This window comes from Castor canadensis, chromosome 12 (assembly GCF_047511655.1).
Source record: "Castor canadensis chromosome 12, mCasCan1.hap1v2, whole genome shotgun sequence".
NCBI classification, from domain to species: domain Eukaryota; kingdom Metazoa; phylum Chordata; class Mammalia; order Rodentia; family Castoridae; genus Castor; species Castor canadensis.
The window spans coordinates 76085288-76142614 of NC_133397.1; the positions used below are offsets into that span (position 1 = coordinate 76085288).

Consider the following 57327-nt stretch of genomic DNA (forward strand, 5'->3'; position numbering starts at 1 on the left):
ATGGCTAAATCAAGCTATAGCCATTTTTCTTTGTTTTTGTAGCGTGGATTTGAATCCTGTGCTTTGTGCTTGCAAAGCAGGCACTCTACAGTTTGAACCATGCCTCCAGTTCATTTTAATCTGGTTATTTTGGAGATATGGTCTCACAAGCTATTTGCCCAGGTTGGCCTCGAACCACAATCATCCCAATCTCAGCCTCCCAAGTAACTAGGATTACAGATGTAAACCACCAGCACCTGGCTATAGCCAATGTTTTGTATTAATAATATTGGTCACCCTTAACTTGCTCCTGAGCTCAGTGGAAACGCTTTTAAAATTTTATAATTAATTATGATGCTTAAGTATATTTCTGTATACTTTTTACCAAGTTATGGGAGTTTTTTTTTATTCAGAGTTTGCTAAGAGTTTTTATAGTCAGTGGAAGTGAAGCTTCATCAAGTGGTTTTGTTCATCTATGGAGATTACACCTTTCTTCTTTTTTTAATCTGTTAATATAGTAGACTACACTAATAGAATTTTAACATTAACTTTAAATTTCAAAAGTAACATATGTATACATTCACTTTATAAAATGAGCTAGAGAGGTAAAGACAAGATGTGGAGAGATTGATGAGACGTTGGGCAGAGGACACAAAATTTTACTTAGGAGAAAGTCCCAGAGATCTATAGTACTTTATGGTGGCTGTAGTTAATAACAATACACTGTATATTTGAAAACTGCTAAGAGTAGGTTTTAAATTTCCTTACCACAAAAAGATAATATGTATGAAAGATAATACATATGTTCAAAAGCTTGATTTAGCTATTTCACAAAGCAGATATATATCAAAACACTATGTACCATAAACATATAAAAATTATACCTGCCAACTAAAAATAAAATAAAATATCTAAATACAGAAGACAAGGGATTGCAAATAATGCTAGTTGCTTTTGACTAATACCCCCAATTCTACTGTATATGCTCCAATACCAGTAATCATCATTGTTTTAATATATATTTAGTAGAATATATATGGTGGTTTTGTATGTGTATTATTAAATAGTATCAAATGCAACACTTTTTCATTCATACTGTGTTTTGGTAGTCTATGGGTACATCTAGACATTTTCATTCATTTTCAAAAATGCTCTACAGCTTTCCAATATATGTATCAGATTCCATTTATTAATTTAATTTACTCATTTCCCAATTGAAGTGCATTTAGATTATTCCATTTTTTTCACAAACACAAACATATTGAAATAAGCACACTTATATAGATGTCTTCTAGTTCACACGAGTGTGGGTGTTTTTCTAGAATACATATATCCCTAGGAAGTATACACAATTTTTCTAATCATGAATAAATATTCAAGTCTGAGCTTTTAATATTTATAGTTTTCTAGACAGTTTTGAAAACTTTTCAGACCATGGATAGGAATACAATGTAAGTCATACTCTTTATAGCATCTTTCTCTCCCTTTTTTTGGGCAGTACTGGGGTATGAACTCATGGCCTCATGCTTGCTAGGCAGGTGCTCTACCACTTTAGCCATATCCCCAGCACTACTTGCTTTATTTATTTTTTGAATAGAGTCTCGTGTTTTTGCCTGGACTGCAATCTTCCCATTTATACCTTCTGCTAGCTGGGATGATGGCATGTGTCACTATGCCTGGGTTGTTCATAGAGATGGAATCGCATTAACTTTTTGCCCAAGCTGGCCTTGAAATGCAATCTTCCTGATCTCTGCCTCTGGGTAGCTGAGATTACAGAGGTGAGCTACTGTGCCTGGCTATGATTTTTCTCTTTTTAATTATAGCAGTTTTCTAAACTTGAAGTGATTTTGTGTTCATCTAATAACCCTAATGAACCCATGGTTATTACTTATTATTTTACATAAAAATTTCCATGTATGTTCACAAGTGTAGTTGAGCCATAGTTTTCCTACTTTTCGAATTGAGTTAATTACATAATCTAAGTCCTCCATACTCTCACTTGTTTTTGTAAAATCTTTCTGAGTTGCCTATTTCTGGGATAGATGTTTTTATGTCTTCTACTCTGATTACAAGTTATCAAAAAATTTTCTCATAGTTCTAGTGGTAGTAGCTTAGACTAGCCCATGTTTTCAGAGTCATAATAGTTCTGGAGTACATATTATCTTTATAGACCCTACCCTTTGTTAATATAAAATCCATTCTCTTGAGGTTTTTACTTCCAATTAGTCATGTACCACATGATGTTTCAGTCAATGATACACTTCTTACACAATGGTGGTCCCGTAAGATTTTATGACTTAGTGACATTTTAGTAGGCTTACTTGTGTAAATACCATGATGTTAACATAATGGTGAAACTGAGGCAGGGAAATGGGACATGAAAAGCAGAAGCCGGGAATTTGGAAATCAATATTGTATTAATGTACAACCTAACTAGAAAAGCATGGACACCATTTTTTTGGGGGTGGGACTGGGTTTTCAACTCAGGGCTTTAAGCTTGCAAAGCAGGAGTTCTACTACTTGAGCCATACCTGCAGTCCACTTTTTCTCTAGCTATTTTGGAGATGGGGTCTCAAGAAGATTTTCAGGCTAGTTTTGAACCACAATGTCTTCACAATGTCAGCCTCTCAAGTAGCTTGGCTCGCAGGCATGAGCCACTGCTGTCTGGCTAACACCATTCTAAGCATCGCCGAGCAATAACAAGCATTTTTTAAAAAATGCCCCCCCCCACCTCATTCTTGTTCAGATGAGTATTTTCCTTAGGGATCAAACATGCATACTTTCAAAAAACTGCCCAGTATACTTCCTTCTTTTGGTCTAAAGGATGGCCATCAACAGTCACAAAAAGTAGAAGTCTATGTTTCAAGGATCTGGAATTAACCTATTAATGTCTCCAGGCTAAACTGGTAACTTCAAAACACTACAGCAACAGAAATGATTGGGTCCCTAGAACAAAAGGGACCATTTATCCAAAAGACCGTTTAACTGGAGTCCCTGCCCAACTCTTCCCATCATTATAGCCCTGCTAAACCAGCTCATTTTTGTCCTTCTTATATATCTGTGCCTCCCCTTTGGGGTGCTATACTATACTTTCTATCTATACTTTCTGCTTTACTTGCTGAGTAAATCTATCAGCCTGTTATCCTGTGTCTGGAAATTCTTTAATTCTGCAACCAGAGAACCAAGTGGTCCCTTCCTTCTCTTTTGCAGGACCTCCTTGCAACCCTCACTGATCCTGGTGACAAAAACCACCTAATGAGATATTTCTCAGAACATAACCCTCTGATTAAATGATGCCTGACTATACATTAATAGTGCTATTTTTTTCCTTTGGTTACTTTTTGGTTAAAAATTTTAGCTTAACATATTCAAGGTTATGTTGTGTTTTCTTGTGGTCTACTTTTATAATCCCAATTGTTTTAAGTTTTTGAATAAAATTAACCCATTTATATTTATTGTAAACACTGATGTTTGGACTTGCTCTTCTCATTTTGTTTTACCACACTTTCCTCTAGTTTCTTTGCTTTTCTTGTTCCCATTTCTGCCTTTTGTTGAACTGATTGTTTTCTTTGTCCCATTTCCTTGCCTTATTAATGACCTGCAAATTATAAATCCGATTTAATTCTCATTAACTTAAAAATGTAAGATCATGTATTTGAAACATATTCAAAATGAACTCCAGCTATTAATTTGCATTTTATAGTCTCTTAATACATTTTGAACTCTGTGATTTCTCATTTTCACACTTATGAAATTAAGAGCATGAATTCATTCATTATCATAAGGATTCAATGTGATGAAATGTAAAGCATCAGCCTTTATAAAGAATTCAATTCCTTCAATTCTTTTCCTTTTTCATTCAACCAAGAAACTTCTGGTACAAAGTACACCATCACCTTTTATCTCTTTTGTCCTTCAAAGTCACCTTCTCTTTCATATCACTTGTATTTCCATTTAAGTCTCAGAATATCTTCTCATTCCCCCTTCCATTTAAAAAAAAAATCACATTCCATATTGCACCGAATAGCCTCTTTTGCTGTAGATTTAATGAACGTCATTTCCCATTGGCTTCATGCCTTTCTTCATCTATCCTTCAAAATGGCGGACTTTAGACGTTCATGATCAGAACCACGTGCGCCTGCGCCTCCTGCGGCCATTTCACCCAGCAGCCCAGGCTCCAGCGTCCGCTCCGCGAGGCGCCTGCGCACGAACAGCCAGAGCACTGTCGCTCCTCCCTCCAGCTGAGTACGCCTGAAACCGCACGTCCCCTTGGCTTCCCTCCCCCGCAGACTCTGCACCGCCCTCACCCCTTTCCTGTGAGATTCTTCCGCCAAGAGGAAGGGCCCATCTTCGGTCGACAGCCTACACATGTGAAGTGTAACCCAATAGGCACCTACGGCTCTTGGTCTCCTCTTTCAGTTTTATCTGTGAACCACAGCAATTTTCCTCCTGGTCCCAAAGTTGATAACCGAGTTCGCGGGACTCTTTTGCATACCGCCAGGCAAAAAATGGAAAGAATGGGCTGTGGCGGAGGGATCTCCTGCTTGCGTTCTGAGTACTTTAACCTAATGGGGGTCGACCGGGAGTCGGAGGGGGGAGGGGGGAGAAGGGAGGAGGCAGCCAAGGAATTGTTTTTTTCCCTCGCCCCGCCCTCGCAAGGCAGGCCAATTGCAACGGGTCATTTCCCGACAAGCCTCGCCCAGCTCCCGTAAATCAGCCAATGATCAGCGGAAGCGGCTCCATGGGGGCGGGCCCAGGAGGCTGTGCGTGTCTTGTGAGAGCTCTTGAACCAAGTCAGAGCTAGACTCGGCTGGGCGGCTGGGAACGGTGGCGGCCGCTGCGGGTGACTCAGGGAGGCGGGAGGCGGGGTAAGAGCGCCGCGGCCTCGGCCGCGGGGAGAGGAGGAAGAATGGTGAAGGCGTCGAACCCGCGGCCCCGTTGCCCCAGCGCTTTTGCGCAGGCCGGGGCGAGGTTCGCCAGGGGTGCGGAGGCCCGGAAGCGGGGTGCGGGGGCGGGGCAGCGGGGCAAGTGCGGAATCGTGGGCTCGGTCCCTCCCCGCGGGGCCGCCCGGGGCGGGGACCTGGCCGCCTGGGACGGGCCCTCCGCATCGGGGGACCTTTTCTTTCTCTGGATGAGGGTCGAACACTAGAAAATCCACTTGAGCCGCCAGTAATTCTCCACCCCCCCCCTTTACGTTCAGGTTTAAGGTTTTGGAAAAGCGAAACTTGGTGGAGCGAGGGTCACGCGGCGCTTGGGCCCATGTTTTGGGTGGGGGAGGGACCCGGGGGACGGGGAGGCTCGGGTGGGTGAGTGGGGTGCGGGGTCTGCCTGGGGTCGTGTCCTCGGCGCAAGGTTAGGACCACTCCGCTGGCCACTGCCCTGTAGTCTCCTCTCGGCCCCCTCCCACCGGCCGTCCCCATCACATTTTTGTTTTTGTGTTTTTGCAGGGAGGAGCCCTTCCTGCCGGCGTGGAAACCATGGTGCTCACGCTCGGAGAAAGTTGGCCGGTATTGGTGGGGAAGCGATTCCTCAGTCTGTCCGCGGCCGAAGGCAGCGAAGGCGGTCACGACAGCTGGGACGTGGAGCGCGTCGCTGAATGGCCCTGGCTCTCCGGGACCATTCGAGCTGTTTCCCACACCGACGTTACCAAGAAGGATCTGAAGGTAAAACCGTCTCCTGGGCCTTGGCAGCCGGACGTTTTGCAGTTACCTTGGTAACGCGACAGTCAGCTCCCCTCCCTCTCTTTTCTGAAAACGGCGACCAGAAAGTTGGCATCTGATCTGAAGGTGCAGAAAACTAGACCTTGAAAGTCTTTGAAATGGTTGTGTTGAGCCGAGGTGTGTTTGGCCTAGAGCTCTTGGCTGCCTGTGTTTAATAATGAGCTTGGGGTTGTTCAGACACGCTTCATTAATGCCGGCTCTGCCCCACTACGACTGTCTGATTATTTCCCCAAAGGGAGGAGTATTGTTATTGGTTGGGCAAGTGGTTGACGTTTGGAATCATTAAGAATTGAGGGCTAGTGCTTCGAAGTGCTTTCAGAAAGATGATTTTTCGGGTTGGATCAATTTCTTCACTCAGCTTTTGTTTTTTTAATTTTACAACTTGTTAAAAATGAAGAGCGTGAAGGGAGGAGGAGCTTAGTTCTGTTTGGTGTGTTAGGATGGGTACTTGAGGTGTAGTGGGTCAGGGCTGGAGTGGGTTCCTGGTTGTCTGTGGGTGGGTGGGGATATGACCATATATGGAGGTCTGGGGTGGAGCCGCCTCATAGTATTGGAGGAATGGCTTTGAAATACTGCACTTGGGTATTTGGGAGGGAGGGAGAGAAATGGGAACAAGTGCTACCAGTGATTTTTTTTTTTTTTTTAAATCAGAATGACACTCCAGAACCTTTTTCAGTTAGATCTTTTGAAAGGGATGAATTCTGATTGTACTCTTCAATAGAAATATTGGTGTGAAAAGATTGTCTGGAAACAACCAGTGAGGAAGCCATTGAACCAACAAAGACTCCTTTGTGCAAAAACATCTGAAAAAAGATCTCTAACAAAGGCTCCAAAGTGGTGATAACTTGAAGGAAGCTTGTCAGAACAGAAGATATTTCTACCCTGAGTAGTGCATGTGTTTCAGGATCTTTACTTGGTGATCTTTACTTGGTTGTCTGTTAGCTTTTTCATGAAAAACTACTCAAAGGAGGCAAGTTTTAGCATTGACAAGTGAATGTGTGTTGATTTCTGGCACACTTGTTCATTTGAGCACTTTCAGTGTGACAGTGCATGTCCACACCAGTGTGAGTCTGCAGAGGATTATGGAAAAGACATATGTAGTTATATATTTTTAAAACTTCCATTATGTGCCTTGTCTTCATGTTAGAAAGGAAGAGTGACCACTGAGTGCTTACCTTCATGTCAAACATCATGCTGATCACTTAACAGCCATGATCTTATCTAAGCAGTGCTTTGGGATACTGCTATTTGTGCCTAGGATCCCATTCCTAGGAATTGACATACCCTGTATTCTAACCCAGGAAATTTTTACTCCTGAGGTTGCCCTCTTAACCATCATGCCATGTGAGCAAGAGTTGTACCACAAAAGAGCTCCTGCCATACACTCTGTGAGGTTTAGTTTTTCTCCTTCATGCCTGTCATTCTATATCAAGTCAGGTTTTCATGATTATAGAGGTAGTGAGTTGTGCAGGGATAGCCAATCTACATGCTGTAGACTAATAACCTTTCCACATAAAATGGGCTTTGTGTTCTAGATTTCAATCATGGGTGTTGTGATTTATTTCACCTGCCAAGTAAAATATTCTGTAGTACATTTATTTTATCTGATTTGAATAGAAACAGTATTTAAACTTCATAGTCTTTAATTTTTTGGAAGATGACAAGAGATTAGGTGAATTCCTTCCCTTGCAGTGATTGAGGACCTGTTGGTTGAGCTTCAGTTTAACAGGTCCTTAACGTTTGTCCTTTCTCATCTCCCTGTTTCTGTCTCCAGCCTTTGAGGAGGAAATGATACCTTAATTTTCAGAATAAGGAAATACTTTTAGGAAAAGAACTGTCGTTCAGGCTTGCATAATTAACTACTAAGTAGTGGAGGGAAGGTTTGAATACAGGTTTGGCAGGCGTCTTCAGCTTCACTAAGGTGCCTCACATGAAGACGACTGGGATTTCAGTTCAAGAACAACTTTTGTTATGTTGTCTTAACCTGTAGATTTCACAACTCAGCCTTCATGTAAGGTGCATATATACTCACACACTTTTCTCTTTATGATATATTACGATATTCCTTAGTTGAATTACTAAAGACAGTGGCTTAATTTTAGGTACTATGTTGTATTTAACAACAACAAAAAAAAGGATTTTAAAACACTAGAACCAAATTGTTCTATGCAGGAACCAAATAACAGACCGTATTTACATCTGGGCTTAGGGACATTGAGATTTTTGGGAGTAGGGCTGGAGACTGGGATCAATATGAATAAATCAAAATCAGGTGGTATGCAACTGTTCTTTTAGCATTAGTCCAAATACAAATCTGTCTAGACTGCTTGTAGTTGATAGTGAATGGTAATAACAAGGCCAAAGCTGGTTAACTGTTTCACAAGAGAAAGACTTTGTAACAAAGTTACTTTCTTAGAGGACAAAAATATGTCTAGTGGATGATTGCAAAGATGTTAAAGTGAAGACATAGGAACAGTAGGAAATAATGATTAAATGGTTAATGTGTATCAGGTGCTTTATTTAATCCTCACAAGTATCCTATTTGGTAAGATAAATTTTTAGTGTAGGGAATTGAGGTTTGAAGATGTTAAATAACTTGCCCAACTTTGTTTCCAGATTATAATACTAGGCTTTAATTAGAGCACTTTATTTTGCTAGCTTCTTTGTCCCTAACACCTACCTAGAACACTGCTTGGCATGTAATGTATGCTCAGATATTTGAATGAATAAATGAAGGAATTATAAAATCATCTCTACTGTGGGAAAATAGTTTAGAAATAATCTGATGGGACAGTGGTGTTTTCTACATTTAGAACAACAACAGATCTTAATTAGATGTGGTTATAAGGACCTGTTTCATTTTATTTTTATCCTACTCTCTTGTACTTGAGTGTGAAGTTAGTTGCTTCTTAACTGGCTTTATTCACATAGTTAATGCATGCTGGCAATGACTTCTTTCCTCAACATGTCTTTATCTTCCTTTAAACCTATCTTTTCCTTGAGTCGTCTTCCCTTTCTTAATCCTTTGGTGATACCTGTATTTTATCTTCTCTATATGCCATTTTCTACTGTTCTGAGCAGGTGGGTGCTTTGACTAATGTTCAGCATCATTCCATACAATTGAAACTTGAATATTGGTAGATTGTACTGCCAATCAAGCTATATAAAATTAGAAGATCCTTGTTGGCATAGTGGCTCAATTGGTACAGTGCCTGCCTAGCAAGTGTGAGTCCCTGAGTTCAAACCCCAGTACCACAAATAAATAAATAAAATTAGATACTTCTATCATAGTGTAATAAAAACTGTTTATCCTTTATAATTTAATGCTAAACTCTTAAGATTTTAAACAAGGATTTTATTTAGGTATAAGAAGACATGATAAAGCTTGGTGCCAGTGGCTCACGCCTATAATCCTAGCTGTTTGGGAGGCTGCAGTTGGGAGGATCGAGGTTCAAGGCCAGCAGGACAGATAGTGTGTGAGACCCCCCCCATCTCCAGAACGACCAGAGCAAAGTGCACTGATTATTTTGTTGGTTCAAGTGGTAGAGTGCCTATTTTGCAAGCTCAAAGTCCTGAGTTCAAACCCCAGTCACACCAAAGGGGGAAAAAAAAAAAGCATAGTGAATTAATTTCTGAATTTGTGGAGTAGTGAAACTACTGGTATTCTGCATTGTAGAGCTTGGTAAGGAGTTGATAGATAGTTAAAAACGTAACGAAAGATCATGCTGTTCTATGTGTTCCTGCTTTTAAACTTGGAAACATTTTCCTTAGCATTTCTGATGGTTTTCATAATCATAAACTCAGGTAAGATGAGATTGGAAGGTTTTGAGATTAGCTTGATAGATATATTAATTCATATATCGTAAAGATACTTTCCTGGGGAAAATTAACTTGAAATAATCAACTTGAGTTACCTAATAGCTGATCAAGATATTTAATGGGCTGATAAAAAATAACATTTCCAAAATGCTCTAATAAAAGAATAGGAAATTTGGAAAGTGTAGGTAGGAAGTCATAATTAGCCTCTTTTTGACCCTTTTTAGAGTAAGACCGTACAAATAACATCTCTTTGTGGGCCTAGGAAGCATAGGGGAAAGGACACAATAGGAAACTAGATCTGTTAGCTTGTGTGAAGTTGGTCAAGTTACTTTAGTTGCCTTTGAATGTAAGTGCCTTTTTTATAGAAATATCTGAATTTTTTTTTTTTTTGAGAGGGAAGTAGTGGCTTCCTTAAATACAGAACCTCAGACCTCAAAGCACAAATTAAAGATACGATTTTTTTGGTTTTTTGGTTTTTGGTTTGAGTGTATATTTGGTGTTGCAGTTGGAACCCAGGGCCTCATGCATTCTAAGGAAGTATTCTACCCCTGAGCTATATACCCCAGCCACAGGAAGACATACATGGTTTTGATAGGGACTTATAAAAAAGCAAGTTGAAGAAAATCACATTGTATAGTTCTTGAAAGTTACCTTTTTGTGGCTTACACCTGTAATCCTAGCTACTAGGGAGGTGGAGATCAAGAAAATCCCAGTTTGAGGCCAACCTGGGCAAAAAGTTGGCAAGACCCCCATCTCAACTAATAAAAACTGAATGGAGTAGTGCACAACTGTCATCCCAGTTATGCAGGAAGTGTAAATAGGAGGACTATTGTTCAGGCATAAATGCGAGACCCTTTTTAAAAAATAAAGCAAAAATTGCTGGGGATGTGACTCCAAGTGGTAGAGTGCCTGCCTGGTTAGCAAAAGACCTTGAGTTCAAATCCCAGAACTGGGCTGGAGATGCAGCTCAGGCAGTAGAGCACCTACCTGCCTAGCAAGTGTGAAGTCCTGAGTTCAAACCCCAGTATTGCAAAAAAAAAAAAAAAAAAAAAAAGAAAGAAAAAGTTTTTTCAACATAAAGTTAATGTTAATTTTGACCAACACATCCTAATCCTTGAAAGTCATAAACTTAAGATTGTTTACAGAAGTTAAACTTTTTTCCCTAAAAATTGACATAGGAGTAGGGTCCCTATCTGAATTTTGGTTTAGTTTCTCTTAAGCTTTTGATACTGATTTGAAAAGAATTGTGATGTTGCTGTAGCTTTGGGAAACTATATAAGATCTTAATCCTTCATACTTCCTTCCCCCTTGCTGAATAGATATTATATAATCATGTTGAAGACCCTGCTCCTCCACTCCTAACTTAAGTGATAAAGTGATAAGATTTAAATTACCATGGAGATCTTAAAACTATCTATTTGCCCTGTCATTGTAAAAAAATTGCTTAACAATTCAGTGAGCAGAAGGTGTTACTATATTAATATATTCATTTTGAAGCTAGTAAAAACAAGATTCAGAGGGTTTAGTGTTTTGGTTTTTTTTTTGGTGGACTGGGGCCTGAACTCGGGCCTTGAGGCACTCCACCAGCCCTTTTTTTGTGATGGGTTTTTTTGAGATAAGGTTTTGTGAAGTATTTGCCTGAGCTGGCTTTGAACCACAGTCCTCCTGATTTCTGCCTCCTGAGTAGCTAGGATTGTAGGTATGAGCCACCGTTGCCCAATTCAGAGGGTTTAGATTAAAGCCAGGGTTCTTAACCTAGGGTTCAGGTTAGATGGTTTCCTTTCTATGTTCACATATTTTATGCATGTAAAAGTTATTCTAAGAAAGCTTCATGATAGCTGGGATTCAAGCCCAGATCTCTCTTACTCTGAAATTTGTGTATGTTCATCCTTCTTGATAGGTGGGAAAACCGGCACTAGGTTGGGTTTGAGGTTGATGTGAATAGGGAGATAGATGTCTGAGCACCTGGATTCTGTGGCTATGAAGATGGGCAGTCCTTTGTGAAGGACTGTTTGCTTGGTTATAGTGATCAAATATATATATAACTGGGGAAAGCAAATATGAAGTCTTGACACATAGGTATTCACCTATTTGCATTCTGATTTAGAAAGTATTCAAGAATAACTGCGAAGTTTAAAGCCTGCTCTACCAAGAAGATAATGACTTTCCTATGCCAAGTTGCCTGGGAGGTCAGGGATGCACTTTTGTTAGGTAGAAGGGAGTGGGGTGTGTCTTAAATTTAATAATTTTTAAAGATACTCTGCACTCTGGAGAGAGTTTGGGATTGGAGCTAGAGGTGTCAATTGGAAACTCACAGCCTTCTAGGTGGGTGAGAGAAACAGAAGGCAGGAGCCCAATTTAGAAAGAAATGTATTCACTTATTCATTCTAACAAGTATTTGAGTAATGATTAGAAATTGTATACTAGTGATATACAATGATAAGCAAGAGCAGTAACAGACTTTGAGTTACTAAAATTTGTATGTCAGTCACCTACAAATAATGCCAGTTGTGAATAAGCACTAGGAAGAAAAAGTACAAAACTTTGAGCACAGTTCTCAAGGGGATCTGTCTTAGGAGAGAGACTCTTTGGTATCTTTGAGGATAGGATTCTTGAATTAGGTTCTGACAGATGAAAGAAGTTAACTAGTTGATAAACCAAATGTTGAAAAGCAATAGCAGTATGATATCTATGAAATTGTTTACAGATTTGATAGGTAATAGCTTTATTAAATAATCTTGAAATCCAACATGAGAAGCCTCTGTGGTAAGAGGAAGAATTTTAAGTCAAGTAAAAATAGTGATTTTCACATTGAATATTGGAGTTTATTGAGAAGTCTGTTAAAATACAAAAGGCATTAATGAAGATCTAGAATAAATGGAGAGGTAGCATATTTATAATGGTTAAGGGAGATAGGTACTTAAGGTTTTGTGAACAATTCTTACCTTGGTTGCTGCCAGAGACCTACCTTTGGACTGATTTTTATTTATTTATTTTTTTGGTCCTAACATATTCATACAAGTTAAAAGGATTATAGCCTTAGGGTTCAAAGGTATTTTGCATGTCAGAAGCAGAAAGCATCACAATTAATTGGAATACTAATTCCAAGATAGTTTGACTTTCACATGAGAAGTGAGACTGGCTGGGGATGTAGCTCAGTGATAAGTAGAGCACTAGCCTAGCATGCAGGAGCCCTGGGTTCATCTCCACCATGGGGAGTGATTTTAAATTACTCTGGGGTGATTTTAAATTACTTATTTCTGTAATTAGTAAAGACAAAATAGTTTTAGACTGAGAACTTTTAGGTAAATTTCCCAGCTTTACTCATTGAAAGGGATGTTGAAAATGTGCTATATATTAGACTGTCTGCTAAGTCCTTATGTCAGGAATTCAAAAGCAGGTAGTGGTGGGTGGAGGTGGGTAAGCCCATCTGCAGTGTCAACAGAGAGTTACAATGCAATGTGGTGAGTCCTTGTGGATTTTAAATTGATTTCTTAGCTCACATGTCTAATTAACATGTGTAAAACACTTCTGAGTGGGGGTTCTTTGGTTTCTGAGTTTCTCAGAGGGTACTTTGAGGTCACTGGCCCCAGAAGCCCTGGACCTCTCAGCTCAAACTAGTTTGTAGCCAAAGCTCAGTACATGTATGGTTATTTTATTGTGGGCTATGAAGAAAAATAAGGGAACTGGAAAATGGACAGCCCACAGATAGATACAAGCTTCCAGTAGAATAATTACACAAGTAATATTTGTAATCACTTTTGTTAATTGAATCTGGTTTCTTTCTTTTTTTTCAACTTTGTTTATCTAGGTGTGTGTTGAGTTTGATGGGGAATCTTGGAGGAAGAGAAGATGGATAGAAGTCTACAGCCTTCTAAGGAGAGCATTTTTAGTAGAGCATAACTTGGTTTTGGCTGAACGAAAGTCGCCTGAAATTTCTGAGCGAATTACTCAGTGGCCTGCAATAGTGAGTAAAGTTTGGACTTTATTGAACTGATGAGCGTTTCATCCATTTTGGATAAAACAAGGAAAATGTATGTGTAATGTCTGTATTTGGCTCTCTGAGAAACAGTAGTCCATGTATGTGATGAAGTAGAAGACTCCGAGGGTATCTAGGATCTTCTGCCAGCCCTGTTAGGAACTCTATGACTCTGGGCAGGGTTCCATGGCTTTCTAGGTTCTTGTTTTCTTCACTTGAAAAATGGAGATGGAGGTAATTTGGGGAATGTCTATATCAGAGGTTAGAAACTAGCAGTTATATAAACATAAGATCAGAAAACATGAGTGAGTGGCTTACTTTAAAAAATGTGGCAGGTAGATCTAAAAATCTAGATTTCCAGTGTCTTTTTGAAAAAAACAGCAGGATAAGGTGACATTGGGGCCTTGTGGACAATTCCTGTGGTAGCAGTAGGCTACAGCTGAATAGGAGCCATTTCCTGTCTTAAGAGTTTCCAGTCTTGGTTTATGATCTCTAAGGTTCCTTCTGGCTCAGAATGTTTTGGGGCTCTAAAGAAGCTGTAAGTCAGTATATGATTGTGCCTTATCCACATTGTAAGTCTGGTACAGTTAGAGAAAAAGAGCCACTGTGTCTGGAGAGGATAGGTCAGGCTGTATGGAACATAAATTAGGGCTTGAAGGAGAGTTAGGTATGGATAGTTGGGAAGTCTGGGAAGCTGGTTGAGGGCTGAGTAGATTGTGTAGGGGCGTACAATACTGCAAAGTTAAGATTTGTTCATGAATGAGAAGAGCTGCTGGAGATTTTTGAGTAATATAGGATTATGGTTAGAGTTGTAGTTTGTTTGTTTTTTTTTTTCTGACAAGAATTTTCTAAAAACATCCCTGACTTCTCAGAAAAACATACATAGACACAATTTTTTTTTCCATAAATTTTTGGGAAACCATGGATCTGAACACCCATATGTTAATGGGTCCGAAGTGTGTGTCTGGTTTAAATTACTGGGTTTGAGTAAAAATTGTGTGATGTCATGGCTACATAGTAGTTAGGAGATCCTTACAGCAAATAAAAAAGTTAATGGCTTTGTTATTTTCTGTGTGTGAGGTGGGAGGGAATTGCCAGTTCCTGTTTTCAGAATGATGCTGATAGCAGTTACGATGCTAAAACATTTTCTTTTGTTTTAGATGTACAAATCTTTGTTGGACAAAGCTGGTTTGGGATCCATCACTTCTGTTCGATTCCTAGGAGAGCAACAAAGCGTGTTTCTTTCCAAAGATCTTTTGAAACCTATACAGGTAAGACATAGGAATGGTATTAAGCCATAAAAATAGAAATACAAATTCTTTTAACATGAGAAGTAAAATTCTGATTGCTCTTAAGATACCAAATAGAGCAAAGAACACATTCCATCAGGAGTTAGTTAGATAACATCCCTTAATGTTTGTGCTGTCCCTTTGGAGTTGAAAGGAAAAGAGTATTAACTACAGTTAATGGTGTGTGTGTGTGTGTATGAAAGCACATAGGTGATATGAAAAGAACTTTTCAGTTACTGTTCATAGTCTTAGGTTTGTGCATACAACAACACATGTAGGCATATATCTGTTGCAAATTTGTCTACTTGCTAAGATATATTAGTAACATCTAAATGGATATTTGTGTGGCTCATGCTTATTCATAGTCATGCAGGGAGCAACAATTTGAGTTGCCTGATGCAGATTCCCAGCTGCAGTCAAATAAGGTGGATGTTCTGCCTTCTTGTTTCAGCTCTCATGCTGTAAACAGTGTTCTTTTTTCAGCTCATTTACTGTCACATTTTTGTGCTTTTTTGTGTGAGTGATATTTCATTCTTTGTGTGTGTGATATTTCATTGTTTAAAATGCCCCGCAAACTAGTGCTGAAGTGCTGTCTGCTGTTCATAAATCAAGACGGCTATGGTAGGTGTCGTGAAGGAAATACATGTTAGATAAGCTTTGTTCAGACATGAGTTTTATAGTACTTTAGGCCTTGAGTTCAAGTTTAAAATCAGCAATACATTTTAGACAAGGTGTCCTTCAAGAGAATCACACAGAAAACAAGATGGTTATGTATTCATCAGTTGATGAAAATGACCAGAGGTTCCCAGAATCACTGTCATTCTCCCAACAGTAGTTCAGTATTTAGTAATTCAGTGTTTCTGGCAACTTTGACAGAGTGTAACTATTGCAAATAATGAGAATCAACTGTAAACTTTCCAGTTAGTTTGGAAAACTAATCTTTTTAGGCTCCTGTGTTTTACTTACATATGATTCTTAAAAGATGCTGGGAGAGAATAACTGTCTTGGAATAATGTTGATTTTATAGTAGCATTTATCTTTTAGATACCATTTATGAGGTTTATTAATCCCCTGTACCAGCTTCTGTTTTGTGACTTTAGATCTGCTTTGTTTCTGTGTTACGTAGAACTATTAAATCTCTCTATTTGCTTTCAGGCAGTTTGGTATCAGTGGTCATTGGGTTGTTGGACTTGTGTTGGAAAGTCCAAAGCCCTTGCTTTCTCTCTGCTTGTATCTCTTATTTCTATATCCTGGAATTGAGTGAAAACAAGACCTAGAATATGAACTTTATTTTTTTGTTTCAGTAAATGGAACAGAGAAAGATGCTTTCATGTGTTAGTTTCAGGTGAAAGTTACCTTCAGATATTAGGTAGGCATCTTGGTATTTTTCCTGCCTTGGAGGAATGACTTGTACATAGGAACTGTATTACTTTACTGGGTAATAGAGTAGTTTTTACTTCTTAGCATTGTTTCTTGTGTTTACATCACTAACATGTCCAAGTTTTTTAGTTAAAGTAAAACTCTTAGTTTTTTATGAGATTGAAGAAGAAAAATCTAGTAAGTTTTTGTTTTTCTCAGGGAGATGCACTGTGGGCTTATCAGTGTGAATGTTGTAATAACCCTAATGTATAATTAATCAAGGGGGACTATATTAATGATATGCTGTTAACTTTTACTCGAAGATAAAAGTGGTCAAAGTTTAGTTCTTCAGGGCCTTATTTTCTGGATATAAACTATTACATTGAGCTTCTTCTGCATGAAAGTCCATGTTGAAGGGTGTGATTATCCCATGCTTGCTCTAAGTAATGCAGATAGCACCTGAAAAATTATTTGGCATATGCAAAAGTTGGAATTGAAGCTTAAGGTCTGTCTTTAGATTGAATTTGATTTGGTTATCTATTGGTATTGGTATCTGGATCAACTATCTGGCACATTTGATGGGTTCTGAAACCTCCTAGCAGACTAGAATTGTTCTGTCTTATTGGAAAGCTCTATGTGATGCTTTCCATTAATATGTTGTTTCATCTTCTTGTAGGAATTGGAGAATCCACTTAAGGTTTTTGAAACTGTAATAGTAATAAATGAATGAGGAAAAAACCCAAACCTCTGCATGGCCCATTCTGGTCACTGTAGTAGGAATAAGTGAATGAATTAAAAATCCAAACCTTTACATGGTACATTTGGTAATTTTGTGTTTTTATGGAGATTGTAGGTTTATCTGATGTTACTTGACTAAAAAAATGTATTTTTCAAGCATGATCCTCTTCTCTGAGATCAGTTGTTGTTCCCAGTTGGAGAAGTGGGTGAACTATTCTTGGCCACTGTGTATCCTTTTAATAGTGGCAGAAAAGCATGGAGGCCTTCTATTGGAAGGGTTTCTGTGTTTAGCACTGTTTTTTCTTTGCCCTGCTAGAAACAGGGTTTCTGCCCTAGGTTTGGCAGGTTATTACTATTGACAGTTTCTGTATACATTTATCGTAACTGGGTGTGTATACAAAACCAGAAGACTATGGAATAGTGCCAAGAATGGAGCTTGTTGCCAAGAACTGAGTGTTTTAAAAGCTGGCTTACTCTGAAGCCTTAGGCTGTTCATTCATATTTTCTGTTTGGCCTCCCCAACCTTACTTACCTTTTGTAAAGAAGAATGATTTTGGAATGTTAGTTAGATTAAATGAATTTGTGTAAAGTGAATTGTTTGTTAAATTCACTGAAATTGACAGAATACACCTGTCTCTTGTGTATCTTTTCTCCATATCTTTTATCCCTCAGATTTGGATCTATGGTTTCCCCATCCTTAGTGTTTGGGATATAGACTGTTTTCTACTTGGATTGGCCAGCTTAGTTTGCTTATTATTTTTCCATAACCAAAGTTATGTTGTGTTTAAAATTATACCTTGAGCCACTCTTAGTATTTCTCATGCTCTTAGCTTGGGTTGACTTACTTTTTCAGTCTGCCTTAATGCCTGTTAATGTTTGATAGTTTCTGACTTTTTGACCTATTCAGTTCACGGGATTTGGCAGTAGTTTGTTGCTATCAAATGGTTAGTTGATGCACCTTTAACTCATCTGAATAAACCCATTGAAATATATCCATTGGATTTAAACAGCTTTTCTTAATGTGTAATCTTCAATTTTACAGGATGTAAACAGTCTTCGACTTTCCCTTACTGATAATCAGGTTGTCAGTAAAGAATTTCAAGCTTTGATTGTAAAACATTTAGATGAAAGTCATCTTTTGCAAGGTATGTTCGTAAACGTTTGGTGATAGTTCATGAGTTGACCAGTGATTAGCTTATTAGAAGCTAGGAGTTAGCCTTTCTTACTCATTGTTATTCTTCCCCCCTCCTTAGATGCTAGAAATTGGAAATACTTTTAAAAATTAAAAAGGGTTAAAATTCAAAAATAAAAATAACAACAGCGGGGCCGGAGGTGTGGCTCAATTAGTAGAGTGCTTGTCTAACTAATGTGAGGCCCTGATTTCAAACCCCAGTACCACAGGAAGGAAAAAAAAGAGGCTCATGCCTGTAATCCTAGGTAGGTACTTGTGAAGCAGAGATTGGGAGGGTCATAGTTTCAGGCCAGCCCAGGCAAAAAAGTCCATGAGACTCCCATCTCAAGTAATGGCTAGGCACAGTGGCGTGTGCCTGTTATCCTAGCTGGGTGGGAAGCACTAATAAGATCAAGGTCCAGGCTGGCCTGGACATAAGGCAAGACCCTCTCCCAAAGATAGTCCACCCAAAAAGGACTGATGGAGTGGCTCAAGTGGTAGAGAGCTTGCCTAGCAAGCAAGCACAAGGGCCCTGAGTTTAACCTCTAGTTTTGCCAAAAAAAAAAAAAAAAAAAAGAGCAACTATTGTTAACTGAAGGACTTAGTTTAATATGTTCTAAAGTCTCTAAAATTTAGGAAGTTCAGAGGTTATGTGAAACTATAAAAGTAGAGTAGATGCTCACCTACATTTTGAGGTAAAATTTGATTGGAATTTCAGTCATAAAATTGAGAATGCATTTATTTGATAATTCTTATCTTCCTATTTACTGTTACTGAGTTTTTTCACTTAGTTTCACGGTCATAAGTTTTTAAAAATCAAACTTAGCAGTTTTCTTGGGGTTTCTGATAGTACAATGAGTTAATTTTTGAATTGTCTGATATTTCTTGGTCTGATATAACATGATAGAAAAAAATGTAGTGCCATTCTTAAGATAAATCTATAGAAAATGGAGCTTTAAAATAAAAAGTTTACATTTTTCTCTTAGACATTTGTTAAAATGTCTATTTCATGTTTACTTTATAATTCTTTGCTGCATTAAAAAAAAAAAAAGACCAAGGAAAAGATTGTCTTGAATAATGGTGCTGTTGGGAGATAATGCAAATCACTCTAAGAATTCTTTTCTTTTTTAAGGTGATAAGAACTTAGTTGGTTCAGAAGTAAAAATTTATAGCTTGGACCCATCCACTCAGTGGTTTTCAGCAACTGTTGTGAATGGAAACCCAGCATCAAAAACTCTTCAAGTCAACTGTGAGGAGGTAAAGACAATAATAACTGCATGTAGGATAATGGACAGGGCAAGATAACTCTACAAAAGATTTGTGATCTCTTAAGTGCCAAACCATTTCTATATAAAGTGTTAGACCAGAAATAGACATGATTAAGGACTGGATGGTGGGGGGCATGGCTCAATTGCCAGCATAAGGAACTGAGTTCAATTGCCAGTGTTGCAAAAAAAAGAAAAAAAGAATTCAAACCCAAGTACTACAAAAACCAAAAAAAGTAAAAATGATTACAAGTTTTAAAAGCAAATTATTTATAAGGTGTCCTATTGTTGTTAATGGAACTAATTGTCACTATGATCCCAAGTATTTGTAAATTTTTTAGTATCTTTGTTTTATTTTTTAAGATTCCAGCACTAAAAATTGTCGATCCATCACTGATTCATGTTGAAGTTGTACATGATAACTTTGTGACATGTGGTAAGATACATTGTTTGTTTAAAATCTTTCTTTTCCTTCCCTTCCTTTCCTTGTTTCCGTTAATAAAAACAAGGAAGCTAACTTAACCTATTTTTATATATTATAGGTAGTTCTACAAGAATTGGAGCTGTGAAACGCAAGTCTTCTGAGAATAATGGAAACTTGGTTTCCAAACAAGCAAAAGCTTGTGCTGAGGTAACCTTAATTTATTTTTGTCACTTGGTTGAAGTTTTCTTTAATAATGCATGGCCAGTCTTTTTAGTAGTTACAGAGCTGTTTGTTCCGCCCTTCTGTGCTGTCTTGTCTGTTCTTTATTGCAAGTTCCAGATCTTGGCTATAATTTCTGCACTCAAGCAGATGGAGATAATATAAATTTCTGGTTCACTATTTTTTGTGTAAAAGATTCATATTGTGGTATTTGATGTAAATTCTCAATAGATGTGACAATTTTACCAGATGGAGGTATTTTAGAAGATAAATTGAGTTGTATGTGTTAAATTGGAAGAATGCCTGGCATGAGAAGAGAGGAAGAACCTTAGAGTTCTGAGTAGGTTGGGTATTGAAATAGGACACTCACCCCTCGGTAACAAGGAATTTTCATTGGTCATTTATGATTAGGTATATGAATGTCCTAGTTTTTCAAAGGAAATGGTTGATTTGCCATTATTAATTTTGGCCCAGGAAAATACAGGCTTCTGTGAATACTACATGGTTTCAGTTACCAGATTTAATTCTCTTCAATTATAGTTGCTATTTTTTACCTTCAATTATAGTTACTATTGTTTCTTTAAGAAATTTAAGACCGTCTCTGCTTTTGTCATTAAGATCTGTTATAGTACAAATAACTTTTACAACTTAGGAATCCAAATGTGCTTGGGTAGCGTGGATAGTTTTCTGTATTATAATTATCAAAAACACCTTTATGATGCTCTGCTTCAGGTTGGAGTTTAGAATTTTAAAATTGATCAGCCCGATATTGATAAAACTATTGACAGCATTCGAGAGGGAATCTTGAGTTCTGGAGGAACAAGGCAAGGAGAAACAGCATGGCGAGTGGCTAGGGTCAATGAATGAATCCAGGGTTCTGGATCAAGACCAGACTAGACTACAGCATTGACTAAAACCAAAGCAAGCACCGTGCTACACAAATGTTAAGAGTCTAGCTGGGATGGCTGACTGCCTTTGCTGAGCTTTTTAATCTATGTATAGGCAAAGGAACTTTGATACTTGGTCAAAAGTTCATGAACCAAGGTGTCTACAGCTTCTGTTTTCCTTCCGAGAGCATAGGATTGACCTCTTGGATAGAGGCTTAGGTTCAGGAAAGAATGAAATTGTCATTATGGAAATTAGTATTATTTTGTCTCATTTTTGCCTTAAATTTACAAAGTAATTTTAAACCAAGAAATCAGAAATTTTGAGCATTTGCTGTGTACTAGACATATAGTCCTGGAGACTGAGTGGTGTCTAGAATTCTCGTCTCAAAGAACCCATAGTTTAGAGAGGGAGATAGATTCCCAGAAAATCCCACAAATTCTGAGTGTCCTGAACAGGAACTGTACAAGTGCCTTGGGAAACAGCCTGGGCAAAAGCTCTCAGAGAAAGAACATGTCCCATTTGCTGAAGGGCAAGTGTTTCAGAGCAGCTAGAGCATAGGACACATGGGAGTAGAGACAAGCATGGTCAGAGGTGGAAAGGAAGTCTGGGTTTGATCTTGTAAGTGGATATAAGGTTGTTTGAAGTGTTCAGGGGTTTTAAATTCAGGAGATTGACTTTAGATTTGTAGATAATGGATGAGGGAAGGAGGAAGGAGGTGAAAATAGAAACAAGGGCACTGGTTAGGTTAGTCTACCACAAATGGGCATAAAATGAGGCAATGAACTAAGGAGATGGAGAGCTATTTAGGAGGTGGCACTAATTTGGGTTGGTGGAAGACTAGATGTTAGGCCTGAGAAAGTAGGGGAATCTGCCTAATGAAGTGGATAGAACAAATGAAATGTCTGTTTCCTAGAACACAGCAGTTCTAGTATGAAAGCACAAGTGATGTGGTCAGGTGATCACTTATGGTATTAAGTACTCTCCGAATATAGAGAGGGGCTGAACTGGCAGGAGTAGGGATCCCTCCCTGTTATAGAAAATAATGGACAGTAAGGCTCTGGGGAGGTAATGTAGTAAGAACTATAAAGAGAATGTCAAGCAAGTGATTATTGCATTTTAGAGTTAACTTAGAGAAGAGGTTGCCAGGTAACCTACAGTGTTGCTAGAAACTGAGAAAGTGGGTAGAATTACAATGTATCTGTCTGGTTTGACATTGGAGAAATCCTTACCAATCTAGGGTAGAGGCCAGTAAAGGCCAGTTTGAATGGGTATTGTCTGTCATGGAAAATGCATTAGTGTAAATAGATGGAGGTGTGATGAAAAAGACATGCAAGGTGTTGGGTTAGGGAAGGGGTCAGAAAATAGGAATGTCATACCTTGTTTGGATAGTGGAGGAATCAACCTGGAATGCTGACAGAACTGAGATTGGTGGGGACTTATTGAAGGAGGGCGCAAGTTCTTCAGTGTTGAGTTTATCAGTGATAGGAAAGGTGATCAAGCAAGAAAATTTATACATTTCAAGGAGGTGCTTGTAAGATGTGATGAAATGTATATATATAATGAGGTCCCCTGCCTGACTCAAACTCTTGTAGGGCAGGGAACATGAGTTTATAAAAAAAATTTTCTGAGCATGTTGTCCACATTATTGACGCTCAGTAACTTTGTATGCTATTGAACTGATTGTTGGCTGCAAAAGAAACTATTCACAGAATAAGCCTGAACTTTGGCATGTAGATAAATCCATTAACCTCTGCACCAAAAATGAGAAACTAAATTCCATGTTTTAAAAATGTCTGTTTTAGCTTTTAAACTTTGTATGAGTCATCTTATTCTAAAGGAAGTTGGAGGTGGCAGATCTTTACCTATGTTTTAGAAGTTTGACTTTGATTATTTTAAAGTTTTTGGTTAAAAATCTAGACGTCTATAATAAAGAAAATATCACTTATAATTGTGCTTCTCAGGGACTCAGTTCACATTTTGGAATACTTTCCTCCTTAATCTTTTTTTTTTCTTATATATTATGGAGGCTTGGGTCTTGTTTGTTTGTCTTTTAAAACCAAAGACCATACTGTTTTGTAGCCTCCACGATTTCCTTGTGACTATTTTTCCATATCATTATTCCTTTTCATTCTGGTTGATTCTTGTAATAAGCAAGTTTTGAAAGCACTGGCCTGATCTAGATTTCAAGAGGACTGAAGAGGGGAAGGAAGCAGGGGGAAAAGAAAGACAGTTAATTTAAATGTGAGTGAAAGGTGAGTACAGTACCACTCTGGGCGCAGTTCTCCCTGTGCTTGCACTTTCCAGATGTGCTGAGCTGACACAGGGTTTGCTTGTAGAATGACTTTTGAAAGAGGAGTTTGGGTTAGGTAGGCAAGATCCTTGATTGCCTTGTGGTTAAGATAATCCTGTTTGCCAGTGACATCTGGCTCCTTGAAGGTCTTCTCTGCCTAGCAGACTTTTCCTCAGAGTTATGACATTGCTTGGTTAATTGGGAAAGAGTCTGCTGAGGAGTGTTGAGCCAGCAGTGACCTTTTTAGAGTACTGTCGTACACTCAATTATATTATCTCCGTCTGCTGGCAGGGAGGAACTATTGCCATGACTGGTATAGAAGACCTTCAGGGAAAACTCTTCAGGTAAGAAGAAACTTTGACCTTGTCAAGTCAGAGGCCAGTGCAAAAGTGTGCACATGAAGATGGGTTTGGGAATCAGGAGTCCTATCTTTGTTAAGCTAAACCTTAGGAACGTTACAGAGGAATATGTTTCAGTTTCTTAAAGAAAAAGTACCCTGAATTATGCTCATTCTGTCACATAACTGAGAACATTTTTATAATAATTTCTGCTTTAAGAATAGCTGATCTCTAAAATTGATTTTACTGTGGGCCAACCACTATGTTAAGCACAACCCTATAAAGTGTGCTTTGGTAGTCTCACATTTGGTAGTAATGTGCTAGCAAGTGTCAGAGACTGAATTCAAGTTGTCTGACACCATAATCCATTGCTTTTACCCACTGTGCTATTGTGACCGCTACTCCCCAAACCCTTTCATTGGTATGGTGAATCATCATCATAAAGGCAGATTCCTCCTTTCCTTCCCTCTATCCCTTCTTCCAGTGATTATTTACTGAATATTTGATATGTAGGAGACAGTGATCTACAGTGGTGAGCATTACTACTGCCTGTCTTTTCAGGTAACTCAAGACTTACTTGTTTATAGCTACCTAAAAAAAAAAAAAAGGAAGTACTAACTATGTCCATTCATTCATACATTCATTCCACTACTCTTCATTTATGGAGCATCTGCCATATGTCTGACTTGATGAGGTCAGACAGTGGGCACAGAAGCAGGGCCTCTGCCCATATGGAGTGTGGAGTGTACATTCCATTGTGAGGAGACTGACAATAACTAAGTAGAAGGTACTTTCCTGCTTTGACAAGTGCTATGAAAGATGTAAACATAGAAATCTGATAAAAAGTAAGGGGGTGGCTGGTGGGACACGAGTTTGAAACAAGTAGTCAGGGATGCTGAGGAGGTGACAGTTTGAGCAAAATTGAGAGTGAGTGAATGGAAGCCACTGAAAACTTCACAGGCAGAAGAAATAGCAAGTAAAAAGGCCAGGTTAGAAAGGGCTTAGAATGTTTGAGGTTCAGAGAGGAAGCCAGTGTAATTGGAGTACTGTGAGCAAGGCTGGGTGGATGGAGGAGTTGGCAGAACCTGGACCACATGGGATTCTTGTAGGCAATGGAGTGCTGTGGTCTTAACTTGATTTATGTTTTATAAAGGTTGCTCTGTAGTAGAATAAATTTTGGACAGGAAACAGAGAATTAGGAGGAATGGAAGGAAGTCATGCAAGTTTGGAGATGTGCAGTCTATGAGAGAGATGGTGGTAGTGGTGGCATGGAAAGAAATGAATAGATTCAGGGAATACTTTGAAAATAGATGTAGGATTTATTGATTCATTGAATGGATGTGGGAAATGAGAGAGGTGGAGAGTTTTTTTTACTTGAGCAGCTTGATGGACATTATATAGAGTAAAAATTTATGTATATGTTTATAATCTAAATTTCGTAAGTAGTTGCTCTCAGAGTATTTAAGGATAGGTGCTAGTGCAAGTAAAACTTGAAGAAGCATTGTGTAATGATTTGGCAATTAAACTTTGTGAAACTAAACTTTTAGTAGGTGATTACCAGAGAATTATAAAATTGTATAGTCAAAAGGGACTCTAAGAGAAAAGCTTCACTTCACTTAAAGGATTGGGAAACAGGCCCAGAAAGGTAAAGTTGACTGTCCCAGGGGTATAGTCAAACTCCACTCTTCCCCCCCAAAAATAAAAAACTAAAAAAATACACCTTCTAGATAGCACTAAGCTAATAACCAAAATCAAGTTAACAGAAATAGTATAATGCATGATTGGATAGTTTAGACTTAAAAATAGTTTCAAGGCTGAATGTGGTGGTATATATCTGTAATCCTAGCTACTGGGGAGAGACGTGGATCATCACCTGGGGCAAAAACTAGGGAGATCCTTTCTGAAAACTAAAGACAAAAAACTGGGGTTCTGATGCAAGTGGTAGAGCACTTGCCTAGCAAGTTTGAGGCTCTGAGTTCAGTCCCCATTACTACCCCCCCCCCCAAAAAGTTTAAAACTAAGAGAATTTGATAGTGATTAAATTCTTATTTTTCAAGTGTTTCTACTTAGCTTGTATTGCATAGTCTTTTCAAGGCTACCAGAATAAATTTCTGAGAAAAAGATTGGTGAGAAGATAATGTAAAATATATTCAGAATTATCAGGTTTTAAAAACTTAAGGAAAAATTCTACATCAGATTTTAGAAGTTAATTACTAGACAATGAAGAAGCTTAAAGAATGTTTCATTTAATTTAGATTTGGGGCAGAGCAAATGTAACAGTCATTGTGGTTTGATAAAGATGACTGAGAAAGGCATATGACTTAAACACAGATGAAGAACATAGTAAAGATGGGTAGATTGATTTTACGTGGTTTGGCCATAAAATAGTTGTCTTGAGTTTATCTTTTCCTTCTTTTTCATGGTGGAAAGTTTTATTTTTTTGTGGATAGTATAAGCTGTAAGAAGTAGATCTGATACTTATATTTTTGTGAAGGTAAAATTACATGATAAGGGAAGAGGAAAGATGTCCCAGCTTTGTCCATAGGCCTGTCATGACTTAATATTTTTTCACCTTGGGAAAAAGTCACCTTTTTGACTTGATGAGCCCCATAAGAGCAAGAACCGTACATTAATCTTTATTGCATTGCAAAGGCTTATCATGGTACCCAGTAGTTACCACTGCCTACAAGAGTCCTATGTGGTCTGGTCTCCTGCCAATCTACGCAGTAAGTGCGTGGTGGGCACTCAAGTCAAGATGAATGCATGTGAAGCTGCCACCATTGAAACTGTCATTTAAAAGTTCACTTGTGTGCATTATATTATTAAAGTAACTGCCACATATCTGTGTTTTCCTTGTATAATGATAGGTCTGGGAAAGATCAGCTTATGATCTTTTATAGACATTCTTGAGTTCTGTGAAAAACTGGAGTGATTTATTTACAGCCTTCAGAGTCCTTAATTTTGTGATTTATCACTTGTTTACTGTGCTGGTCTTTTACTTGACAATGATATTGTGCTTGTTTAGTATGAAACCAAGCAGATTATCTTGAATTTTGTTAGCACTTCATAATTTCCCAACTAGGGACTTTCTTTTAAATGTCTGTTGGTTTGGTATCTTTTAGGCTTCTCCCAGTATGTGTCCTGTACAGTCTGTTCCCACAACAGTTTTTAAGGAGATTCTGCTTGGCTGTACTGCAGCAACTCCACCTAGTAAGGACCCAAGGCAGCAAAGTACTCCCCAGGCTGCTAATTCTCCACCTAATCTTGGAGCAAAAATTCCTCAAGGGTAAGTAGTACTGTGCTAAAAGATGCTTCATCCTAATAATAAAATTTTACTCCTGGTTCATTGTATCTATCTTAGATTGTATAGGAAAGTTTTTTATAGGAGTTTCCAAGAGAAGAGAGTGATCAGGTGCCTTCAGAGGTGAAAAGTATAGAAGGAACATGGAGTAACAGAAAATTGTACAAAGGTGAAGGGCACATGCTTTTTTGACTTGCTGATACAGTGAGAAGGATCAATCACTACAGACATTTATAGACTAGATGTCTTGCTTTTGAGGAAGAGGGAACAGATTGGTTATATGTGGGAGACTTGAGATAAGTAGGAGTGTGGAAGAGAGAGATGTGGTTACAGTGAGGGTTAACCTAGATATGAGTTGACCCCATGTATAGGTAAGAAATGTGGTAGTAGAAGAGATTCTAAGAATAGGTACAAAGAAGCAGTAGCTTTACCTAGTTTGCAGGTGAAGAAAAAAAGTAAGAAATGTAAAGCTTAATAAGAGGTTTTAAAGTGGGTGTAAGGTTGAGGGAGGGGGTGGTGGCTTGTATGGCAGTTGATAAAGATATGGGTCAGAGAGACTTGTGTAGAAAAGTCAGTTTGGAAAACTGCAAAAAAGGTGGAAGAGGGTTGAGCACATTGGTTCACTGGGAGAAAAGTGGGTGTTCTTTGATGGATCTTGGAGGATGGTCAAGCAGTCTTCAAAATGAGAAAGAGAGAACAGTAGGAAGTGTGATATCCAAGCAAAGATTGTAATCTGAATGTTTAATCATTGAGAAATTCTTCTCTGGAATGAAATCCTATGTTAGAAGCAGGAAAAAAGAAATATATTAGAAATAAAAACTTTGTTTTGCTGGGCAAAAAGGTATAGGATGGGCTGGTGGTATGGCTCAAGTGGTAGAGCACCTACTTAGCAAGTGTGAGGCCCTGAGTTCAAGACCCAGTACTGTAGAAAAACAAAACAAAACAAAAGATTTTTTTAAAAAAAAGCTATAGGATGAATTTTTGAGAAACAAAAATTCTTCCAGGATATCCCTAGTAAAATATGGGGGAAAATAATAATTCTGTGCACAAGCAGGTAAACAGCTATTCGATTTGCTTTAAATCGTAACCACTCCTGGTTACATATAATTTATAGCAGGACAAGGTTTTGTGCTGTTGGTAATTTGTAGCTTTTTTCTGGGGGTGAGGGTGTGTGTTACTGGGGGTTGAACTTAGGGTTTTGCACTTGCTAGGCAGGCGGTCTACTGCTTGAGTCACACCTCCAGCCCTTTTTGTTCTGGTTATTTCTGAGCTAGGGTTTCACTTTTTTACTCACCATGACCCTCCTATTTTAAACTTCCTACTGTAGCTGGGATGACAGGTGCACACCACCCTGCCCAGCTTTTTTCTGTTGCAGCAGAGTCTCAGACTTCTTTGCCTGGGCTGGTCTGGAACTGCAGTCCTCCCAATCTCATCCTATCATGATCTCAGCCTCTCATTAAGCTAGGATGACAGGTGTGCCACTGTGTCCAGCTATTGGTTGAGATGGGGTCTCAGGAATATTTTTTGCCCATGTTAGCGTTGAGCCATGATCCTCCTCATCTCACCATCCAAAATAAGTAGGATTACAGGTGTGAGCCACTGGTACCTGCCTGTAGTTAATATTTAATTTAACTTGTTTTTTGGAAATATCTTTAGAGGAATTTCTAATATATGAAGTTTAATTTTTTTTTTTTGTCTTGACCATTTGTCTACCATGAGATTGACTTTCCAAGGCTTGGGAAGTAATGAGGATACTAATTTTATCTTTTAAATTTAAATCTAACTTTCGTTACATAAGAAAAGAGAGCTCAGCACAGGTTTCTCTGAAATTTAAAAGGAGAGAGAAAAGAAACTTTCATAATTAGCCCAGCCTAGGCTTTAAATTTTGACACTTTGAAAACCATGGGGCTGCTGCTTTTTTTTTGACCATTGCATCTACTCCAGATTCTATCTTCCTTCTTCTGGGACTGCAGATAATTCTCTGCTGATTATTCCCACTGACCATTTTTACTGTATCAGTCTCTGATCCTCTCTTTCCTTCTTTTCCATTTTTATTAGGGTACATTCATTGTATAGGGGGAATCTTATATTGTACACTGGTTAGATGCCCCCACCATCCTCCCCTCAAACCCTTCCCACTTCACTTAAAGCAATTGCAAGAGGGTTCATCATTCTATTTTGTATATGTATCAACCATATTACCTCACTTTCATCTCCTCTGTTCATCCTCCTCCCTCTCACAAGTTACCCCACACACTCACTGTGCCTATTGTATAGTCCTGTCTTTCATTATTAATTCCAAAGTCAGTGTTCAAAGGGGTTTCTCAGAGTATCCCTGCTGTAAGTGTACTTTATTGTGTAGTGCCTTCTATTACTCTCCCTTATCCCTTCTCTCCACCCCCACATTATTCAACAGCTTTCAATACGTATCATTACATGTTCTACCTGCACAGATATGATGTATTTCAGTATTGTCAACTCTCTATCCTTCTCTTTTTCTTTCTTTCCTCCCATAGAGTTTTTAGTGTTATATATACATATATATATATTTTGTGGGGTTTTTTGGTGGTATTGGGATTTGAACTTAGGGTTTCACACTTGCTAGGCAGGTGTTAAACCACTTGAGCCATTCCTCCAGCCCACTACTGAGCTTCCCACTTGCTGTGTATATTTTTTGGTTGGTTCTTTATGACATTAAGTTTGTTTTGAGGGAAAGCTAAGGTTCATTGTGCTGTAAGAAGTAGAACTAACCTTAGTAGTTTAGGCTTTATGAGAACATGCTGATAGAGTTTAGGGTTGTACTTTTTGTGAATGTGTAAGATACTTTCACAGAGCCATTGATTGATAACTCTTGACTCTAGCTCACAGAAACCTATCCTACATTCTCTATTATAAGCTGTTTTTTTTCCTCTTTTTTTTAAAAAAAAAATTATTTTTGCATGGTAAGTGAGATAAACTAAGACCTGGATGCTTCTTTTCCATATTATGTTTTCCAGATGTCATAAGCAGAGTTTACCAGAAGAACTTCCTTCCTGTCAAAACACAAAGCCTGAACTATCAAGAACAAAACCAGATGTTGTGTGTAAAGCAGGGTTGCTGTCTTCAAAGTCTTCTCAGGTTGAAATTGCAGAGTTGAAAATTATGAATGAACCCAAAGGTAGTTGTATCCAGCCTAGGACAAACACTGATCAGGAAAACAGATTGGAACCTGTTCCACAGCAAGTGACTGGCCTTCCTCATGAGTGCTCAACTACAAAGGCTTCTTCAAAGGCAGAATTGGAAACTGCCAGTACTCCTGAACTACAGAGGCATCTAGAACATGCACCTTCCACATCTGATGTCCTTTCAAATAAGCCAGAAGTGAAAGCAAGTGTCAATGCTGATAGCTCTAATAGTTGTGCAGAGAAAAAGGTAGCACCTTCAACTTTAAGTTGCCGGTCACAGAATTTAAAGGAAACATCAATGAAAGTAGATAATGAAAGCTGTTGTACCAGAAGCAACAATAAAATCCAGAATGGTAAGTGTTTCTAAATATCTTTACTGGTAGAAGGTGTAAGAGATTGTGTGTGTGTGTGTGTGTCTGTGTGTGTGTTTCTTGGTCTATGATAAAATAACATGAAAATGACTTTGTAGAAAAAAGTTCAAGACTTTGTATTACACAAATGAATTCATGCCAACAGTTTTACCTTTCCCTGTGAGTTTTTGCAGGTATTCCTTAACATTTTAAAACTGTAAGGATTCCATTATATTTGTTTATGACTTAATTGATTCCTATTAAGCAGATAATTAGATTGTTCCCAAGTTTTGATTGTAAGAAAATATTTTTTGAAACAAAATCTAAGGTGATCTAGTGCTTTATCTTCAGACTCCCACTGTTCTGTAGTGTCCAGATTGGAGTGGCAGAGGTGACATTTTATGTTCACACAAGTAGTTAAGATCTGAAATTAAAACAACAACAACAAAAAAACCCCAAAAAAACAACAGAATTGCATTGCTCTGGAAAAGGGACCTTTGGTTAAAGATGTTAAGAAGAGGGCTGTAACACCAAGCAGAGTCTTATTTAAGAGTTCCTGCTGCACTTACCATTTCAAACTAAATACTCTTCTTACAAGAAAGTCAAGGCACTGTGTGGTGTTTTTTTTTGTTTTTTTGGTTTTTTTTAATTGTTGGGTGGGGATATATTGTAGCATTTACAAAGCTTCTTACAATGTATCAGATATATCATACTTGAATTCCTCCCCTCCACTGCTGTTTCATCCCTACTCCCCTGATTCCTGGAACAGTTTCAGTGGGTATCATTTTGATGCACTGTGTTTTATACTACAAGTTGAGCATCTCTAATCCAAAAATCTAAAATTCTCAAAATTTCAAAATCTGAAGCCTTTTCATTGCTGACATGACACCACAAGTGGGAAATTCCATACGTGATTTATGTGAGGGCTTCAGTGAAAATACCTTCAGGCTGTATGTTTGAGGTGCATATGAAATACGAGTTTTGTGTTTAGACTCGGGTCTCTTCCCCAAGAGCTCTCATTGTGTATATGCAGATATGCCAAATACAAGAAAATAGAAACCTGCAATGCTTTTTTCTTAACATTTTGGATGAAGATTACTCAACTTGTACTTAGGTTAAGTTTGTGGGTGCATTCCAACCATGGTAGTTTTCAGAAACTCTGTTACTACAATTAGAAATGTGAAATTGCCCCAGCATGTCAAAGGTTCAGAGCTGGTACACTTTAAAGGCACCTTTTGATAATTGGATTGTCAGCGATGTGGAAAAATCAGTGTGAATTTTGCTAAGTTTTTAAAAGTTAAAAAATATATTAATTTGGATCAGTAAAAGAACATACCCACACTAGCTTTTTTTTTAGTAGGCCTCTAAAGCTAGAGCTAAAGATGGTTGGATTTGACTTGTGGGTGTTATATTGATAGAGTTGGAGGAGTGGAAGGAGACCTTTCTTGGCCTAGAGAGTCTTCTAACCCAACTTCTTCATTCTTGAGGCTTAAGTTGATATAGCTGTTAATTTACATAAAATTAATTTCATAAGATTATATGGTGCCTCAAGAATTATGTATAATTGTATATCTGTTCCATTCATAACTATGTATCTGTTCCATTTTGAGTCATTGGCCCTCACACTTGGCTAGTTTTTGAAGCAAATCATTTTAGTTTATATGGAGAAACAGTAAAAATCCTAGTTGGGTAAACAACTGACAGGTACACAAGTGAGTTCTGAAATCCATTTTTGTTTCACTTAATATGTGTAGTTATTCACCATCTAACATGATTGTAAAGGAAAAAGCTGGTCATACATTGTAGACTAGCACATCTTGCCATCTAAGATGACTGGCTGAGTAGTGACAATGTGATTGGAAGCCCACTAGGATCTGAACTATTCCTCCTAGTACTGCTTGTGGGCACAGAAAGACTTCATGAAAAAAGGTTCTGCTTCCTTGTTCTATTTAGGGGCTAAAGAATAAAAGGCATCCAAAGTTAAACAGCTGTCTCTTTTCTGTTTGGTTAGATGAGAGGGTCCTCAGGAGTAGGCTCTGAATTGAGAGTCATTAAAAGGTTCAGCTGTGCTCTCCTCACTAAAGAACTAGATTTAAACAGTTCAACTTGCTTGCTTATCTCTAGATATTTCCTCTTTAAGCTAGGTCAGAACAGATAACCTTTGGATTCTACCTATTAGCTGGAAACCTGGTTCAACTCTATTGAAAGAGTAATTAAAATTCCTCCTAAAGCTACTAAACTCTTTATCTTCTCCCCTTTTTTACTTTACCTTCTCTTTCATGCTAACTGAAATGAGAATGTTTAAGAGATCAAGGACTGATAGCATGCTTTGGTATTTTGTAGTGTGCTTTAAAAATGAGATAAAATTAGATTACCTCCAAGGTAATTACTGAAGACATTTTTTCATGTAAAACTTACTTTGGTTTAGGATTTTCTTCAAATTTCCTTTAAGATTGGCTTCTCCCACTTGTTTCATCTAGTTCCAGAGGTGGGTTTTTGTTTGTTTTTGGTTTTTGTTTGTTTGCCTGAGAACCTCCTTCCTCTTCTCAACTTCATTTGGAACCTGAAGGATATTTTTTATTTTCTGGAAATAATTCCTTTGGGCTCTTGGCTTATGAATGATTCCCTTCTGTCTGTGTTATTTGGGGTGGTTACAGTGATTGTTCTTCCTTGTGACTTGTTTGCCTTTTCTCTCTTTTTCTTTTTTTGGTGTGACTAGGGTTTGAACTCAGGGCTTCATGCTTGCAAAGAGGTGCCTAATTCTTGAGCCACACATCTAGTCTTTCTCTTTCTTTAGAAGCCATGTTAACATTTCCTTCCCAGTTCTCATGCCAATTAAAAATTAAAACTTAAAACATGATTTTACTTAGAATCTTGTCTTTAGCCAGAGCTCTGAATTCCAAATGGAGTAAATGTGTGTAGGAAAGTGTAGCATGCCAAGAGTTGGAGGGCATGTAGAAGATAGCTCTTACTTCATAGACCAAGCAGCTGTGCAGGAAAGCTGTTGCTTTTTATATTTAGTATGGCTATCTTTTATTTAGAGTACTTTAGAGAACACATCTTAAACCAGTGTTTTTAAAGAACGAAAAGTGACAAAACCAACATTCACAAAGTCAGGTCTCTACAGGGATGAACCTGTCTCTGTGCTTTGCTAATGCTGCAGTGAGTTTAGAAAAGTCCTCCTAACACGTTTCTCTGATCTGGGGTTGTGAATAGGAGTACACGCTAAGCTGGAAGTGTGAGTCTGACTGTTGAATTTGGGGGTTTAGGTTGCCATATGGACTCAACAAATGAGAATTATTTTATAAAGAGAGCTAAACTTCCATTTGTTCTGATAGTTGGCGTTCTCTTGAGCCATGTTCTAGAAATGACACCTGAACCAGGAATGGAAAAGGGCATTCTATCTTGGAAAACAATAGCTTTTTGAATAGGATTCAGTCAAATGCCGATGTGATACTCAGAAACTTGAGGTCCTGTTTCTTTAATCTTCTGTTTTCATAGCCCCAGCCCGGAAGTCAGTTTTGACAGATCCCGATAAACTCAAAAAACTACAGCAGAGTGGTGAGGCCTTTGTTCAGGATGACTCCTGTGTGAACATTGTGGCACAACTACCCAAGTGCAGGGAGTGTCGCTTGGACAGTCTGCGCAAGGATAAGGAGCAGCAGAAAGACTCGCCTGTATTCTGTCGCTTCTTTCACTTCAGGAGGTGAGGCACTTTGAAACAAACTCAAGATAGTGTGGGCCTTATGACATTCTCTTTTTTTTCCCCCTAATACTAACTCTAGAATGTAGAAATTATATTTTCTATCTTTGGGTTTGGGAGTCTAGATCTTACTGGAAATTTATTTTCTTTTTTTTTTTTTAATAAAGCCAAGAAACTGAAATATACAAATGTCTGTTTCTAAAAGTAACCATCATCCTAGAAAAATGCCGTATGTAATAAACAACCACCACAAATAATTCCTGTTAACTTTTCAGTGCATTTTTATGGTCATAAAACATACTCAGGCATACCCAATTAGTGTATCAAATGCTGTTTTGAGTATTTCTTTTACTTTCCCAGTGCATAGTAGGGACCTCTTGATCATGTTAATCTTCTGCAAATACTTTTAGATTTTTTTGGTAAGAATCCATGTTTGAGAATTCATTCCATCAACTCCCTCATTGGTGTCAAGATTATTTTGTATTTTTTGCTACTAGAAATAGTGCAGAACTGATTATCTCCCTTGTCCATGTCTCCATTTACTTTGGAAGGATTCCTAGACACGGCATTAGTGGGTCAGAAGGTACGTGTGTGTTAAGGCTTTGATGCACATGTTCTGCCAAGTTGCCCTCCAGGAAGGTTGCACCTATATCCATGTCTGCTGACAGGATGTTCCTTTACTAGTAAGGAAACACGTAATTCAAAAACTTTTGCAGTTTCATGTTTATATTGTGCTTTTTAAATAGTTAAGTTCAATTTCTTTAAATCCTATCCTGTGTGAGGAAAAGGGCAAATTTGTCTCGTGCTATGTTGAGACATAAATGAACAGTGCTGTTCTGAGTATAGATGAACTTTAAATGTAATCGACTTTCTCAGAATTGAAGATATTTTCAGGTTTAACTAGTTAAAATTATAAATGAGTGTTGATTTCAACTTCATGTTCTCTTCCTCTTTCACTCTAAGTTAAAATCTAACTTAAAATCTAAGTTAAAAGATTGTGTGATGAGCTGAATTACATGTATAGGTAATTTAATTAAGTTAGAAGTTCGTACTGTGCATTGGGAAAGTAGGATTCAAAATTATATGTGGAGTACTAGCAATGTCTGTGCTGGTAATTTTCACATTTGGGCTTATTTAGTGAAGGTAGAGGCTTTTTTAGATACTAGTTTGCCCCATTCATTCCTGAGTAAATTTCAAAAGCACATGGTAAAGTGTGTGGGTAGCATTTAGAGCTGTGATACTGTTAACATATGTTCACATATAAGTATGTTAAGATACATTCTAAATAACACCTGGCCCAGAATAGTTTCTTAGTAAAGGTTAGCTCTATTCTACTTCCTCTCAAGAGGATTTTTTTTCTTGCACAAGTATGTTAGGATGCATAGGAATATTTTGGAAGAACCCCAAAATGGTTATTCTTTATACAAGTCTTTGTGTTCCTATGAGAGACTTGATCTCTTGTCATTATGGCTCCTTTGCTGTGAAAGGTGGAACTGGACTAGATGAGATTGCTTAAAGGTGTAAAAGCATTTTAGGGAAGAGATAATTTTTTTTTCTTTCTTTTGTTGGTAATATTATTAGAGCTTTTTTTGTTGCTTTTTTTTAACCACTATTATTTTGTACTGTTTGAAAATCATTCATTTTATGACTTAGCTGCCTTTTTCCACTTTTGACTTCTTTAAAGGGGGGAAGTGCCTTGATGCATAGTAGAAGCCAATCTGGTAGAAACTAGAAGGAACTTACTTCATTGGTAAAAGAGTAACATTAGCACCCCTTCCCCACACATACCCATGTTTAGAGTGATGAGTAAAGCTGTCAGTAGCCTCCTTATTAAGTTGTTGCCCATTAAACTCTCCTGCAGATGAAACGGTGGTAGGACTAGGGTCTCAGTGGTAAAGCTGAGTTGTGAGGTTCTGCGGCCATTCTCTCCCTTTGAGTTGGCTTTCAAACTTATTTTTTAGTATTATATGACTATCTCCAATTTGGAGAAACTTGCATTTCCTTTGGTATGCTTGAAGTAAATTTGCATTTATTACAGAACTCCTAATGTCTTGTTTTTCCAATTAATCCTACACTCTTGTGGATAAATAGTTTTTCTGAAACTACTTTATGTGTGTCTCAGGCTCAGTTTTGATAGTTTCCCAGTGCTTAGTGAAAAAATCAAGATCCTCAACAAAATGTTGAAGGCTTTCAACAGCTGACCTAACATACATCTCCAACTTCTTTCTGATTCTTACCTATTGTTTAATTATTCTCTTGTCACCCAGTTCACCTCTGCCTTTCTTTGACATGAAATACTGTCTTCTGAGCACACCTTTTCTTATGGCTACTTTTTCACAAAGCAAGCTTAGCTGCTATGTCTGTCTTGAAGTCTTCTTCATTTTAGCCCCACAGACCTCTAGTTAACACTTTCTTCTCTGCTCCTGTAGAATCTAATGACTGTTCTCATGTCTGTCACCATCTGTTGTACTTTGTTTTATATGAGTTTCTTGTGCCTTCACCTGGAAATTCAATGTTTCAAACAATTAAAACTAATGCGTAGCTTATTTAAAAATACTCAAGTGTTACAGAGGATTGAAAGCAAATGCTAAGAAAGTTATGTGCTTTTCGCTTCACTTTTAGGATGTGAGGTTCATCTTGATATCTCCTCTCATTCTGGGAGCTTGCACTGTAATGTAAAGCAAGGGCACTCTTGGGTGTTGAATGCCTCCCAGGTCCATGTGGTTATGGCTTCAGTGACTAAGACTTCTCTTGCTGAGCATTATTTTTGAATCAGTAGTTGAATTAGACCTGATCAGATTTTTATCATGTTCTAATAGTTGTCAGTTTACTTCTGTAGTGACTTGTGATTACCCTTGCTAGTAAGTCCCAAGTTCAGTAGGTTGAATAGTTTTCTCTGGAGGCAGTATGATTATATATGTATTTTTTTGAGTGTAAAATATGTATCTCCCCATCCCTCTGAGCTTGTCTTTTGAGACAAAATATACTTTCTTTGAAAAAAAAAATCTTTCTAGCAACATTGTCAAATAATTGACTATAGTTAGCCATGGAGAGTACAGAAAATTAGGAAGTATTTTGTTGATTGAAATTGTTTTTATTGTGTAGTAATTACAAGATATAAATTAGATTTGTGTGTTTTCCCCACTTCTAGGTTACAGTTCAACAAACATGGTGTGTTGAGAGTAGAAGGCTTCTTAACACCAAACAAATACGACAGTGAAGCAATTGGCTTGTGGCTGCCTTTGACCAAAAATGTTGTAGGGACTGATTTGGACACAGCAAAATACATCCTGGCCAACATTGGAGACCACTTCTGTCAAATGGTGATTTCTGAAAAGGAAGCTATGTCAACTATTGAGCCACACAGTAAGAGCATCTCCTAGGGGGTAGGATTTTTGAGTGCAACTTGATTTTGTTTCTGAGTGACACCTAAAAGTTCCAGTTTCATGGATTTCATTTTCACCAGAAGTCTGGATGATGTTGGTATAATGACATTGCAGTTTTCCTCTTGTAACTGGTTTCATCAGAATTGGTCTCCTGTCTGCGGGGTTTATTTTCAGACATTTTCAAAGCAGTAGAGCTCCTTTTTTGTTGAGAAAGGCCAAAGCTCACCAAAAGTGGATGAGACCTCGTCAGACTGGTTTATTTTAAGACTAAGGTTTTTTTTATTTTTTTCCAGTCCTGGGGAAAGATGGAGTTTCTTAATTAGCAATGTATTTTATAGAAAGAATAGACAGGCCAAATCCTAGACCTCCTGAGTCAAAATCTGCAGGGCTGGGTCCAGGTATGAGAATGAGAACTGACTCAGGTGGAAGCAGTTCTTTTGGAATCAAAGTTTGAAGGGACTACTTGGAGTTTCTAGCTGCATTGGTGAGTCCTCCATTCTTTGGGAGCACTCTTTCCCTGCTTTGCAACCCAGTAAATCCACCAGGTACTGGTGTTGGTGACCTAGGAGGAGACCTCCTTCATGACATCTCCAGGTAGGATGTCTGGGAGAATAACATATCTCTTCTTGACTAATTCCTGCTGTAGAAATGAGATACTGAGCCAGAAGCACCACAGGGCATCTGTCATACAAGATTATGTTTTCCTCCATTATCTGATCTTCCCCAAATGATTGAAAGTTAACAGTGAGCCTTTCCATTCCTCTGGTGTACATATTTTTGGACTTTGTATAACCAAGTATGTTTGAATACAAGCATCCACACTACTCAATTAAGAATTTTGTTGTAGCTGCCAGAAACTAACCAAAACTAGCTTCAGGACAAAATATACTATTATATAGATATAGTGGAAACTTTTATTTCTCCCATTCTATCAGGGTCCTAGAGAGGGGTGGGTAGCTCAGTGGTAGAGCACTTGCCTAGTACACACACACACACACACACAGACACACACACACACATCCCAGAGACTCAGAAATCAAGAATCTGTAATAGGACAGGTGGTATAGGTTTTCCATTTTCGGTAGTGATACAGAGTTTCTTTATTAGTATATTTGATAAAAGTAGTAGATTTAAAGAAATTTCTTAAGTAACATCTAATGGTGATATATCTATGATTACAATGTAAAGACAATGTTTTGGAATGTGTTAGTTGCATCCCTCCTAAATCAACAGTGCTGTTTCAGATGATAGGATTTTTTTTTCCCCCTAAAGGTTGAGTTTTTTCCATATAGAAGAAAGTACACATAGTTGTCTTTTAAAAGCATAATTAAGAAACTCCTCCCCTCCATGAAGACTTAGATTTGATAAATTTTTCCTCTGTGCCTTTGTGATTATTCTATTCCTCTTTCTTCTGTGACAATCTGGTGAGATTAGAGAGACTAAGTACTGTGAATGACATTGAAAGTTGTCACTGTACCCACAGATCTCCCCCTTCGATTCTAGTATTGAGAAGACCTAAGAATACTGTTTGATTAAATAGTCTAATCCAGATGACCAAGATGAAGTTCATAAAATCTCCATTTGTAAAATGCCTAAAGCTCTTATGTACTGTGCCTAAGCTATTCCATTATAGTGAAATATACTGGAGTGATTTGGTGCAAACTGAAGTTCATTGTAAAGAAAATTAATTCCTCACCAATTTTATTAGGAAAATGTTTCCATAGATAGAGGATGTGGCAGTGTTGACCCAGTGATGTAGTGGTGTTCGGGAGAGAGAGACATGGATAAGGATGTGTGTGTACACACACACACACACACACACACAAACACACACACACACAGAGACTGAAAGGAGTCTTCTGGTCAGCAGCATTGGGCTTTCTGTTGACTTAAAAAAAAATGCCCCCCTCTGTTCCTGCTCTTCAAGGCGCTCTGATAACTGGTGTGGTCACCTGATCGGATACTCCTCTCTGTCAAGGCGAGGCATCCAGTGATATGCTGAACCCTGGAAGGCCCTCCCTCCAGTTGGCAGTCTTAGCCACTGGAACAGAAAAAGCTAGTTTGCAGAGTCATGGTTTGAGTTTCAGTCTTCTGGATGTTTAGTTAATACAAGTCAGTTCTGGGTGCCGCCAAGCATCACTCCTGACATTGCCAAAATCAAGCTTCTGACTATTTACCAAAGGGAATAGAACTGCCCTTGGACTGTTGTGCCCATGTTAAGTTACTGTGCTGCTCCCTAAACACCTGGGCGCTTTCAGGGGGTTGTCTGAGTGGATTGAGGGCATTTGTAAATAACCTGATGCTGTATGCTGATTGTTGGGTTTGTTTATATGAGCAAACTTTTTTCCCTTGGAGAACGCCTGGTCTGTGCTGCCTTCAGATTCTCTAAGGGATCAAAAGGCTAGGAGCTGCTGCTGTGGGGTACTTGTGGCCAGCTCCAGTTGTGTAATATGGCTGCACAACCACACAGGGCTTCTACTAGAGCATCGTGCACCCTTCTCTGGGAGGCAGAACTGTGCCATAACTGAGCATGTACAGCATAAGCAGGTGTGAGTTTGAAGTACTAGTGCAAGTTGATGGGAGTGCTTAGGGAATCCAGGGGAGCTCCATGGAGGAAGCTGTGTTTGTGATGAGGCTGAACAGAGTTAATGGGGATTCTAGTCACATGTAGGTCTCCTCTCTCCCCCCAACCTGGTCATGTTTGATTTCAGAAACCTTCCCATCCCCAGGACTAAGTGATTTTTTGATTCTTGCAGGACAGGTTGCTTGGAAGCGAGCTGTCAAAGGTGTTCGAGAAATGTGTGATGTGTGCGATACTACCATCTTCAACCTGCACTGGGTATGCCCTCGGTGTGGGTTTGGAGTGTGTGTGGATTGCTACCGGATGAAGAGGAAGAATTGCCAGCAGGGTGAGAACTGACTTGATTCTACTCTCACCCCATGACACTTTGAAATTAAGCTTGTTATTAATTTGCAGTTGATGGGTTTGTGAAAGCAGTCGGACAGTAGGGTCCATGGAGAACAGTTGACAAAAGTGTGTTATTTGTAGGTGCTGCCTACAAGACTTTCTCTTGGCTAAGATGTGTGAAAAGTCAAATTCATGAGCCTGAGAACCTGATGCCCACACAGATCATTCCTGGCAAAGGTATTTCACATGGGGCAGGGTTTTTTCCCCCATCTTGATTCACAGGGGTTAGTAGTTTACTTTTACTTTGTGTAGTATGATTACTCACTAGGCTCATTTTAGTATGCTCTGTGAGTTGTCCAGAGGTGTATCAAATAATGCCTCAGCAGCATTTTTTAAAGGTGCATTTAGGGAAGGCAGGATGAAGAGGAGGGATGGAGCATCATGCTGCTGAGAAAAGCAGTCCTGTGGGAATTGTCAGCTCCTGCTGTTAGGTTGAGGTTGAAAGTACCTATCACCCTTGTTCAGATGTTTGCCTTTGTCATTTCTTTTAGCCCTGTATGATGTTGGAGACATTGTTCATTCTGTAAGAGCAAAATGGGGAATAAAGGCAAATTGTCCCTGCTCAAATAGGCAGTTCAAACTCTTTTCAAAGCCAGCTTCAAAGGAAGACCTAAAACAGGTATTGCTGCTTATGCTGTTTTACCATCCTCATGGTTATTATATGATTTTCAAATCACCCAAGAATTTGTGTCAGTGTATTTCAAAGGAACATAAAGACAGCTGCCATTGGGGGAAGAGAGATTCATTTCATATGTCAGTTCACATACTCATTCTCATGGCTCATATTACTTTTGTGAACCTCATCTGTGGCTTCTTTTAGTAGGTTTTACATTTTTGTTCCTTGGAAAAGCAAAAATCTCTAGAAAGTTGTTGCCTAACATGTATATGTTTTTTTAAAAAATTTTCATGCATGTTGCAGAATTAAAATTACTCAGATGAGCTTTGGACATTTTTAATAAATATATTTTACCTATAATATTCACGAGAAGTTGAAGGAAATGATGAACTGAGCTTTTCTGTCCCTGTCACTTGATTCCTATATGCCTTTTCTCTGGTGGCTCCCTACCATCACACCCATCCTGTATTCCTCCTTCCACCTTCATCCCTGTAAAGGGGGGCATGGAATCACCACAGGAGCTTGAATATGCTTTCCTCCTCAATCCTCCTCATGCTTTTGTAAATGTACCTGATGAATAACAGAGTACTAAGTAGTGTGCTCTTTTCCAGTTAGTTTCAGTTTATGTTTGAGTTCTTTTAAGAACTCATCACATTTTTAAAGCTTAATTAGAAGAACATTTTTCCTTTCTCCATATCCTGTTTCCTTCTGAAACCCTACCTTTCCTTTCCTTTCCTTCCTGCCTTATTTATTAATTCAACAATCATGCTTTGCATATTCTTGATTCTGGAAAAGTTCCCAGGGAGATGGGACATTTGAAAGCCATGTGGTACATGGGGTGATAGGGACATGTGTAAGCCTAGGCTGGGTGGTATGGGGGTGAAGAGGGAAATAACTTGTGTATTTAAGTTGTTACCATAACTTTGTTTTCACTAGAATACTTGGAAGCAAAAAATGAGAATCTCTATACCTTAGTGTTCTGCTCTGTTGTTACAGGATTACTGTAATTGTGATATCAGGGCTACTTATTAGGTAGCTTTGTTTTGGTTATTTCCTACTAGTGGACTATTAGGGGAAAGGCAAGAAAAGAAAGTGTCATTCTTGAGCTTCTGCATAATTCTCCTTTCACATGCACCACAGACGTCCTTAGCTGGGGAAAAACCAACTCTTGGTGCCATGCTCCAGCAGAGTCCCTCAGTGTTGGAGCCAGCAGCTGTGGGTGGGGAAGCAGCCTCCAAGCCAGCTGTCAGTGTGAAGCCTGCCTGTCCAGCCAGCACATCACCTTTAAACTGGCTGGCCGACCTGACTAGCGGGAATGTCAACAAGGAAAACAAGGGTGAGTGTTTGCTACCTGAGTACTTGAGTACATTCCTGGAGGGACTTGGAAATCTCATTTGCTGTGAGGACAGTGGTTAGAAGACCTGTGTCATGGAAAGTGTTTCTGAAGTTGTCCTGGGGCCTGCTACCAGTGAAAGTGTATTTGAAATGCAGCACCAAAGAGGAGAACGATTGCTACTGGTAGAGCTCTTGGTGAAGTTGTGTTTGGCAAGAATGGAGCAGCGGACTGGAGGCGCAGCTCAAGCAGTAGAGCACATACATGCTTTGCAAGTGTGAACCCCTGAGTTCAAACTGTAGTTCCAGACCTCTCCCTCCCCCAAGAGGAGCAGCGTTGAGACTTGTTATAAGTCATTTTTCATATCCCTGTCCTTACTTTGTACATAGTTCATGTTTTGTCTAAATTGGAATGTGCTGCCTTAAGAGAAAAACTGTAGGTCAATTTCTTTCATGCAAACACTATAAAGAAATTATATATATGACCAAGCAGGATTCTTCCAGAAATGTAAGTGTAGTTGAACATCCAAAAGTTTCAAAAGAAAATCCTTTGATAAGAAGCAGAGAAACAGTATGTAAAGTTTAATACCTAGTTATTATTTTTGTAAAACTGAAATTGGACTGGTGCTGTAGTTCAAGTGGTAGAACACTTGCCTACCAAACTTGAGGCTTTGGGTTCAGTCCCTAGTTACTAAAAAAGAAAAAAAAAATCAAAAACAAAAATAAAATTCTGAAATTAACAATAGAAGGGAACGTCCTTAAGAAATTCTCAAAAACAAAACAAAGCAAACATCATAAATGATGGCTCAATTTTCTTTTCTCTTTTTTTTTTTTGGACCCAAGCTGGCCTTGAAATCTTAGGCTCTGAGGGATCCTCTTGCCTCAGCCAAAGGATCTTGGACTATTTCCAAGATAGCTTGGACTATTTCTTTTTTTTTTTGACAGTACTCAGTTTTGAACTCGGTCTCATGCTTGCTAGGCAGGCTTGCTGCTCCACTAGCCCTCACGTTGTTTCGACAGTTTCTGTGTTTAGGAATGGGTCAAGGATTCCTCTTAACACTACTGTATTAAGCATTATACTGAAAGTCTTGGCCAGTGCAATAAGGCTAAAAAGAAAAGAAAAGATACAGGGAGAGAAAGATAAAACCTGTCCATACTTAAAGGCAGTACATGTGAAAAATCCAAAAGAATCTACATTTACAAAGCATCTGTCAAGTTTGCTAACTATAAGGTCAGCTTACAAAAAGTCCGTTGTGTTTTGTATACCAGAAACAAACAGAAAATACAGGTTTAAAAAACACCATTCACCATAGTTTCAACTGAATATTGGATACTGTTTTAACATCAATTCAGAATCCTTACCTAACTAAATAATGCCATTTGTATTTATCCCCTTAAATTTTTTGGTTCTAGGAAATGAAAATCAAATTCTAAAATAATTCTGTTAATAGATGACTTTTAAAGGATGTGCCTTTTGGAATGCTTTTCAGTCTGGATGCTCTGTGTTTTGTTTTAGAAAAACAACCAACGATGCCAGTTTTAAAGAATGAAATCAAATGCCTTCCACCCCTTCCCCCTCTGAGCAAATCTAGCACAGTCCTCCACACCTTTAACAGCACAATTTTGACACCTGTAAGCAACAACAGTTCTGGTTTCCTCCGAAACCTCTTGAATTCCTCTACAGCAAAGGTATGCATTTGTTTTATTATTTGCGTCCCACCTGGTAAAGGTGCATAGAGACAGATTAGGAAGATGATGAAAACTGAAATGTAAAGTAGGAGGAAGGACATGAGCCACATGTTTACAATCATGGACAGGTGGGCATCATAGGCCACAGTAATGGTGGGCTCCATTACTATATATACTGTTAGGTTTTTTTCCTGCCTTGAGTTCTGGATTGGACTCTCCTGGATATGTAATGTGCACTCATCCTACCACTATAGGAATGGGCTTCTGTGGTAGGGAATGACATATTGAAGACTTGTGTTTTTTCTCAAATTCAGACAGAAAATGGGCTCAAGAATACGCCAAAAATCCTTGATGACATCTTCGCCTCTTTGGTGCAAAATAAGACTTCCTCTGATTTGTCTAAGAGGCCTCAAGGACTGACGATCAAGCCCAGTATTTTGGGCTTTGACACTCCTCACTACTGGCTGTGTGATAATCGCTTGCTGTGCTTGCAAGATCCCAATAATAAGAGCAACTGGAATGTCTTTCGGGAGTGCTGGAAACAAGGGCAGGTAATATGGGTCTCTGCTCTCTGGCCCAATTCAACTCCTCCTTTGTTCATTTGGCAGACTTCTGACAACCCCATCCCAACTCCTCCACCCCCAGTGGAGTTTCCTTTACCTCCTGGTTTTATACTTACTTGTTTAGTGGCTCAGGTCTGAAATGCTAGCTACTTGGGAGGCTGAGATCAGGAGGATTGCATTTTGAGGCCAGCCTGGGCAGATAGTTTTTGAGACCGCATCTCCAAAATAACCAGAGCAAAATGGACAAGAGGTGTGGCTCAAGCACTCTAGCCTGCATTCAAAGCTTTGAGTTCAAATCTTCAGTCCCAATTAAAAAAATTGTTCAGGGTGGATCTAATGAGGCCAGGTGTGAGTTTTACTTTGTGCAGCGAACTTTCCTGAGTCTTTCCCAGTGAGGTGCTTCCAGCCAGCCATTCTTGAGATTTTTGTTTTGGTTTGTGGTACTTGAGATTGAACTCAGGTCCTCATACTTGCTAGGCAAGAGCTCTGCCACTTGAGCCATGCCCTAATCCTTTCTGTTTTCAGTTTTTCAGATATGATCTTGAACTTTTTGTCCTGGCTTGCCATGGACTCCCATCTCAAATTCCTGAGTAGCTGGGATTACGGGCATCAACCACCATGTCCGACCCATCTTTGGGTTTTTTTGGGTTTTGTTGTTTTTAATGAGACATACTTAGTGAGTCTGTGTGGTAGACCCCAATAGGGGAAGTGAGAGTGTGACTAAGAGATTAGTGGTGCTTGGAGGATTAGACAAAATACAGTAAAAAATCATGCATCCCCTTCCATGAATTAAACACTGCTGAAGGCAGTTCTAGGTGGGTTGGAGCCATGTGGTAGTCATCTTGGAATCAGAATTGGTGTGTCCCCCAAGGTGCCAGTGTTAAAAGACAGTATTGAATCTTAAGTTGTGGTTTATTTATTTAGAAGATGTCTTATAGGCACATGTCTGTGCTTTGCTTTGTTTGGTTTTGGTTCTGTTTTCTAGATCTTTAACTTTTCTTTTTAGCCAAATAGGTCCTCACTAAAGGAACACTTTGCTCTTGGACAAGAATTTGGGGGAAGTGTCAGATTAAAAAAAAAATGTGTTTAACAACAACAAAACACTCTGGAAATGTTTTTTCAGGTCTTGTATACTAATAGGATTTGATTATAATCATAGACACATAGAGGCTTTTAAGATGATAGGTAAAACTGAAGGTTTTGTTTACATTATGTAATGTCATATATGCAAATGTAAGACATATTAAACTGTTGCCAGGTTTGTTTGTGTGAATTTATTTATTTATTTATTGTGGCACTGGGATTTGAACTCACCTTCACTTTTGCTAGGCAAGCTCCCTACCACGGGAGTCACTCTGCCAGCCCTTTGTTAGTATTTTAAAGGCAGACTATTTAACATAAAGCTCAGGTTTGTGGTTTGTCTTGGACAACCAAGAACGGACAATCTCAGATCCATATTGCTGTCTGGAGCACCATCTTTTGACAGGACTCTCCTGGTAACCCTGTCTCCTTTACATCCCCTCCCTGGCTCTGGACTGTGACAGCCATTGGTATCATATGAATAATAGGATCCAGATCAGAAGGGTAATCCTTCATCTAGAAGCTTACTAGTAATCTGGTTTGAGAGCAGGATGTGCAGCAGATGAATAATGAGGATTAAAACTGCTTCAGAAGCTCAGGGAACTAAGCCATCACATCGCCAACTGAGACTATGTGGACCAACCATACAGAAACAAACCAGCAGCAGCTTGACAAAGGGGCTGCCTGTGACCTGGACAGAGCTGGGGGCATTCAGACTAAAGTCTCCTTTCTCCTTTTTTAGCCAGTAATGGTGTCAGGAGTACATCATAAATTGAACACCGAACTTTGGAAACCCGAATCCTTCAGGAAAGAGTTTGGTGAGCAGGAAGTGGATCTAGTTAATTGTAGGACCAATGAAATCATCACAGGAGCCACAGTGGGAGACTTCTGGGATGGATTTGAAGATGTTCCCAGTATGTATTAAAGATTTTGCAAAGGGTTTGAGGATGTGGAAGGAGGGGACATAGGAATAGCAGCAGCTTTAAACTGAGGCATTATCTGAAACAGGTACTAGTTCTAGTACAAGAAAAGAATTCTGACTAAACCTGGTGTCTATCATCCAGAAGAGAGGAGGAGTGGGCCTTGCTGGTCTTTGTTCCTAGAACATTGGTGGTCTCAGTCTTTCTGAGAAAAACAAGTCATTGCTATTTAATGCTGCCCCAGAAAGTTGGGTTTAAACTCCTGTGGGTTTTGATTGTTGAAGTGTAATGCTGTGGTTAGGGAACAGTGTGTTGCTTCTGGAACACAGAATAGGAGGAACAGACAGAACCTGTGAGGGTTCTGAAACACCACCTTTGTGTAGTGTACCCAAGGAAGTGGCCGGATTTCAATCTACAGACGGGACTCTGGTATAGCTTAGTGATCTTTATTTTACTATCTCCAGGGTACAAATTGATTTCTTGATGCTGTAGGGATGAAAGGGTTGGCAACTGGCAGGAGAGGGATATTAAAGAAAAACAATATTTGTATACTAAATGAATTATGTCATGAAAACTCTGTAGAGATTAAATACATTTTGTTTGCATTGTTAAAGCATAAAATGCTGATTTGTCATTTTTTGGGGTCTGAGTTATGAGTAACAATCATTTACTCTGGTTACCTTTCAGATCGTTTGAAAAATGAAAAAGAACCAATGGTATTGAAACTTAAGGACTGGCCACCAGGAGAAGATTTTAGAGACATGATGCCTTCCAGGTATGTCATAAAAGTGGAGAGAGATGATGCTACCCTTGGCTTGGTAAGCTAAATTATTCTTTGAGCTATTGGGAAAATAGTTTTAGGGAAATATGGAAGTTTCATTATTTTATTGGATTTACTTATTTATTTTTGCCGTACTGGGGTTTGAACTCAGGACCTACACCTTGAGCCACTCCACCAGCCCTTTTTTGTGATGGGTTTTTGAGATAGGGCCTCACGAACTGTCTGCCCAGGCTGGCTTCAAACCTTAATCCTCCGGATCTTTGCCTCCTGAGTAGCTAGGATTACAGGTGTGAGCTATTGGTGCCCAGCTAAAGACACATATATTTTTAAATGGGGTAAGAGAATGACTTAAATCTGGCTGGCTAATGAAAGCTCCACACATTTTTCTGTGGAAGTGCTCTGCCAGAAAAGAGGTTGACTTAGACTTTGCAGGCCATTTGCAGATTGTCGTGGGTTCAGTGTTCCAACCAGACGTCTGAATCTGTACATCCATTTTACTGAGTTGAGCTTGAACCCTTGATAAGGAGCCTCACAACTGAAAAACAGTGTATTATATATTATCACTTTTTGTTTTTGTTGTAGCGGTACTGGGGTTCCAACTTGGGGCCTTGAACTTGCTAGACAAGCCCTCTCAGTTGAGCCAAGTGCCCAAACCTTTTTACTCTAGTTACTTTTCAGGTAGGGTCTTGTGTTTTTGCCCTTAACAGCCTGGACTGCAGTTCTCCCATTTATGTCTACTGAGTAACTGAAATGACAGGTGTGTGCTACCATTCCCAGTTTTATTGATTGGATGAAATCTTGCTAATTTTTGCTCAGGCTGGCTTCCAAATTTGGTCCTCTCAGTTTCCACCTCCTGAGTAGCTGAGATTATAGGCGTGCGCCTACCCCCTCTCCCCTCAGCCCCTTGAGTGCTAGGTCTTATCAGGAAGTTATTACTTAGGTTATTTTGTCTGAAATATTCCAGGTCATTTGGGCTCATTTATGTGACATAGGAGAGAATCTCTTTGTTCATTACTATTACAGTTCTAATCATAAATATTAATGATAGCTAGCTCCATCTTCATGATGACAGATATATTTGTTTCTTTTGGTATGGAAGGAACAGAACAAGTCATACAATAATAAATTAGAAAATCAAGCTTATTTTGCAAATTCCTGTCTTCTAGATTTGATGACCTGATGGCCAACATTCCACTGCCCGAGTACACAAGGCGAGATGGCAAACTGAACTTGGCTTCTAGACTGCCAAACTACTTTGTTCGGCCAGATCTGGGTCCCAAGATGTACAATGCTTATGGTAAGCAGGAAGTGGCTAATTTTTAAAAGTTTTTAATGGAAATAAAATTAAGTCAAGATGTTTGGAAAGTTGGTTTTAAGGGATGGAGAGGTGGGAAAGGCACTAACACTTAACATGTCACCCACCTTCATTCTTGCCCATTTCCTTTCATTCCTTGGTCACATGGTTGGTCATACTTCCTTTACATAGCTGCAGGTGTAGGGCATATGTAATGTGTTTTTCTCTTTTTTATGCCTAATTTTATATTGTAGAATCTTCACCTTGCTTAATCATTTCAGTGTTGATGGACATGGAGGTAAATCTAGCATTCTAGCAGTTTTAACATCTGTTGTCCTCAAATGTAGTGTTTTGTTTCAGTTGATAGATGCTTTCCTTTCCTTTTTTTTTTTTTTTTTATGTGGTACTCCATTTGAACTCAGGGTCTCATACCTGATAGGCAGGTGCTCTGCCACTTGAGCCACTTAGCAACCCAGTTTTTATTTTCTTGTTTGGACATTACTCACTAAACTGTCTAATAGGTAGTATTACTTGGGGTAAAGATTGGTTTCTATAGTTTCCAGGATTTTCTTTCACCATTACTGTGACCTCTACTAATTTATTTTTTTGTTATTTGTGTGTTTTGTTTTTTGAGACAGGGTCTGGCTTAGCTCAAGCTGGCCTTGAACTTGCTGTTGTATAGCCCAGGTGGTCTTGGACTTGAGATATTCTGTTTCAGTCTCCCAACTGCTAGGATTATAGACATGCATCACTCCACCTGGCCTCAACCAGTTTTAAAGTGACATCTCTAATTGGGATTGAATTAAAGTTGGTCATTTACCAGGTTATTGTTGAATGAATTTCCAGTTGTTTTGAGTCTTTCAGTGAACTTCATTTTCTTTTTTATACTGTTTGGCTGTCATTTTTCCAGTCCACTTGGTAATTACTTCTTACTTCCTCCTCCCATAATTACTGCTATGTCATCTTCCAATTCGTCTCTTAGACCATAGGCAACCCTGTTCAAAGAGAACAGGGTATGTTGGTATCTTTGCCCAGTGCTCCTGAGACAGTTGTGGGGAGGATGAGCTGGGGAGGGCAGCCACAGACCCATAGTTATGGTTGAGTCAGCCTAGGGAACCACTGGCAGTGTAGTTGGGGAACATTCTCAGAGAGGAGTGTTTCTCAAGAGAGTTAGTTTGCCAGGGTCACGTGGGAAATGGTGTATAGGAGAGAAACCATGAAAGGCAGAAGTCCCTTTGCCTAGTCCCTGCTTCTAAGGTAGTGAACCCTGCACGTGGTGTGAGCCTACAGCATGCTCTCTAGCCAGGCTTCCTTCCCTCATGCCCTTCAGAGCCCAAGCAAAGGAGCTGAATGGCAAGGATCTCGTGCACCCTTTTCACAACAGAGGTGTACACTAACCTCATGTGCATGATAGCATTCTCCACTGATGTCACATACAGGTATCTGTGCTTATAGAAATTGTGTGGCTGTCTAGGGTAGAGAAGATACCTGAAAAATTTTCAGAATAAATGGTCTGCTTGGTTTGAACAGCTTGGTAGCAGGTGGGTCTTTTCCTGCTAGACACTACTAGATAGGTGGCAGTGTTACTCTGTGAAAGCTTTTTCTCTGACATAATTATATTTTGGGAATCCTTTCCTTTGATTTGTGTTATTACAGTCTGGGTTCCATCTCAGTTCAGGCTCCCTCAGATTAGTCTAGTTGTATCATTTTGCAGTAATGTGGCTGGGATCAGGTGGACTTTGGGCCAATGGCTGGGTAGGATTTGTTTCCTTCATTATGCATAGCTCTTATTTTATTCAGTGTAGCACGAGCCAAATTAGCCAGCTGTCCCTGGCAGGCCTTTGAGACTGCTCTTCTCCCTCTTTTCCTCCCTGCTCCATCCCTATCTCTTGCTCTTAATCTTCACTTCTGTCCTAAAGTTTGTGCTCACCATTCTCTACCATACATTTTTTCCCATATATATACATATGGGAAAATGTACATATGTATATATGGGAATATATACATATTCTTGCACAATGTTTTTATTTTTAATCTGTCTCTGAGCGTTATATAAGTAGAATCACTTTCTATATTCATGCTGTCATATATAACTTTCATTTTATTTCTAACATGTTAATTGCTTTTTTCCCCAAGATTTTACACTTATTGCTATGAAGCATCTTCCAGATAGATACATACTAGCTGTGAGTCTACTAGAATTACTCATATATATATATATATATATATATATATATATATACATATATACACCCTAGACAGCCACACAATTTCTATAAGCACAGATACCTGTATGTGACATCAGTGGAGAATGCTATCATGCACATAAGGTTAGTGTACACCTCTGTTGTGAAAAGGGTGCAAACAGCCGTCAACTTTTTGCTATAATTGCTTCATTATCTCTTCCCTCTATCTTTCTCTTTATCATTTTCAAGCATATCTTATATAATGTATGATTTCACCCTAACACCTAACGCTTTACCTACTCCTAGAGTCAGTATTTCAGCAAATTGGAAACAAAGCAAAGTTTAACAGGACCCTAAGGCTCTGGTCTCAGGTCAGCCCAATGAGGCACCCTCTCCTAAGTGTAGCCTCTCAGAAATGTCAGTTGCATTGAAGCCACAGATGAAGTCCTCCAGACAGTTTAGCCCTTTTCAGAGGCTGGCTGGTCAGAACATGGCCTCTCATGGCCCCTTTAAGGTGTGCTTCCCTCTGCTGCCAAGTGTGACAAGCAGTATTCTTGTCAAGAATGGGCCATCCAGGGTGACCATTGAGTAAGATGAACCTTCTCCCATATAAGGAGTTAGAAATATAAACTCTGAAAACTGGAGGGGACCTCACACTGTGACTCATTGGGCACCATTCCATCTTCTACTGAGTATAGCCATTTCAGGTCCCAGCTTTATGTTGTATGTAATAGACTTGAGTGGACCTTGACTGACGTCTCCTGCCCTGGAGTCTTCCTCGGCTATGACAACCAGAACCTGTGCTCACCTGGTTAAGCAGATGCTCTTTTAGAAAGTCCTAGCTTCAGGAGTCAGATTGACCACTTTCATTTCCTCCTTTCTAATATTTGGTTCCAAGTATTCCCATGCTCCAAGTCCCTCCCCTGCCGCCCCCCCCCCTTTTTTTTTTTTTTTACAATTTCATCCAGAATTTGTAGTTGTTCTTAGCAGAAGGATATTCAGGGACCTGTTGCTAGAAACAGAAGTCTTAGGAATAGTTGTTTTTTATTGTTGTAATTAAATATTTGATAAGTTTGTTGTCTTTCAAAGTTGAAAGAATAGAATATTATTTTAATAATTTTAATAATATTTAATAATTTCTTGAAGAAGAAAAGATTTAAGGCAGCATTTATTTGTTGCCTTAAGTAAATTTAAGGCATTTTATTTTTGCAGGATTGATCACTCCAGAAGATAGGAAATATGGAACAACGAATCTTCATTTAGATGTATCTGATGCAGCTAATGTTATGGTTTATGTGGGAATTCCCAAAGGACAGTGTGAGCAAGAAGAAGGTAGGATGTCAAGCATAAAAGTGGGCTTACTTTGGTAGAGCACTTGCCTAGCAAGTGTAAGGCCCTGAGCCCCCAGACTTCCAGGTTAAAAAAAAAAAAAATAGCAGTGGGGCTTACTACCTGAGCCCCAGGGCCTATTGTCTGATAATTGCTTTCTATTGCTCTAGAAGTCCTTAAAACCATCCAAGACGGAGATTCTGATGAACTCACAATAAAACGATTTATTGAAGGAAAAGAGAAACCAGGAGCCCTCTGGCACATTTATGCGGCTAAGGACACAGAGAAGATAAGAGAATTCCTTAAAAAGGTGTGTTCCTTACCCTGTGGCACTTGAGGAGAGGCATAAGAATAGTGGTATTATAAAATGCTACATGTCGTGAACCAATGAGCATGTCAGATTGGATAGGCTGACAGTGGTTGCTAAGAAACAAGGATTTTAGAAGATTAGGGCTGCGCTTCTAAAAAGAAGAGGCTTTGTCTTTTATGTGTTTTTTAATAGAGTTCACTTGGAGATTTTTATTCTCTACCTTCAAGTTTGTTCATTTGATTATCTCCTAGCATCTGGGTTTTTTTTTTTGTTTTTTTTTTTTGCCTTGAAAATCTGAGTTCAGAAGTTCACCTATCAAATCTTGGCCCCAAGCATTCATGTTGAGTGAGTTACTCAGGCTTTGTTACTCTGGCTTAGTGAGAGGTCCTACTTGTGCTTGTGGTCATTAATAGGGGATTGCAGAAATTTGGGAGAGTCTAGGTTCCCCCTGCATTTGGCAGGTTGTTCAGCAGGGGCACTACATAGTAATTCTAGACCACTGGAACTTACTCACTTTTACACTTGGTCAGTGCAGAGGCTGCTGGTTGCAACCAGGGGTCTTTGACTAATATATTTGTAAGGCATGGATGTGAATACTCCTAACTCATTGCCTGGCAACAAGTAGATTTTTCATATGCAGTTGTTGGAATTAAGGTGTTTCTAGCTAAAGATCATTTGACACGTCCAGAAAACCTACTGGTCACCATATTGTTCCCATGATAGTGTCATACTGTGAATGTCCTTTGTCAGATAGTATGTCTACAGTAAACAAGTTAAATCTACAGCCATCTTTGGGACTGTTTCATAGCTCAGATTGTTAAGTAAATACATGACTTAAACAACTGCAGGCTCTTAGGGAGCTTGAGTGTACCCTGTGCTTAAAAGTCTAGCCAAAAATATTGTCTACATTTACAAAAGTATGCAGAGATTACCAATCACAGTTTATAAGATGTGACAGCAGGCAGAACATGTCTTCTCTTGTTTTACTCAGTGTCTTTGAGTACTGCTTTCCTTTTTCTGCTAATGGCCACATTTAAGTTGAAGAAGGCTGGACGTTTACTGACCACCACCACTGTCCAGTGGAGAAAAATGCCCTCATGTTGCTGAGTTGCATGCTAATTCGAATGTACCCTAGGTATCAGAGGAGCAAGGTCAAGAAAACCCAGCAGACCACGATCCTATTCATGATCAGAGCTGGTATTTAGACCGGTCACTAAGAAAGCGTCTTCATCAAGAGTATGGAGTGCAAGGCTGGGCTATTGTACAGTTTCTTGGGGATGTGGTGTTTATCCCAGCAGGAGCTCCACATCAGGTAAGAACCATTACTTTACAACATTGTTTTTCTACTGTGGACTTTTGGAGTTTGTTACAGATGGGCTTGGTGTTTTTCAGGTTCATAACTTGTACAGCTGTATCAAAGTGGCTGAAGACTTTGTGTCTCCAGAGCACGTTAAACATTGCTTCTGGCTTACTCAGGAATTCCGTTATCTGTCACAGACACATACCAACCATGAAGATAAATTGCAGGTAAAAATAGCACTGATTCCTGGCATTTGTTGCTCTTGGCTTTGTGGCACATTAGTGACCTTATAGAAAGGGTCGGTGAACTAGGCTATATTATAATTGGAATAGTAAGTTGATGAATTATCTTTATATTTAGTACTAAGAGCCAGGTGTCGTGGTGCATGCCTGTGATCCCTGCACTGTGGAGGCTGAGGCAGGAGGAACACAAGTTTAAGGCCAGTTTGGGCTACATAGAGAAACCCTGTCTCAAAAAAAAAGAAAAAGTATGTCTAGTTCTGCTGTCTCCCTAAGTGAAAGAGGAACGAACTTAGGGGAACCTTGCCTTGGTTTAATACCATTTAGACTCTCTCTGAACTCAAGACTTTGCACTTGTTAGGCAGAGACTCTGCTGCTTAAGCCACACCTCTACCTCCAAGTTTTAATACTGTCACCAGTCGGGGTCTTGAATACAAGGCTTGATGTTTAGTGCTTGCTTTGTTCACATCAGCTATAGGTTGAGCAAAGATCAAAATGGTGGTATTTTAAAACATTTTCATGCAGCCAGATGTAGTGGCATGCCCACACTATAATCCCAGCTACTCGAGAGGAAATTAGAAGATCATGGTCCAAGGTCAGTCAGGGCAAAAAGTTAGCGATATCACATCATAACTAAAGCAAAAAGGGCTTGAAGGTATGGTTCCAGATACTAGCTACCAAGCATAAGGCCTTGAGTTCAAGTCCCAGTATCACCCCCTACCCCCCAAAAAAGGTGAATTGTGTAAACTGGGTGTAATCCCAGTGACTTGGGAGGCTCATGAGTTGGAGGCCAGCCTGGGCTACATAGTGAGATGTCTCTAAACAAAAGAACCATCCCCTCCCCCCTCAAAGAAAATTAGTGAATTATATAATATCACTTCATGTTTGGAAAAATTAAAGAAATATATAAACTCTGTAAAATCTCCTTGTACTCACCAGGGCCACATAGCATCAAAACCTATAAAAGGGAGGAAATGAGCTTTTAAGTTCTCCAGAGACATGGGCTTTAAATATGTGTGAAATACTGGTCTGAAGAAGCCTGGGGCCCTTTCCGGTATTGGCATTTCATGTTGAATATTGACTTTTAAATTCTGAGAGAAGTAATAAAATTGATGGTGGTGGTGAGCTCTTCTTAGGGACCGATTTTTGATTTAATGGTAAAGCAGTCCACCTTTTCTTCCCTTCTTTTAGGTGAAGAATGTTATCTACCATGCAGTGAAAGATGCAGTTGCTATGCTGAAAGCCAGTGAGTCTAGTTTTGGCAGACCTTAATCCCTCCCTGCACATTGGAAATGAATTATTGGCAGCTGTTCAAACTCTTCAGGCAGGATTCCTGTGGACTTTGAGATCCATGTTACCTCATCTTCTTTTTTAAACTATACCCGACTTGTGAGGGTACTCTGTCTAATGTATATTTCTAGTGTTTACAGACACTAAGTGTGTATATGTAGTAACTATTTACAGACCATGCATCCTTATACTGTGACTTCTTACCTAGTGCAGATCTTTTACCAAGCTGTAAAAACAAAACCTCTTATCAGCTCTGGAACAATACCTGCAGTTATTCCCCAGCTGTTTGGACAGCTTAGTTAAATGAGTTTATAACTTAGGAATTACTGCGCAGTTTATTTGACTTTTTTTGTTTCATGTCTGTCTAAGCACCGTCCCCCACCTGTTAGGGTCCAGAACAGTGATGGAGGAAGTGACAGCTAATAGTGCAGTTCTTACTGTATTGCATAGGATTGGCGTTACACAGCAGAAGTCAGCTACTGTACAATTCTTGGGGTTAACCATCTTTAGTTAAATGGAGTTTTAATTTAAAATGAAGCTTTGCTAATTTTAAGTGTTAAGCATTTTGCATTAAAATATTCATAAAATACTTTGGCTCGGTTCATTCACATTCTCTGGCTGTGGATTGAACACACCTTTCATCAAATGCAGGTTTTAAAGACTGGTGCAGGAACCTTAAAAGCAACGAAATTAGATACTGTAGTGAATTTCTTAGTGACTTATATAATGCTGACATAGAAATTTCTCCCCAGCCAAGTGGAAACCTTGTCGTGATTTTGCAAAGCAACATCAATTAAATTTAGAAATGAAGCCCTGAGTTCAAACCCCAGCCCCACCAAAAAAACAGAAAAAAACAAAAGGAGAAAATAAATTATTTTAAGTTTTATAATAGTTGCACCTAAAATACTCATCTCTATGATGGAGAAAAATTCAATTTAAAAATGAAGCTACCTTTCTGTAGCTGCTGGCTCTCCTAAGCGATTACAGCTGTAATAAAAGGAATTCACTTGTCAAGCAGTGGCATAGAGTTTGGTTGTTAGTTCATCTGTGGGCTGAGTAGGTCAGGATCCCCATCTGCTGCCAGCTGCTTTGAAAACAAAACATAAAATGGATGAATTTTTGAATGTGTGGGAAAAGTTTTCCTTAACTTAGAAGCACCTGTATTCAGATTTGGATCTAGAATTTGTACTGTTGCTTAGAAATCCACTGAGCCAGAAGACTAAGAGAGCTGGGATCCTCTCAGGCTAGGCTTCAAAGGAGTCCCACAGATAATTAATTATTAGACAGTTGTTCACAATCAAATTTATTTAAACAAAAAGCCCCACCGTAAGCATGTGAAAGAACCTTCAAGTTGTCAGACTTGGAAAGATTAGATTCTAGAATGATCCAGTACTTATTCCAAAATATTTGTACATTTAAAGAAGCATATAGAAAATATGGAAATTAGAAATTTAACATATGAAATAGACAGTAGTAAAAAGTTCTATGAATTGGGTAATTAGTGACAGTGCTGAAGGAACTGGGATTGGAGGAAGGCTGATACCAGAGACATCTGAGAGTTCTCCAGTACTGATGCCATGTCATCAGAAGGATAAATCTAAAAATACACAGCTGTGTGGTATATAGTAATACATTAAAACAACACAATACCGAAAATTATCCCTACTTACAGTGGTCCAGCTTAACATTTCAACTTTATAATGGTACAAAACTGATAGCCATTCAGTAGAAACTGTTTGGAATTTAGAATTTTGATCTACTCCTGGGCTAGTAGTATATGATATGATAGTCTCTTGGGCAGCAACAGCCAGATAGCTTTCAGTCAGCTGTGCCTGATTGTATGTGGTGTGCTGTGTTGCCAAGCTAGGATATCTAACGGTGTTGTATGCATTTTGGACTTGCAGATAGCTTCACTTTATTACAAGTTTAGCATCCTAGGTTGAAGAGCGTCTGTAGGTTCTTGAAAGTAGCCCAGTGGGCTGGGGGGTAGGGCACATGATCTTCAAAGAAGTGACAGGCTCCAAGTTGACTTCTCAGCAGTAACAGTG

The 57327-nt window shown here is 38.9% G+C and overlaps 1 protein-coding gene across 5 annotated transcripts; it reads left to right on the forward strand.

The window, feature by feature from the left end:
* Window positions 1–4730: 4730 nt before the first annotated feature.
* Kdm3a (lysine demethylase 3A) lies at window positions 4731–55868 on the forward strand. Of its 5 annotated transcripts, none has more exons than XM_020178376.2 (26): window positions 4731–4822; window positions 5427–5642; window positions 13330–13485; window positions 14658–14768; window positions 17926–18028; window positions 19187–19311; window positions 19683–19755; window positions 19862–19950; window positions 26601–26764; window positions 29776–30296; window positions 33795–33999; window positions 37148–37362; window positions 40139–40291; window positions 40432–40527; window positions 40842–40969; window positions 42107–42302; window positions 43815–43987; window positions 44302–44538; window positions 46373–46544; window positions 47238–47325; window positions 48498–48628; window positions 52024–52143; window positions 52311–52450; window positions 53586–53762; window positions 53843–53977; window positions 55181–55868. In XM_020178376.2, the coding sequence occupies exons 2-26, from the start codon at window positions 5457–5459 to the stop codon at window positions 55259–55261; spliced, it is 3975 nt and encodes a 1324-aa protein (XP_020033965.1). In that variant the 5' UTR covers window positions 4731–4822; window positions 5427–5456; the 3' UTR covers window positions 55262–55868. The 5 variants fall into 5 exon arrangements, with proteins under 5 accessions (XP_020033965.1, XP_020033964.1, XP_073906244.1 ...); XM_020178375.2 differs by having other exon boundaries at window positions 4732–4847; XM_074050143.1 differs by lacking the exon at window positions 4731–4822 and adding an exon at window positions 4941–4961.
* Window positions 55869–57327: the final 1459 nt, after the last annotated feature.

What these genes read in the sequence shown, in the direction of transcription:
- Kdm3a (XM_020178376.2), top strand. Translation starts at nt 5,457, where the DNA reads ATGGTGCTCACGCTCGGAGAAAGTTGGCCGGTATTGGTGGGGAAGCGA. An exon ending in AGTGCTGGAAACAAGGGCAG is followed by an intron (nt 44,539 to 46,372) that starts GTAATATGGGTC and finishes CTCCTTTTTTAG; the next exon opens with CCAGTAATGGTGTCAGGAGT. An exon ending in ACCATGAAGATAAATTGCAG is followed by an intron (nt 53,978 to 55,180) that starts GTAAAAATAGCA and finishes CCCTTCTTTTAG; the next exon opens with GTGAAGAATGTTATCTACCA.